Here is a 69,472-nt window from a genome sequence, read left to right as displayed (position 1 = left end):
CAGGTGAGTGACAGTCCCCGTGTGTGGCCTTCCACTGCGGTGACAACTTCTGGGGACAGAGTGGAGGGCTACACCTGTGGGACCAGAAAGGCAGGAGTGTCATAGCCCACGTGGCACCAGGCCCAGCGTGGCTGAGCACCCGCAGGTGAGGGGCCCCAGGCCTGGCTCAAGCAGCGGAGGAGCCTCCTCCTTCCTCACTGGGGATGGGGTCTCTGCCTTCCACACCCGGCAGGCTCCTGGCCCCAGGTGGGAGTGGGCTGCCCATCCGGGTGCCATGTGGGACCCACCGAGGGCTGGGCAAGAGGATAGCAGAGACCCTCCCTGAAAGAGCAGCTCCCTGCCCAGTGGCTGCCACACCAGGCCAGGGTGGGACAGAACCCTCGTGGCCAGGGGTCTCTTGGACAGCAGCTCGCCAGGGCCCCAACCTGGCGCGGGGACTGGGGGGCTTGGATCACAGTGGCGTGTAGTAAGTGCAGTTTTCTGTCATTCTCCCTAGAATATGTAGGGGACAAACACATGCACATATAAATTATAGATGGGAATTATATCTCGTGTTGGCTATCAATTGTGAATTATATATATATGATTTATATATTATACATCATATCTAGATATAAATGCAGAGTGTTTTATCCATATCTATGCCTCCAGTATTTATATATTAATATTCTTAAGCTGCTTTTCTGCTCTCTCCACACAGGACACGCGGCTCTGCCTGATTCTCTCTCCACACAGGACACGCGGCTCTGTCTGGTTCTCTCTCCACACAGGACACGCGGCTCTGTCTGATTCTCTCTCCACACAGGACACGCGGCTCTGCCTGGTTCTCTCTCCACACAGGACACGTGGCTCTGCCTGGTTCTCTCTCCACACAGGACACGCGGCTCTGTCTGATTCTCTCTCCACACTGGACACACGGCTCTGTCTGGTTCTCTCTCCACACAGGACACGCGGCTCTGTCTGATTCTCTCTCCACACAGGACACGCGGCTCTGTCTGGTTCCCTCTCCACACAGGACACGCGGCTCTGTCTGGTTCTCTCTCCACACTGGACACGCGGCTCTGTCTGGTTCTCTCTCCACACAGGACACGGGGCTCTGTCTGATTCTCTCTCCACACAGGACACGCGGCTCTGTCTGGTTCTCTCTCCACACAGGACACGCGGCTCTGTCTGGTTCTCTCTCCACACTGGACACACGGCTCTGTCTGGTTCTCTCTCCACACAGGACACGGGGCTCTGTCTGATTCTCTCTCCACACAGGACACGCGCTCTGTCTGGTTCTCTCTCCACACAGGACACGTGGCTCTGTCTGGTTCTCTCTCCACACAGGACACGTGGCTCTGTCTGATTCCCTCTCCACACAGGACACGCGGCTCTGTCTGATTCCCTCTCCACACAGGACACGCGGCTCTGTCTGATTCCCTCTCCACACAGGACACGCGGCTCTGTCTGATTCCCTCTCCACACAGGACACGCGGCTCTGTCTGATTCCCTCTCCACACAGGACACGCGGCTCTGTCTGATTCTCTCTCCACACAGGACACGCGGCTCTCTCTGATTCTCTTTCCACACAGGACACGCAGCTCTGTCTGATTCTCTCTCCACACAGGACACGCGGCTCTGTCTGATTCTCTCTCCACACAGGACACGTGGCTCTGTCTGATTCCCTCTCCACACAGGACACCTGGCTCTGCCTGATTCTCTCTCCACACAGGACACGCGGCTCTCTCTGATTCTCTTTCCACACAGGACACGCAGCTCTGTCTGATTCTCTCTCCACACAGGACACGTGGCTCTGTCTGATTCCCTCTCCACACAGGACACCTGGCTCTGCCTGATTCTCTCTCCACACAGGACACGCGGCTCTCTCTGATTCTCTTTCCACACAGGACACGCAGCTCTGTCTGATTCTCTCTCCACACAGGACACGCGGCTCTGCCTGATTCTCTCTCCACACTGGACACGCGGCTCTGTCTGATTCTCTCTCCACACAGGACACCTGGCTCTGTCTGATTCCTTCTCCACACTGGACATGTGGCTCTGTCTGATTCCCTCTCCACATTGGACACGTGGCTCTGTCTGATTCTCACTCCACACTGAACACGTGGCTCCAATTCCTCCTGGTGGCCACGTGTAGCAGGCTGATATGAGGATGGTCCATGACTTATGAATTCACTCCAGCTGGGATGGACATCTGTTTCATGTCCAGTTTTCCACTATTGTCCGAAGTCATGCCGTGAGCCCATGCTTTTCTCCTCTCACCTGTTAACATGTGAAATGATTAGACTTCTCCACTCGAACCACCCTTGCATTCTCAGAGTGACACGTAGGGACGTTGTTTTTGAAGGTGCTAATAAATGTTACTTTTAATATTTTAAGACATTTGCATCCAAAGTGTTTCTGCAGTGTTTCTTTCAGTTAAAACGTGCTTGATGGAGGTTAGTGGGGTCTTATGCTGGCTACAAAACCAGAGTAGTGGTTTCTGTATTTTAACCGAGGCAGGTGCACACGTCAGTCCACAGGAGGGAGAAAAGAGGAAACGTCTGCTCAATGCACCTTTGCCACGGCTTCTCTGCGTGTCTACTACTGTGTGTCTTACGATGGACGTGATATGTTATATGTCGTATGTTACAAATGATAATTTATAAAGTGTTGATAATCAATATCCGTATATTATGGGTGCACGGCTGAAAATGTTTGGACTCCGCTGGTCCAGCACGCATGGTCTACGTCCGTGATATTTCCTGGGTACTGAAATGAGTGCATTTTCTGCGTGTGTGAAACACGCTCAACACAAGATGTTTACGTCTCTTTAATTTTATTATGCTTATATTCTAGATCCTTGATCATTTTTTAATCTACTTGATCTCTTAAGGACTGAAAGATGGCGTCCACTTTTATCAGACTTCTGTGGATTTTTCTTTGTATAGCTTCCAGCTGTTTACACAGTTTAATACCGTTTATTTGTTGCGTTTTGTTTGGGAATAACAGCTTCGAAGTGGATGGTACCTTTGATCATTGTCAAGCGGTCCTGTAGTCGGATGCTTTTGCTTCCTGCAAATTCGCCTGAAGTTCATGCCGTGGCCCTGCGTTTCCGTGGTGCAGAGGGTGGTTTGCGTTTGCTGTGCACGTGTGAACGTTGTTCTACCTCGGTCCCTCCTCGGGGCTTTGTTTCCAACAACCTCATTGTCCCAGTCACTTAAGTTTGCACGAGACATGGAGCGCCTTCATTTCGGGTGGTGAACCCATCCCCTGCAGAGATGAACACTTTTACTTAAAGAACTGCCGGCAAAGTTCCGCCTGGGTGGGGACTGTGTTTTGTTCGAAGGACACCAGGCTGAGTCCCTGGCCAGGGGGTAGAGGCCTGAGCTGGCTCTGTCACCTGGGCTGGCTCTGTCACCTGGGCTGGCTCCATCACCTGGGCTGGCTCCCAAGCCACCGGCCCGCCCACGGGCCCAGGACTCCCCGGAGTGCCAGAGCAGCCTGGCGTGGCTTCCCCTGATTGTCATCGTTTTAGTGACTGCAAGGGGTGGTCCCTCCGGGTCTGCAAAGCCAGAGACCTTGCGTGCGTGTTGCTCACAGGGAAGGGGCGGTAGGTTGCACTTCGGCCGAAACAGCTCTTACGTTATGCTCAGGTTCCCGCGGACCGTGGCCTCTTCCCCTCTCCCTCTCCCTGTCTGTCTCTCTCTTCCTCCTCTCTCCCTCCCTCTCTCTAGTCCTTCCCCCCAGTCCAGACCTTACACAAACACAGCTGAGCATGTTTTTGCTGTGAGTAATAAATACCCCTCCTTCTGGAGAAGGGACACCTGCGAGGAGTCGCCCACAGTCTGCGGGAGGAGGCCCTGCACCCCCTGCCAGAGAGGGCGGCCTCCCTGCACCCTTCAGCACCCCCTTGGCGTGGACCCCGCAGGCTCTTCCCTCGGGGGAGGGCAGGACCGGCAAGGCTGAATCTCTGTCTGGGACACAGGTGTCTGGCACCAAGTCAGGAGGAAAGGGAGGGGCCACGACTGTGGGTGAGACGGGGTAGGAGACGGGGCCCACGTGGACTTGGGGACTGGGACTGGCAGGAGGCAGTGAGGGGGCCGCGCAGCAGCCCTGGAGGGGCCCAGGGCTCAGCATGCAGAGCCAGGATTGCAGGTGAGCTTGCCCAGGGCGTGCTGAGCCTGGGGCACGGCGGAGCCCTGTCCACACACGCTTGCCTCCCTTTGCACTGAGCATGGCCGAGCCACAGCCTCAGAGTCTCCACGGTCTTTTCCAGCTGCTGCGTCATCATTCAAGGCAAGTCCCACAGCAACAATCGAATTATGTTCTGCAGGTGGAAGAGGAGCCGCCAAGTAGAGCTGGGGCTTCGGCTTCTAGAGCTTCACACCGGAAGGCCGGGAGGGAGGCGCCGCCGGAGTCTTCACGAGGACTTTAAATAACCCCCAGAGGGGCTGGAGCGGCCAGGCCCTGCGGCTGCCCCACCCACAGCAGACACCTGCCGTGGCCCCTGGAGCCAACATGGCTGCAGGGAGCGGGGTTCTGCTGGCACCCAGAGGTCCCCCACCGTCCCATGCAAGCCCGTGCCAGCCCAGGCTGGCCCCGAGCCACCTGCGTGTGTTCCTGCCATCCCAGCCACCACACCCAGCATGGTGCAGGTCTGCATCCGCCTCCTGGGCCCGTCCTTTTGTGCCCTGCGACTTCCAGGTTCGGACCCTGAAGAAGCAAGTCACCAGCTTCGTCCTTACGGACGGGGGAGGCAGGGGGCTGAGGATGGCGGGGGCAGAGGCCGGGCCGGGGCAGAGGCCGGGACAAAGCCAGGAGAGGGGAGGGAAGGACAAAGGACCGGATCCTTGTGCTAATCGGAGCCGGTCGGCGCCTTAGCGGGGAGAGGGGAGCGGCATCCCAGGAAAGGTTCCTGCTCGAGTTGTTGCCAATTTAATCTCTGCGTAATTAGCAGCAGTGCGAGGTGTTTTGCTGAGATTCCCGGCGTCTCTCCAGCTCCCGGCTCTCCCACAGCCCCAGCATTTCCTCCCTCCTGCTGGCCACGTGTCCTCGCAGCTCGCTGGGGACAGCAGGAGTCCTCGGAAACCGACCGCCGTCCCGGACGACTGGCCACCTTGCAGAGGCCACGCCAACCCCGCCACGTGTCCGAGCTGCTCCGAGGCTGCGCCTTGCCTCGGGCTCCAGGCCTCCGCCGGGCCCCGCTGGACACACCGGCGGCCACACCCTCCTCTGCTCTTGGCACAGGGTCCCAGGAGGGCGGGCGGGGGTCCTTTCCCTGCCCCGTGACCCCAGCACCTTGCCCTGCGCAAGGGAGGGGGCGGGTGGGTGTCCACGCGTAGCAGCTGTGGGCGGGAGGCTCCCTGGCAGTTCTCAGTGCGGCCCCTGCCCTGACATTGCCCAGCTGTCCACCTGCGGCACCTGCCCTTCCTCCACCACCGGCTCAGCTGCCGCCTCCTCCCGGAAGACTTCCAGACCCAAGTGCAGCCCAGCACCTGCTCTGCACCCCCACAGCACCCTGGGGCCTGTGCCTGTCCCAGACCCCTCGGGCCCCAGACCCCGAGCTCCTTAGGGCAGCGGCAGGTTCCGGCCGTCTCGGTGGCCGTGGCCCTTGGTACCAACGGGCCAGGCCGGCCCCAGAGAGAGCCGTAGCAGGCTTTGCCAGATGTGGGTGGCCACATGGACGCAGAGGGATCCTGAGGCTCCTCCCCCAGCCCAGCGTCCTCTGCAAGCTCGAGGTGGGCCCAGTATCGCCGGACGCACGGCCGGTCACTGCTGGTCACAGCCGGCGGCTCTGCACCTGCCAGGACAACTGAGGAAAACCTTCTCATTTGGTGTCCGTGGGCCTCTTGTTGTTCTGGATTCCAGTTTCATAGCTCCTTTGAAAAACAGCTTTGTTTGTTTTTTATTTTTAAAACGATAGCATCCACTGCAACTTTTTAAAAAGTCTCAACTTCAGAATTTTATAAAAAATTAATGAAAAAGCAAAAAAAGGATCGCCTGAACGCTTACCGTCCAGAGAGGAGGGTCAGGTGTACTTCCTTTCAATGTTCCTGCATTTTGTCAAGGACGGGATCTCATGATTAGCACCATTCTATCCATTACTGCTTGCGTCTGCCCACAGAAATCATCCTGGACAGCTTTCCGTATCCATAGTATAGATTCGACACCGCATGCACACACATGCATTCACGCACACGCACGCACATGCATGCACACACACGCCTCTCTCCATCCGTGGCAGGCGCTGTGATAAATCATGGATGTGCAGCGGTTTATTTACTCGGCCTTTCTTTGTTGGACACTTGGCTTGCTTCTAGTCATTTAGAATCCAAACCAGCGCTGCGATGAGCGTCTTCGTATTCCGCGTGCGTTTCCGGAGAACGGAGTGGCGTTGCTGAGTCAAAACCGCGCACACGCCGGCGTCTGACGGGTGTCGGTCGGCGCGGCGCCTGCGTGTGCGCGGTTCACGCCTGGGCTGCCGTCAGCGGCGCCCGGCACGCACGGCCCTCGCCCCGCCGCGCTGGCGATGCCAGCCTGTGTGCGCAGGCCGCCTGGGGGGTGGAAACCACCGGCTCGCTGTTCCCGCTGGGGTTTTCACATCCGTTGGTGAGGTTTGACGTTCTCATGGTTTGTTGACTGTTTGGATACAAGTGGATAAAAGGTTTATGCATTTTAAAAACTCATAAAGTAGCATTATATAATGTTGAGGACGGAAGGTCCCTTGTTAGCATAAGACAGTCCGAAATTTTTTGTTTTATTTTTTATTTTTAAAGTTTTTATTTTATTTTTTTAATTAATTTTTTTTTTTTTGAGACAGAGTCTCGCTTTATTGCCCGGGCTAGAGTGAGTGCCGTGGCGTCAGCCTAGCTCACAGCAACCTCCAACTCCTGGGCTCAAGCAATCCTCCTGCCTCAGCCTCCTGAGTAGCTGGGACTACAGGCATGCGCCACCATGCCCGGCTAATTTTTTCTATATATTTTAGTTGGCCAATTAATTTCTTTCTATTTATAGTAGAGACGGGGTCTCGCTCTTGCTCAGGCTGGTCTTGAACTCCTGACCTCAAACAATCCTCCCACCTTGGCCTCCCAGAATGCTAGGATTATAGGCCCGAGCCACCATTTCTGGCCAGAAAGTATTTTTTTAAAAACAAAAATTTGCGCTTTTTAAATTTAGTCAGGCAAAAAAATGTCATGAAGAAGTTGAAAGAGACACAACAAAAAGTTTATCGCTTGAGCCCAGGAGATCAAGGTTGCTGTGAGCTAGGCTGATGCCGCGGCACTCACTCTAGCTGGGGCAACCGAGTGAGACTCTGTCTCAAAAAAAGTTTCTAATATCAATTACAAACTAATATAGAAATATAAATTTAAAGGAAAAAAAACATTAAAAATCCAGTGGACTATGTGGGTGAGGGCGTGAACGGGCAGTGGATACATAGGTCCCTTGGCCCCTTCCTCGGGGCCTCGGGGGGTTCAGGCAAGAGCAGAGTGGGGGGGTGCAGAATCCAGACAACAGGGGAGGGGATTCCCGGGGTTAAGGGGGGGTCCCCGGGCAGCTGCCCCCTGACGGGCACAGGCACAATGAAACGTGGAACCAAGGCTTTGGGGACGCATTCTCAGTAGGTCTGTAGAAAACGGAGCAGACAAGCAAAGCAGTGATGGACCTCGGGACAGGATCAGCATAGACAAGCAACGTGAGTGCCATTCATTCGGCCCGTGGCTCCGTGGTGCGCATGTCTGCACAGCCAGAATGCCGCAGACTGAGCTCGGGGTGAACTCAGACTGTGCTGCAGCTGCAGGGCGGGCGGGGGCCGTGTGGTGTGCGGAGGGGCAGGGCTGGTGCAAGGCGGCTGGACCTTTACCTTCCAGGGTAGAAATCGGTGGGCCGTGTCCGACCCTGAACACGCGAGACCCCACGCCGAGTGCCACGCCCTGGAAGCCGTGGCGGCTGGGCAGGCTCAGGGTGGAGGGGCTGAGTCTGGTTTGCTCGTTACGGTCAGCACGGCTGGTCCAGCTGTCCCCGTCCCCAGCGCCCGGGGCCAGCTCTGGCTGAGTGATGAACTCCCTGGCCTGTGAGCTGTGAGGCCCCTCGCAGGCCCGGCGTTGCTCGCCCTGCCGGCGACACCCACGCCCGCACGGTTCATGCCACGGCAAAAGGGCTTCAGTCCACGAGCTGCGAGGAAGCCATCACAGCATCGGCATAAACAGAAAAAGTGGAAATTTTGACAATGTCTAAAAGGCCGTTGGGGACACCACCTGACAGCTGTGTTAGTTATCGGCGGCTCCGTAAGACATCACCCCAAAACGCAGCAGCTGAACGCAGTGGACATTCACTGCCGCGTAGCCTCCATGCTCAGGACTCCGGCTGGGCTCGCTGTCCTCAGGAAGGTTCGAAGGGGGGACCCACTTCACGTGGCTGTGGGCCGGCCTCGGGTCCTCGTGCCGGGGGACCCGTGGTCTCAGCTCCCCAACACACGGGTCTTCCCCAAGCGGACAAGCTGACGTCTGACTCCTAGAAGGAGAGATGGGAGCAAGAGAGAGAGTGGGGACGCCGTCAGCCGAGGTCACAGCCGGCCGAGCCAAGGGCCAGAGAGCTAAAGAGGTCAGTACCACGCTGGGGCCAGCGAGGGTGGGGCCCCAGCACTGGCTCTTCTGACCTTGTGAGATCCGCCCTCCCCCAGAGCCAACGCTTCATCTCCAGGGGCCGCCGGTCATTGTCACCCAGCACTCCCCGTCCCAAACTGCGACTGACGTCCCGTGGGGGCCGGAGGCAGAGCCGGAGCAGCGCCTGCTCCCCGAGCTCCCCCTGGACACAGGGCAGGCCGCCGAGCTGCGGGCGCACAGAGCAGGGTGCAGGGAGCTTAGAGCAGGATCCGGCCTCACCGTCCCATGGGTCTGGGGCCACAAGACTGACGTCGAGGTGCCAGTGGGGCCCTGCTCCTTCTCCAGGCTCTGGGCAGGGCCCGGGCTTCCGTGGCTCGTGGCCGAAGCACTCCAGACTCTGCCTCTGTCTCCCCCGTGGCCTCTCCCCTGTGTCTCCCTCCTTCTTATAGGGACATTTGCCATCAGATTTAGGAACCGCCCGAAGCCCAAGATGATTTCATCCCGAGATCCTTGACTGATTGCATCTGGCGAAGTCTCAGTTTCCAAATAAGGTCACACATCCTGAGGTCCTGGTGGACGTGACTGTTTAACCCCCTACGGGGACCACCTGCCACCAGGGAGCGTCCGGGCAGGAGGCTATGGCTGAGGAGGAGGGGACGGAGCCCAGCCCCCCGCTCTCTGGCCATGCTTGAGGACACAGCACGTGGGCCGGGAGGTCCCTCCTCCACCAGAGACATATTCAAAACAGGAAACTGGGGGGACACGAATAACTTCCAAAATTTATCAAATTAATAGGCACATGGCGGCCCAGCCTGCAAAAAAAAAATTAGTTTCAAATCCCCTGAATCTTAACCATCACGTTCGGTGGGTTTCCAGGGGGCTAAACGCTGAATGCTAATGCCATTCCCAGGACTCGCGGTCCAATCTTAATTAAATCTGCACCGCACCGGATCGCCTTAACTGTGACTTGCCAGCAGAAGGTATTGAGACATGTGTTCTCCCTCCTAGTTCTAATCAGATCTCATAATTTTCAGGCGGACGAGCTGGCTGGGAGTCTGTTGGTGCAGACACAGTGGTGGGAGGAGACGGGGCTCCCCGAACCCCTTCTCCGGCTCCCTCTTTGACAAGCTTGATTCCTCCCGCAGGTTAAAAAGCCAGTGATGAGCCGCAGCGCGGGCGAAAGCATTTGCAGTGCGGACAATGGCCAGGGAGGCGTCGACACAACTGGAGACAAAAGCCAGGCACCACGGCGGAGAAGTGGGGACACCTGGAGCAGACACTCAGGGAGAGCAGGTGCGGCGGCGGGTGGGTCACGGGACGGGACATGACTTCTCTCCGGGGCTCAGGGAGCCACGGACTCGGGAACTGCCGCCCTGCCTGGCTCAGACCCTTTTGCTGGTGGCCGCAGCCCACAGCTGCCCCTGCTCCGGAGAATTGCCGTCCGCCACGCAACGGCCGCCTCGCCGGGGAGGCTGTGCCCCCTCCCGCCCAAGGGCAGACACGGCCGACAGCCACCTGGCTTGGGGGACGGCGGGTCAGCTCTGTGCTGCGGGGACCCGGGAGCTGCCCTGGCAGATGGGGCCGTTGGTACCGTGGACCCTTCGGGGAGTGGAGGGGCACTGGGGGTGCCGGTGCTGGGGGAGCCCTCCCGCCCCAGCCTGCCCCAGCCTGCCCCCCCACACCATGCCGAGCCCCCCGCACCCCCGGCCCGGCGTCTCCACGCTGGACGCGGCTTCGATCGGCACGTAGACCGCAGGCCGCGCGGAGGGTGTCCTAACACCGTGGCCATGGTGGAGGAACCCAGCCCCTCTTAGCGGCCTGCCTGGCAAAGGGTCTGCTCCCCTCCGACGTTACCCACAAGATCTCGAACTGAGACGTAAGTCAGAAATGGGCCGAGAAAGCGTATCCCGTCAGCAGCTAAAAAATAAAGCACCCACGAGATGGGCAGGTGCCAAAAGACATTTGCAAACACCCAACCTTTATTTTGAATAAATAAATACATGAGGAGAAAACCTCTCAGTGAACCGGGAATAGAGCGAACTTTCTTGACATAACAAGGAAATCTTCCTTGGGCCCTCGGCAGGCGTGTTGTTGGCGTGGGAGGGGGTGCTCGAGGGGCTCGTCCTAAAGCCATTTGGAAAGAAGGTTCTTCCGTGTCCCCGAGAAAAATCTCGCTCTCTGAATCAAGAGCTGAGTAATAAGGAGACAACGGGACACACACGCAGAGACAGTAGTAAACAGGAAAACGTGTTCAGAGACCACAGCGACACGGGCGGCTCTCCTGCACGAGCTGGGAGCAGGGTCGGGTTTTCTCCCAGGGCGAGGGTCCCGCGCTGCCCGTGGGGGTGGGCGCTGCCGGGCGCTCGCGCGAAGGCCAGAGGGGGGAACGTGGGGGCGGGGGGGGGGGCACGGCTTCACTCCGCGTTTCTCCCTGAGAAAGTCACTCAGTCGCCCAGACGAGATCGAAGACAAGCTCGGCATCGCTCACGACAACCGCAGCTTGGAAACGAGCCACAGACAAACCAACGGACTAAATCCCAGCTTGAGCCGCGGTGGAGGTGGAGATTCATCGGCCTGGGAAGTTGCTCGTACTACACCCTAAGAGGGAGGGAGAAAATCCTGTTACAAGACAAAGGACGGAGTGTGTCATTTGTGAAAAGAATAGAAACAAAAGCCTTGACGACAATGACACATCCAAAATCGTCGGTGACCATCTCTGGAGGGTGGGGGTCACAGGTGTTTTCATGGCCTCATTTTGCTCTTTTTTCCCAATGGGTTATTCCCATCTTCCCAGCGAAAGCGTGCTGTGCTGTAGTTAAAATACGGAGATGGCCGCTGCTCCTGCATGAGCAGGTCTCGATGCGTTGGCACCCGGAATGGACAGGTGAGCCTCCTGGAGCTGACGCAGCGGGAAATCCAAGCTCTGACCAGGGACCCAGGCAGGGAGGAGACACCCCCACACTTGGAGGTTTGGGGGTGTCAGAACGTCAGAGTCCGTGGTCAGTGGAGAGACGGTCCTTTAGCTGCAGCAGGACGCCTGGCACTTCCACTCCGCTGGCAATGCTGGGAGTTCGGGGCGGCCACTCCCGCGGGGCGCAGGGCCACCTGCAGCCCGCAGAGACAGGGCGGCCACCGGAGTCACCTGGGGCCGCCGGCGTGAGCCTAAGAACAGGATTCAGTGAAAGTCTGAGGCCGATCTCGTGCGCTATGCACGAACACACGTGAAGAGCAGAAACACTCGCATCCGAGTGGCAACGCAGACGTGAGAGCAGGTGCCGACCTCACCCGTGTGCTGAGCCAAACTGGAGGAGGAACGGCCGGGGCCACTGCCCATCCTGTGGGCCCGTGGAAGCGTGTGGCGGCGGGCCGGGCAGGGGCTTCACTGGGCCGTGTCCACAGGCGGGTTAAACGCAAACCCACAACCAGAGACTCCAATCCCAGGAACCCGCACAGCAGAGCTGAGCTGCACGTGAGCTGAACACGAGAAAGGCAAACGCTAGTTGATAGAATTCGTCCCATAGGGTTGGCGAGTCATTTGCCTCAATGGCCTGGGGTTATTCCTTGCAAAGGACTCCCAGGCCGGGCTCAAGATGAACAATGTGTGGGGCCTGTAAGCTTTTCCTGCAAGTTCTGTTTCCTAGTCAACATTGATTTGAGCACTTGATACGTTTACAAAGTATATGTGTTTTCTACAATAATGTCTTTTTTTTTTTTTTTGAGACAGAGTCTCATTTTGTTGCCCGGGCTAGAGTGAGTGCGTCAGCCTAGCTCACAGCAACCTCAATCTCCTGGGCTCAAGCAATCCTCCTGCCTCAGCCTCCCAAGTAGCTGGGACTACAGGCATGCACCACCATGCCCGGCTGATTTTTTCTATATATATCAGTTGGCCAATTAATTTCTTTCTATTTATGGTAGAGAAGGGGTCTCGCTCTTGCTCAGGCTGGTTTCGAACTCCTGACCTCGAGCAATCCACCTGCCTTGGCCTCCCAGAGTGCTAGGATTACAGGCGTGAGCCACCTCGCCTGGCCTGCAATACTGTCCTTAAGCCTTCCTTTGACGCCTGTGAATTAGAAATGCTGAGTATTCACATCACCCTTTTGCTACGGTTACTGCAGACACTTGCAATGGTTTTCAGGGTTTGCCACCTTTCTGCTTCCTCCCCCCCAAGTGCCAGCCGGCTGGGGCAGTGCAGGGAGCGGCGGGTAAGTCCCGTCTCTTTCTTCCCCTTTGTTTCCTGCAAAGCCTGGGAGGTGAATAATCTGACTTCGAGTTTTGTTCCCGATAGCTACGCAGCTGACTCAGTTGCATCCGTTCCCTGAGCCGTCGACTCGGCACCGTGTGTTGGCTGAATCTCTCCTCACCCGTCTGACCCGGGTGCTCCCACGCAGACTGGAGCTGCTTGGGCGTGAGCGGGCCTGTTCCCGGTCGTGGCCCGGACTGCGCGCCGCGTCCGCTGTTCTCTCGGATAATCCACGCGAACGCCACACGGGCCGATCGCCGCGGTGGTGAGACGCTTTCGTGCCTGCTGTGGCCGGACATCCCTCCCGGCTCTTTCCTTTTCAAAGCTGGAGTTACGATTTTACGCCAAACGCCCTTGTGCTTTATGACACAGCTTTGCAGTCCATGCGAACGTTCACTGGGATCGTAGAGTTTTTATTAAAATGCCAAAAATTAATTTAGAAAGGAGCGGACATTTGTATTCACTTTGTTGTTCCCACCTGCAGCAGAATGTGTCTGTTGTACACCTAAGACCTCCGTCATGTCCCTCAGTTGCTCTGACCTGGTCCGTGCGTCTGCTGCCCACATTTCTCCCGATGGTTCCCAGCGGCCAGTCGTGGCGGGCGGGCTGGGAACCGGGGTGGGGGCTCCGGCCTCTGCAGCCTCCAGGCCTCTCCTCCTGCCCTGGGCGGCGGGCGGGCTGCCTGGGAGGCCCTCAGGGGCTCGGGGACCTGATCCGTGTTGCATCCTTGCGTGATCGAAAACCTGCGTTCTTCCTCTACTCCGCGTCAGAGGCAAAGAACGTCCCGTTCTTCCGTAAGGCCCTCGGGCTTTTCATTCTCTGGCCAAAGAACCGAGAGGGGTGAGCTTGTTTGTGCTCTAAAGACCCCTCGGGCTGAGCAGAGCGAGATGCGGGGGTGTTAAAGAGTTAGACACAGGAGGGAGGAGGCGTGTGCACCTGCGCAGGGAGGCGTTTCAGATGCACAGACGTGGTTCAGAACATTTCTCTTCATACGTCGCGTGCATGCAACGTGGCGGCTAGTCTCACAGCGGAGAGCGATTTTTAGTATTATAATGATATGCTAATGAGTTAAAGGTAACTAGAGGGCACCTGCTCTGGTCCGCACCGGCCGCGAGCAGGTCTGGACTTTCGGCATTCGTCCGGCCGGGGGGTCGCATGGCTGTTGGTGGCGTTTGGGTCACCCGGAGGCCTTGAGGACTGGGCCTACAGACAAGGAATGCCAAGAAAGATGGTTAAAGAAAGAAAGAAAAGGGAAGGAAAGGAGCTGCTGAGGCTTCGCAGGGCTGTCTCAGTGACGCCAGGTCACTCCGGCGGGGCCATGTGCAGGTCAGCCTGGGGGGGCCAAGACCCTCCCGCTGCCTCCCACCCCCAGCGGAGGCCCCACCCACTCCCCCCTCCAGGTGTGCCAGGAGGCTGGTGTGTGCTGGCCCCTCCACTGGTCCCTCTGCGCTGTGGGCTGAGAGGAGAAATGCCGGGGCCACAGCGGTGACCTCGGTCCCCGGGACCTCAGTGGACTGGACCATGGCCTGTGTGGCCACATCCCCTCTCCCCACCTTCCTCTCCCCACCCTCCTCTCTCCACCCAGCTCCCCTAGGGCTCCTGCTCCCCTGCGGCTCCCCCAGCGCCCCACCCCCGCCTCCCCCCTTTCCTTCTGCAGCCCTGCGTGACGGGCCACGACCCACGGGCTCTGGGGACCGCACCCCAGGCCGTGGGCAGCAGGAGCCATCAGTGGGGCTTCACCCACGAAGGGGCTCACCTGGGGCCGGTGCCTCCGAGGCAGGGCCGTGGGCTGGAGCCTGCATGCCCATCGCACCTGACCCCTCGCCCAGGTCCGGGAGCCTGCTCCTCCGCCGCTCTGTCCTCCCTGCCCCAGCGTGGCAGCCAAAGCGGGCAGTGCCGGTTGTCTCCCGCACCTGCGGTCAGGTGTCGGCCGGGGCTGCCGTCTGCTCCGCGGGCTCACCTGGGGGTGGGCGGCCTCCAACTCTGCCGCATGACTGTCACTCGGATTTCCTTTCCTGAGGGCTGTTGGCCGAAGCCCCCGCAGTTCCCTGCCACGTGGGTCTCTCCTTGGCAGCAGGCTCCTGTTAGGACGGGTGACCGATGGCGCTGCAGAGGGCAGTGGGACGCAGGTGCTCACCTGTCCCTCGGGAGGGATGTCCCCACACTGTCACCAAACTCTCGGTCAGGAGCAAGTGTCGGATCCCAGGCCCCAAGGCAGGGGACTGCATGGGGCACATCACCAGGAGGGGGTCAGTGGGCCGTCCCCAGATGGCCTTTGTGACCGGGCAGCTCACTGCAAGAAGCGCATCTTCCATAGCTTGCAAGCCCCCTGGTTCCGGAATGTTCTGTGGTGCCACCGAGGGGCTCTGCATCTGGGGACGTGGGCAGAAGGGGCGCAGGGCTCTCCACCCATGACTCCCAGCCAAGGCCACTGACTCCCCTCCCAGCTTCATCCTCAGGCCCCAGCTGCCGCGGCCCCGCCTGGGGAGGGGCTGCTCGGAGCAGAAAGACTCCCAGGCTCAGGCTCCTCCTGGCAGCAGCCAGGCAGGGGGTGTGAAGTTTTCAATTTCCTTTTTAATCAGGGCGGCACCCACGGAGGAATACCTGCCAGGGCATTCTGGAGAGCACTTGACAAGTCCGAGGTCCTGGGGAGACTTAATTAAACCCATGAAAACAGGACAGGGGCAGAGTCAGCAGCTGTCAGCCCACGCACGCACGGGCAGCTGCTCCCTGTCCAGGAGTTGCCTGGCGCACGTGTCCAGCCCACGGGGCCACGTCTGTCCTTCCCGTGCCCCTTCCTCCCTCTTCACCCCCCACTGCCTCTGCCACCCCAGGGCCCTGCATCCCAGCTCCCCCAGCTGGAGGCCGGGACGCTCTGCTTCCTCTGGGTTTGCAGAGCTTCTCCACTCAGGTCACCTCTGAAGCCCGGGGCTGCACTCGGGGCTCTGGCTGGTGGGCCAAGGCAGATTTAGAATGGCCCGGAATGCAGGGGCAGAGGTGGGGGGCCCCGGGTGTGCTGGCAGGAGAGAAGGAGGGGTGCGTGGAGAAGTTGGCGGGCAGGACGGGGACTCGGGGGCCGGGCATGCAGCCGGGCGGCCCAGGGAGAGGCTGAGGGTGGCAGTGGCTGCTGGGCACCCAGATATCACCAGATCTGATATGCAGCCACCATGCTCAGGCTCTCTAGTCACCAACAAAGACCCCCGTGTTGCCCTCAGGGGTCAGGAAGAGGAAAAAGTTACGCTCCAGCATTTGCATCACCTAAGAATGCAGGGAACCACTGCGGCGTCCTCCTCCTTTCCCTCCTCAAGGGCCTGCCCAGGTGCTTGTCCCTAAGCACGGCTGCCGGGCTCGCTTTTCCTTCCAAAGATGAGGAGACGGCCCCTTGGGTTGGCCTGCGTGGCCACGGCTTGGGCGTGTTGCTGGGTTGCGTGGGCTCTGCTGACCACGGGGGTCAGGAGGGTGTGTGCCATATCGGGCAGGGGCAGCAGTCAGTAGCTGTGCAGACGTGAGCTGAGTGGGCTTCCCCTCCCCACCCACGTACTTCTGGTGCCACGTGCCACGGGCAGAGCCCCCTTGTGATAGACGTGGCCCTTTGCACCACCCCAGCCAGCCTGCATGGCAGGGCCACAGCACGTTCCTCCAAGCTCAGCCCACCCGGGACAGGGCCCGGGGACCTGGCTCTGCCCAGAGGGGACGGCAAACCCCACAGACCTGTCCTGCCACGTCCTCGCCGGAGGTCTCTGTGCACCCCCAGATGCCCGCGGCCAGCCCAGACACGGGGGGACGGGGGTGCAGAGCAAAGACAATGGGCTTCGCTGGTTGCCCCTCAAATGTCAGGGTTTGGTTTCATTGCTTTTTGGTTTGGGTTTGCAAAATTTACAAGCCATGCTCCTGAGGGATACACAGGCCTGGGCCCTCCAGAACTGGGGAGGCCCCGAGGGCTGCGTCAGGCTCTGAGCAAGCATTCCAGGTGAGTCCGCTTCCCGGCAAGCCCGGCAGGGGCGGCGGCGGGGGCGGGGGCGGGGGCGGGGGCCGTCACATGGAAGCCAAACTGGGAACACAAGACACGTTTCCAGACGTGGACAGCATGGTCGCCAAGGGCGTCGGGGTCCTGGAGGTCAGCTGGGCGTGCGCCCCGGGGTTGGCTGGGCGACGTGGACGGTGCGTGGCGACACAGTCGAGCTGCGTTCCCAGCCCTGCGTTCGCCCGGCGGTGCGTGCCGTGCCGGGGACTTTTCTGGATGTCCTGACTGCGCAGGGGTCCTGGCGTGTGGCGTGGGGGGCAGAGACGCTGCGGGACACCTGCCCGCCCAGGCCGGCGTAGCCGCAGGGAACCAGCCCCCCACCTGCCGAACGAACGCCGCGTGCGGAGGCTGAGAGACCCTGCACCGCGGGGACCTCGGCTGTCAGAAACGTCAGAGGACAAAGTCACAGCAAACCTAGCACAGAGCTGATGGGCTTTCCTTCGCCATTCACGAATGGGGCTGCCGAGAGTGGGCGGGGCGGCGGGTTTGGGCAGGTGGGAAGGAGGTGGGCGGGGCAGTGGGTTTGGACAGGTGGGAATGGGGTGAGTGGGGCGGTGGGTTTGGGCAGGTGGGAATGGGGTGAGCGGGGCGGTGGGTTTGGGCAGGTGGGAATGGGGTGAGCGGGGCGGTGGGTTTGGGCAGGTGGGAATGGGGTGAGTGGGCGGTGGGTTTGGGCAGGTGGGAATGGGGTGGGTGGGGCGGTGGGTTTGGGCAGGTGGGAATGGGGTGGGTGGGGCGGTGGGTTTGGGCAGGTGGGAATGGGGTGAGTGGGGCGGTGGGTTTGGGCAGGTGGGAATGGGGTGGGTGGGGCGGTGGGTTTGGGCAGGTGGGAATGGGGTGAGTGGGGCGGCGGGTTTGGGCAGGTGGGAATGGGGTGGGTGGGGCGGCGAGTTTGGGGAGGTGGGAATGGGGTGGGTGGGGCGGCGAGTTTGGGGAGGTGGGAATGGGGTGAGTGGGGCAGTGGGTTTGGGCAGGTGGGAATGGGGTGAGTGGGGCGGCGGGTTTGGGGAGGTGGGAATGGGGTGAGTGGGGCGGCGGGTTTGGGCAGGTGGGAATGGGGTGAGTGGGGCAGTGGGTTTGGGCAGGTGGGAATGGGGTGAGTGGGGCAGTGGGTTTGGGCAGGTGGGAATGGGGTGCGTGGGGCAGTGGGTTTGGGCAGGTGGGAATGGGGTGAGTGGGGCGGTGGGTTTGGACAGGTGGGAATGGGGTGAGTGGGGCAGTGGGTTTGGGCAGGTGGGAATGGGGTGAGTGGGGCGGTGGGTTTGGGCAGGTGGGAATGGGGTGAGTGGGGCGGTGGGTTTGGGGAGGTGGGAATGGGGTGGGCGGGGCGGTGGGTTTGGACAGGTGGGAATGGGGTGAGTGGGGCAGTGGGTTTGGGCAGGTGGGAATGGGGTGAGTGGGGCGGCGGGTTTGGGCAGGTGGGAATGGGGTGAGTGGGGCGGTGGGTTTGGGCAGGTGGGAATGGGGTGAGTGGGGCGGTGGGTTTGGGCAGGTGGGAATGGGGTGAGTGGGGCGGCCGGTTTGGGCAGGTGGGAATGGGGTGAGTGGGGCGGTGGGTTTGGGCAGGTGGGAATGGGGTGAGTGGGGCGGCCGGTTTGGGCAGGTGGGAATGGGGTGAGTGGGGCAGTGGGTTTGGGGAGGTGGGAAGGGGGTGGGAGGGGTGGTGGGTTTGGGCAGGTGGGAATGGGGTCGGGATACCAGAGAGAAGCTGACTGGCTCCTGTCGGGTGAGGTCGGGTCACTCTTTTTGGAAGGGCTAAAGCAGAGGGGGCTTCCCTCCCAAGCTGGCTCGCTGACTCGGGTGGGCTGGAACCTCCCGTGCTCAGGGGAGCGGGTCTATCTGGGGATCTCTCCGCTTCCTTGGCGTGAGGCCTCTGCTGTGGGGTGGTCAACTGCAGCGCCTCCCCAGTGGGCCCAGGGAGACAGGGACAGGGCCTGGCCATGCCGGGCCACACGCCGTCGGTTTGCTCAAAGAGGGGGGTACGGGGGGGGGGGGAGGAGTGTTTTCTTTTTTCTTCTTAAAAACAGATCTCTCCGTCCTCAATGTGCGTGCACCGTTTGGCCTGCTTGCGGTGGAGCGGGCGGCAGTTCTGTTTCGCGGCCAGCGAGCTGCAGAGCTGCCCCCAGCCAGCCCGGGGGACAGATTTAGCACGGGGTTCAAAGGGCTTCTCCATCCCTTTAATTCGCAGGTGCGGCTCCCGCCCGTGGGCTCACAGTGCCTGCTTCCTGCGTGAATCCCCGAATCTAGGACAACCGGCTGGAAGAGAAACGGCAACCTGCCCTTTTATCTCCCGGTTTCCAGCAACACCTGGAGGGGAGGGCCGTGCGGTCAGGGAGCAGAGTGGGGGCGTGTGCGGGGGGCACCGGGCTGGCAGAGAGCCTCAGAGGCCGGAGCGCCCAGGGCCCCAGGGCGGTAAGACGGGCCACGCTGCCCGGATGCCTCAGCCAGGCTGAGAAACACGCCGAGCCCTGGTTCCCATAAATTCGGCTTTTATGCAGCGGTGAATGGGGCGAACAATGGGTCTATTTCAGGCCGCGGAGAACTGGCTCAGCCTGGTCCCTCCTGCAATTAGGGCCTCAGCACGGCAGGGCTCTGGGATCCCGGCCCTGCCCGAGAGTCTCCGGAACGCGGGCGCCCGCCTGGGTTTGGGGGGGGTTTGGGGGAGGAGACTCCATGTCCCGGGGGTCCTCTGCCAGCCAGACCCCTCCCTGGCCGCAGGAAGAAGTGCAGTGCCATTCCCAGCCGCAGGCAACCTGGATGGGGTGCGGGCCGTCAGCCCATCCCTGGGGGCACAGAGCTGGCCCTCAGCCCAGGTCACGTCCCCCAGCTTCCCCCAGGACAAGCCCACCCACAGCCCCTCTCACTCATGGCTCCCGCTGGTTGGACCCTCCCCCTCCTGCGGGGCTAGCCCAGCCCGCAGACTCTGGGGCGTCACTCCAGTGAGGACTTTGGGGGGTTGCACTCGCAGAGGGTCCTAGCCTGCCTGCTCACCCTGAGCCTCGGCGTTGCTGGCCCGGCGCCCCCACACCCCCCATGTGCTCCTGCGGCTGCATTTGGGGACAGACCTGGCCGTCCTGCCCACCCCAAGTCCCAGCCACACCTGCTGGGAGCGACCGCTCACTTCCGGTACTGCTCTCTGGTCGCCACCTGCATGGCGTGTCTCCACGGGACATGTTTACCGCCGTGGTTAGTTTTATGTGTCCCCCGGACCGGCCGGGGGTACCCAGGGGTCTGGTCACACTCCAGCCTAGAGGTCAATGTGAAGGCGTTTGTAGGTGAGATGAACGTTTAAATCAGCAGACACTGAGCCAACAGAGGCCCCCACGTGTGAGTGGGCTCCACAGCCAGCTGACGGCCCGGCGACAGAGTCCCCAGAGAAGGAATCCCACTCCGAGCCGTCTTCCGGCTCTTGCCTGGGTGTCCAGCCGGCCCACCTGCCGCGCGGGCTCAGGCCTGCCAGCCCACAGTCTCGGGAGCTCATTCCTGAAGTCCCTCTCTCTCCACACACACACACACACACACACACACACACACGTGCACACACACGCACACAAAGGTACACACATACACACACGCACACATGTGCACACATGCACACATGTACATACATGCACAAACACACACGTACACACGCACACACATACACATATACACGTACACATACACACGTACACATGCACACATGTACACACATGCACAAACACATGCAAACACTCACGCACACGTACACACGTGCACATACACACATACATGTATACACGTACACATGCACACATGTACACACATGCACAAACACACGCACACACTCATGCACATACATACACACATACATACACATGCACATGCACACACATGCACACATGCACACACACACATGCACACTCGCACACATGCACACACACGCACCCTAATGGTTCTATTTCTCTGGAGAACCCTGACCAATCTGCCTCCGTGGCGATGGAGCCTCCGCAAGGCCCCGGTGCCCTCGGGCTCCTGTCCACACCGAGTGTCTCCCCCTCCCCTACTCGCAGGTGGGGTCTGGGCGGGGTCTGGCTGCGGGCTGTGTGAGCGTGCGGGGTGCGCGGGGCTTTCCTCTCGCTCCCTCTGGACTCAGCACTGCAAGCTGGGGGCCGGCGGCCACGTCGCTGCCCCACAGAGAAGCCCGTGGCCAGGAGGCATCAGCAGCTCATCTGCCGTCACAGCTGCACGGCCACATGGGCTGTGCACCTCCCGGCCGGGCCTTTGGGTGGCTGCACACAGCCGGTTCCTGTGGGACACCGAGCCCGGACGCCCGGCTGTCTGCGCCTGGCCGGGCCCCCGACTGCGCGACAGTGCACACCTGTGATCTGGGTCCGCCGTCTGGAGCCCACGCACTGTGGGGAGGTCGGTTCCCCTGCAGAGGCCAGGACGGACCTCTCTCTCTTCGCCGTCGTTCCCGTGGGTCCTCGCCGTCCACGCTGACTTCCCCCCCCTTCCTCCCACACGGCCGTCACGGTGTGGGCGGACCTGACATGCAGTCCCCACGGGGCGGCCCTGTAAGCCGTCCGCGGCTGAGCTGCGCGGTGCACCCACAACGGTGTTCCTTCTCTGCATTTGTTTATTCCCCCGGAGTCACTTGCTGCCTTGGTTTCCCACATCCTGTTCCCATCCCAGGTGCTCGGGCAGAACCCTCGAAGGTGGTCAGCGCAGCCTCAGGTGCTCAGGTGCTCAGGTGCCCAGGTGCTCAGGTGCTCAGGTGCAGCAGGGAGTCACCGCTTCCTCTTTCCTTTCCTCCGGGACCCTTGGCCCTCCAGACCTGAGGCGCACCTGCCGCTCCGGGCTCCCGCCGCCTCTCTCCTGAGCCGCGCGACCTGCTTTCTGCACCCCACGGTGTCCCAGCCCACCGTGCCACCAAACACGGCTCTAGCAGGGTCCCCAGGAAGGGAAGGTGGGAGATAAAATGCTGAGTCCTTGTATGACAATGCCTGGATTCCATGCCGACGGTCGACTGGCCACATCTCAGGGGCCGTGTCCTGGTCCCCGCAGAGCTGAGGGTCTCCTGCGTGTCCGGCCTCCAGCATGGCCATAGAGAGACCCGAAGCCATTCGAGTCCGGGCGCTCCGTGTGCAGCCTGCGCTTGCGGCTCGGAGACCTGCAGGCTCTCTCCTGTCTGCGTGTCCTGACACGTCCATGGTTGTGCCTTCGCGTGGGTCCTTCCCCGCCACGGGACTGGGCGGGGTGAGCCTGGCCGCCGTGCACGTCCTTCTCCACCACCACCAGGAAGCTTCTTGGACTTTCCCGAGTGTTGTCGATGATAGCAGCTCTGCTGACTGGAGCCTCTAATGTTTCTGCTTTTCTGGGCATTTTCCATGTTTTTGTCTTTCTGTTTTATTTCACGCGAGATTTCCTTACTGTCTCCGATTCTTTACAATATAGATAATTACATCTGGACCGGCTCATCCTTCCCCCGTCTCAGAAGCTGCTTCTGTTGCAACGTCGTGTTTTGTTTCAGGGGCATGACATCCATGTGACCCTGCACACGTGGCCGGCCGTCAGCCGTGTTCTCTGCTCCCGCGCTTTGGCGGTAACAGCGACGCCGCGTGCCAGGAGCTTCCTGGACGTGATCCCGTCCTTTGGCCCGTTTCTCAGATGGGGCACCCGGGCGTGCAGAGGGCGTGTGCCCCTGCCCAGCCGCACAGCCTGGTCACAGGCCCCTTCCCAGCCTGGGCCTTGACCTCTGGCCGTCCTGCCCCAGGCGGGGGCCAGCCCGGGAGACCGAGCCCCTCGCTCCCTGCTGGGCCCCTGCTGCCTCTCGCACACCTGGTCGTGGGATGGAGGAAGCGTTGCATTCCTCCCTGCGAGGGTCCTCGGAGCTCCTCCCTCCCTAGGCCCACGTCCTGGCCCACCCGCCAAACGGCCCACCCGCCACACGTCTGCCTGACAGGCCCGCGTGCGCCCTGGGAGTGTCCCAGGCCTGCGGGAGCTGGGAATGGTCCCGTCGGTGTTACAGCAAGCAGGACCGGGAAACAAACCCAGAGCCACAGAATGGGCTTTTCCCCCCCTGTTTTTATAAGGTTCTTTATTTACTCCAGATAGTTAACAGAGCAGTATTTAATAGCGAAGTGAGCAGATGCTACACTCACTATTACCGTATGAATAGAAAGAGCCATATGCATTTATGTTTTTATAGGTCATCTCAGATCACTGCGACATGGCACGTGAAAACAGAGATCCAGAGACATAAAGTTAATAAATACATTCAACATTGTCAAGCATTCGAAAGATAAATGCAATCATATAGCAAAAAACAAAAGCCAGGTTATAATGTTGACAGGCTTTTTATTACTCGGGCTCAGAGGGGTCTCACCTCCAAATTCTGAGCAAATGGGGTTAAAAATACGCTGGTTTTTTTACACTTTGTTATGACGAAGTTGGTGGTTACAGAAAGAAAAAATGGCTAGAAGGCTTGTGTGAGGTAAGGGCTACAAAAGTTGCTTACCCATGCTATTTGGCCGTTCTGCTGTCATGAGATACAAGTTACACAGTTTTCACAGTTGCTCAACCATGCTGTCGTTAGGGAGGAGTGCAGAATTGTCCCCTTACCTCGGGAAGCATCAACACTGGAGAGGACCTGCCGAGTCCCTTCCCTGTCTGCCCACACACAGCGTTTGTCGCTTTTGGGGTGGGGGGGTGGCGAGCTGCACGTGGTGAGGCTCTGATGACAGCGGGGGGAGGGGGGAAGCTGATGTCTGTGGGGAGCTCCTATGAGCCGGGGAACCCTCCCCTCAGTCCCCTTCACAGCCCTGGGTCACCCCATTTTACAGATGGGGAAACTGAGGCATGAAGTAGCTTGCACGGGGTCCCATAGCCAATGAGGGGCACAGCCAGAGCCAAGTCCAGCCCTCTCTGGACGAGCCCCCCGCACGGCCTGAGACCAGCCTGGGCTGCAGACACAGAGCTGGGGAGGAACCGGCGGTGGGCCCCCCACGCAAGGGTCCTGGCGCCTCTGTGTTCTGGACGCTCGCCCTAGGTGGGCAGGGGTGATGCAGTCGGGGTGGGGAGGAGCCTGGTCACTTGTCACCTGCCTGCTGTGCCCCCAGAAGCTGGCAAAGACCCCACAAGGAAATGGGGACCCCGAGACTCTGAACCGGAGACGGCCTGGCAGGAAGCAGGTGACGTGTCCTTGGGGAGTGAGTGACCCCTGGGGGAGGGGCCTGGGCGGGCAGGGTCAGAGGGCAGGGTGCACCTCCCAGAGGAGGGACCTAGCTGGGGACCCCCAGAGTTCTCACCCCACAGGGCTCTCCCCTCCTCCCAGCCCGTTTTCCGTCTTCAAAGTGAACAGCCTGCGCGGCCCTTCGGCTGCACAGGGACCCGGGCGCTGCAGCCACACCTGCCTCTGGGGTCCTTGGCAGGGATGGGGAGACACTCTCCTCGCCCCCCAGATATACCCCTGCGGGAGCCTCGCAGCCCTGCCCCCAGCCTTACCTGCCGCCTGACACCTGTGCCGCGCTGACTGCGCAGGGCTGCCCCCTGCTGGTGTCTGCACGCCAGTGCGCTTCCGTCCCCGTTCCGGGGTTTCTGTTTTCCCAAAGCCCAGATGCTAGGAGCCTGGAAAGGCCTTAGCAGGGGTCTGGCCCAGCCCTCCTTCCCAGGGAAGGTGACGAGGAGGAGTGGAGAAGGTCTCATTCAGTCCAGGTGTCCGCCTGCCTGGAAGTCCAGAGGCAGAAATGCAGGCGACAACACTGGAGGGAAGGGTCCAGAAGGGCTGCGTGTGGGCGTGGCTTTCTTGGCTAACAGCGGAGGTGCTGGCAGGCGGGAACTCTGGGCGCTGGAGAGGGTCTGTACCCTGGTCCGGGTCGTGGTGAGCAGGTGCGCAGGTGAAGACCCAGCGTGTCGTGCTCTCAGATGGGTGTGCTGTGCCGTGTGGTGTACCTGGTGAGCCAACACAGCAGAAGTTCTGAGGTCACTGACTGTACAACACCCCCAATCAGTCTGTGTCAGCCCCGTGGGCAGGACGGGACCATCTCCCCGCCTGACCAAGGAAGGGTTCCAAGCTCCCCCCCGGCCCCAGGGCCCCTGCTGCTTCCTGGGACCCCCACAGTCCACCCCTGGCCAGCCCGGCTGGAGAGATCCAGGACCCCCCCCCCAACCCGGCAAAGAGCCAAACCATGAGCCACACCCTGCCCCTCCCCACTGTACCCCTGGGAACACGGTGGGATGAGGAATTCGGGGTACAGAGGAGTGGCTGAAAGGCTGGGCTAGAGTTAGATAGATCCCCCAGCATGTGCCTCTAGTGGTGTTGGGCCAGGGGTGGTGGTCAGAGCCCGTGGACAGGCCTCGGCAAGCCCCGTTCCAGGGAGCAGGGTCCTGTGTCACCAGGTTGGGGCACCTACTCTTGGTGCCTGACTCTCTGTGTCTCCAGGTGTCCTGGACCAACTGGGACCCGCGTCAGTGGCTTCAGGAGAGGACAGCGAGAGCCAGCTGGGCACTGTGTGGGATCGGGCAGGGGTGGGTGTCCTGGGGCTGGGTGGGCCATGGTGTCTTCCTGGGCCGGGGTCTGACACCAGCCCTTCCACAGCTGCCACCCCAGGGCGTCTCTCTCCATGAGGGACGTAAGTGTGGGGAGAAAAGGAGGTCACCAGGGACACAGCAGTGGGGGTGTGTGATGTGCATTTCTCTCTCGGGGACCCCAAGTGCCCGTCTGTGTCCCCCTCCCTAGTCCCAAGCCCCAGAGAAGGGGGCTCTGCCAGCAGTGGTCTGCCTGCCCTTCTGGCTCTGTGGTGAGCCCCGCCCAGGCCAGCTCCAGACAGCCGCGCGTCCCTGGGTGTCCCCGGCCAGGGGCCTTGGTTACCTGGGGGGTTCAGGGCTGCAGCCCACGGCTGGTCCTGTGTCATGCCCTGATCTCAAAGACAACCCTTTCTAGCGTGGAGAGCTGCCTGCCTGCCCCTAGGGCTGGGGCCACGCTGGTGCTCAGGGCTGGAACCCCTTCTTGCTGCCGGCATGTGCCGGAAGCCCTAGCTCTTGGCCAGACCTGGGCAGGGAACCAAGGACCAAGCCAGGCTGCGTGACTCTGTCCTGCACAGGGTCGCCAGATATAACAGATGAAAACACAGGTTGAATTGGCATGTCAGTTACACACGGAATAACTTTTTAGTATAAACATATCCCTGGCAATAATTAGGACACGCTTATGCTAAAAAGTAGTTAACTGATTATCCGAAATTTATGTCTAGCTGAGCATCCTGCATTTTTTTCAGGCCAGCTAGAGTCCCGGGGGTCCCCAGTGTCCCGGTCCCTCTGCACCCCAGGCCAGGCTTCCCTTTGTGTCTGGAGAGGCCCCTGTCACGGGCAGAAATCCTCACCACGGTCAGTTAAGGGAAGGAATGAAATCGCAAAACACGAAGAAACATACAGGCCTTAAACACGGCGGCTCTCGTGACACAGGCGTGCCTTTGCTGGCCAGCCTGCTGACCGGATGGAGACTTCGCTTTGACCACGTGCCGGCATGAACCGCACCCCGGGGGCCCCGCTGCGCAGAGTCCCGTGAGAGCGAGGCGCCTCCAGTCACCCCAGCTTGGGGGCCCCGGGAGGAAGCGGTGAGGACGCCCGTGCTGGGCAGCCCAAGGTCGGGTCCTGCTGGGTTTCCACCGCTCGGCTCCAGCCCTCTAATGTTGTCACAAGAATGTCCAAGTGGACAGGTTTTCCCAATTTTCACCTTAAGCAGGCCTTTCCCTGTCAACCTTGTTTTCCCCCCAAAGCCCTTTGTTTTCACATTCATTAGAATTCAGGAGATATTTAATTAAGTTCTCTTATTAAAATAATGAGTCTGATTAGAATCTTGGGGACAAACACAGGTGACTGTTAGGTGTCCCTGAACTTGCTCCTCCGTGTCCAGGCTCTGCCGTGGGCTTGATGGAGGGAGGGCGGCAGCCAAGGAGCTGTCAGGCAAAGTGAAGTTCGTCAAGGTCACATCCCCGTGTGACTCAGCGAGGATGCACGGCAGGGTGGCCGCCCGCAGGGGACTCTGGGCCCTGACACTAACCAGTTGGGACGACACTCCAGGGCGGGCCGGGAGAGAAAGCGCCAGAACACAGCCAGGCAGGAAGGCGGCGTCCTCTTCCAGGACCGGGGACACAGGACAGAGTGAATGGGTTGGGGAGGGGCACACAGGTGCTGACCCAGGTGCCAGCCCTGCCTCAAGCAGACAGGTGGGCGAGCCAGGCCCTTGGCTCCCGCAGTGCTGCATGCTGGGCAGCAGGGGGCGCCAGAGACCAGCCAGTCGGCCAGGCCAGTCGGGCTTTGATTCAGTCCCTGCCCGCTGGGGTCCGGCCCCGTCCCGCCCGCCCCGGGTCACCTAGGTCTGAGATCCGTACTGTGCCAGCACCTTGTCCCTTCCAGGGGACCCGTCTGAGCCCTGCCTGCTGCCCGCTGCCCACTGGGCCGCGTCTCCTGCCGGCTGGGCTCAGCCCTGGGTAGACCCTGCGCTGGTCCTGATGGGTCTCAGCCCTGGGTGCGAGTCCTGCAGCCCCTGCAGCCAGTCGCCGGCCTGGGGTGGTCCTGGGCCTCGGACACAACCGCCCAAGAGAGAATCCATTTCCTCTCGTAAACATGGACGCGGATTTCTGACAATGCGGCCCGAAGCCTCGCCGGGGAGGAGGCTGCTTGACCACCTGAGCTGAATCCAGGACCTCCCTGGGCATCGTGTGAGAAGCAGGGTGCTGGCCTGGGACGGTGAGCCCTTAATGCTTCAGGTGGGCACACGTGGCCGGCTGTGATGAAGGTGGGGAACCGCAGGACGAGGGGCGAGGAGGGGCCCAGCCTCCTTGAAATGCCCTAAGGTGGCCAGGAACCATGTGGACATGCGCCTGGACCCAGCGGGGCCAGGGGACCCCAAGGGGCAGGGCCCCGAGGCTGCCCCCACTGGAGAGACGAGGTGCACGGGGCGTCGTGGTCAGTAAGGAGAGTGGCCGAACCCGCAGGGACCCTCGGTGCTGGCGTCTGCTGTCCCGGGCGTGGGACTGTCTCCTTCCCAGCCACGGGCTGCTGCTTAGTAAAGGCGGGAGGGTTCTCTGCGGACACGAGTCCAGCCTGACCCCACCCTTCCCGCCTGTGAGTCTGCCCAGCGGGTGCCCTGAGGCAGCAGCCCCCGACCCGGGCTGGGGGGCTCTCCGAGGGTCTCCTCCTGGGTGGGCAGCTCTGGGGTCCTCAGCCCCTCCTCACGGGGGAGGAAACCCAGCCAGCCCCGACATCACACAGAACGTCGATCCTAGGGGAGAGGAAATTGGGTTTATTTCAAGTACCGACGTTGAACTCAGTCCTAAAAATCTTAAAAATGGTCTGTGCGAAGATGTTTTTCTCTCCGTTTGATCTTTGGATACATTCCCAAAAGCTGATCCCTGGCTCTGCCTGCCAGCGGGTTACAGAGGCCCTCAGTCCCCTGCAGGGGACGGAATATTCAGGCTGACAGTTCAGGCAGGTGACGCTTCCTGCCCGTCTCCAGCCCCTTTGTATAAAGAGGCCCCGGAGCCCGCGGCAGACCCGTCCAGGCTGCGGCTGGGCTGAGCGGACAGGCCGCCAGGTAACCTCCGCAGGGTTCAGGCTGCACCCTCGGCCAGGTGGGGGTGGGGGCTGAGCGCAATCTCTTAAATAGTGAAAATGAACTCAGGCCAGCCGAGGTGGGGATTTCACCTCTGAATAATGGTCTAGACCATTATTGACGTTGAAATTGCTTGAAAACAGTAAGAAATTGTCTTTCTACCAGCACCGTTTGCCCGAGCGCTGCCCGTGCTGGGGCTGGCGGAGGAAGCTGCCCCGACGGCTGGGTGGGTGTCTCTCCCTCTTGCTGCAAGTGCGTGAGTGAGCTGGACCAGGTGCGCCTGGTGCGTGAGTGAGTCTCTCCCTCCTGCAGCAGGTGCGTGAGTGAGCTGGACCAGGTGCGCATGGTGCGTGAGTGAGTCTCGCCCTCCTGCAGCAGGTGCGTGAGTGAGCTGGAGCAGGTGCACCTGGTACCTGAGTGAGTCTCTCCCTCCTGCTGCAGGTGCGTGAGTGAGCTGAACCAGGTGCCCCTGGGGAAGATGCTCGTCGTCGGTGTGGTGCCGGGGCTGGTCCTCTGCCTCCTGCTGGGGCCTCTCTCAGGTGAGGGCGCGAGGCGTGACCTCCAGCAGCCCCCCCCCCGTGCTGTCCCCACCACGAGCCCTGCAGCAGGTGTGGGGCGGGCCTGGGGGCGCCCTGCTGCCCGCCCTGCCTTTCCCGGGAGTGTGGGCCGCGTACATGACAGCCCTTCTCTTCGCTTGCAGGCGCCAAGCCTGTGCAGGAGGAGGGAGGTACGTGCTCTGGCTTCTTTCCTTTCATCTGTGTGTCAGTAACCGGTGCTCTGGGTGGGGGCGGGGGGTGGAGGGGAGGGCAGTGGCTGCTTCTCCCAAGCAGACATGTGGAGAGCCGGGCTCAGTGCAGGCCTGAGCACACAACAGCCCCCGGCCAGCCCGGCGCTGCACAGGCACGAGGACTCTGAGCCTCTCCGGGCCTAGGCCCTGCCCTCCAGCAACTGGGGAACACCCTGGGCAGCCAGGGCCCCTGCCCACCCCTGACATTGCCACCTCACACCTGGGCTCCAGCCCCCAGCCCCTCCTGCCCTGGGTGCTGACTCAGTCCAGAATTGCCAGGGCTGTCCTCACCTGCACTCTAGGATGGGGGGAGTGGGGGCTGTGCTTGCCTTTGAAATCCCGTCAGGACATGGCCAGGGCCCCTGCACCCCCAAGCTCCGGCTCTTTGCCTGCCCAGGATCCTCCAGACTAGAACAGGCCCCGTCCTTTCCCCCCTCCTCTTCCTTGGCCCCCAGGTCAGGTGTCCTCAAGAGCCTAGGTCATCACCCCACCCAGGTCAGGGATAGCCCAGGCTCCGGCCCTGAGCCGGAAGGTTCCATCAGTGCAGGCCCAGTTGGGCACCCACTCGCCCCAAGGCCTCCATGGACCGGACTCCGGGCCGGACAGAGGGGACAGCCCTGAGGCAGGCGCCATGTGTCTTCCAGACCCTTACGCGGAGCTGCCGGCCATGCCCTACTGGCCTTTCTCCACCTCTGACTTCTGGAACTACGTGCAATACTTCCAGACAGTCGGCGCCTACCCCCAGCTGCAGGACATGGCCCGCACCTTCTTCGCCCACTTCCCCCTGGGGACCACCCTGGGCTTCCACGTCCCCTACCAGGAGGACTGAGCAGCGTCCAGCCCGGGGCCAGCCCACCCCACCAGGCTGCGCTTGGCCAGGCCTCGGGGCAGGTCTGGGGGCATCCGGGAGCCATGGCTGGGGGGCAGTGGGGGGGCTGTCCTCACACTCAATAAACTCCTGACAGAAGACGCACAGCAAACGCCTGTGGGTTGTGTTTTGAGAAACAGCTGCGCTCGGGTCCCACTGACTTCACTTGACAAGTGAACCTGGTTTGATTCTGATTGCCGGTGAACACTTCTTCGATACATACGTGCACATTTCCGTCTACACGCGTGTCAGCAGGGCACGCGCGCCGGCTCAGGACTGGCGCTTCCTGAGTCACTCTCTCACCTCGCGATCACCATGGCCAGGGCGGCTGCAGGTCCCCCAGATCATGGGTGAGGAAACCGAGGCAGAGACACAGGTCACTGCCCGACTTAAGGTCCCGCAGCTGGGCAGAGGGAACCAGACCCCAGTCCGGGCGGCCCCTGCTGGGCCCCTAACCTGGGCAGCAGCAACCCACAGCGGCCACACGTCACAGCATGGCACACCCCAGAGCAGAGTGCACAGGAATGGCAGGCCATCTGTGTGGGAGCGTCACGGCCCAGGGCGCTGGGGACACTTGGTCTTCCAGGAGAAGGCTGCAGGCTCTAGGCTGCTGGAAGGAAAGGGCTTCACCTGGGCACTCTGAGGGAGTGCAGGGTGGGTAGGCAGCGTGGACAGAGCCTCAGGGATGGGCATCTAGCAGTGGGACATCCTCTGAACAGGTAGTGAGCCCCCCAGCCCTCCAAAGTGTGCAAGCAGACACTGGAGCCCCTCAGCTCCGCCCTGCTGGCTGGGGAAGAGCTTGGTTTATGGACCGCTCCTCCTGGTCACCAGCGAGTCCCAGTCTCGTGGTCTGACCTCCACTCTGGTACTCCAGGGTGACTCTCGTGGGTGTGGACCAGAGGCTCACCCACGAGTCCGGCTCTGCTCCTGCCTGCACCCACAGTGTCCACGCAGGCCGGGTGGCCCCGGCCCAGGCCACACCTCCCTCACATCTCGGCCCAGTCCTGTCTCCCCGGACCCACCCTCCCCCCACCACCTCCCTCCTCTAGCGGCTCAGCCCCGGAGCCAACCTACTTCTAAAAGTTGTTAAAGAAAAAATTATCCAACAGTCCTTGATGAAGCACATGCACACGCTATTCAGGAGGTCGTGACAGGTGCAGGGGCCACCTCGATGGGGTCTTGCACTCGGGGAGAGACTGGGCTCTACTCCCAACCCAGCCCGGGCAGGTGCAGGTTGATGGGCAAGGGCAGGGCGGGGCCTCGGTGGGAAATTACCAGGAGGAGACATCAGGGTCGGGTGGGGGGTTCTGCAGGTGCTCAGACACCACCCGGGCGGGGTGAGGAACCTGGTCAGATACTGTGGGCGGCTCCTGGCTACACAGGCTCTTTACTAAAACCAGATTTTCCAAGGAAGTAGGAGGACAGGCCTAGGAGGAGGTTCGGGGGCCTGCACTGAACAGGATACTTTTCCCTTTAACAACTTTTAACTTTTAACCTCACTAAAGTTCAGACAAGCAAAGAATCTTTGACAAAGTCTAGCTCAAGTTCCTCCCTCTCTCCTCCTTTTCTTCCTCTCTCCCCTCTTGTCTCTCATTCGCATTCTTTTGCTAAAATTGCGGTAAACTGTAACATAAAATTGGCCACCTCGACCACTGCTGAGTGCACCGTTGCCTAGCATTAAGCACATTCACGCTGTCGTGTGGCCGTCACCAGGGTCCCTCTCCAGAACTTTTTCATCTTCCCTAAGCTGACACCGTCCCCACGAAACGCTGACTCCCACCCCTGGACACCCACCGTCCTACGTCCTGTGACTATGGATCCAAGGACCCTGGGACCTCAGGTAAGTGCTGTCATACGGTGTGGGCCTTTCTGTGAACGGTTTATTCCACTTGGCATGACGTCCTCAAGGCTCGTGCATGTCACAGCGTGTGGCGGGGCTCCCTTCCTAGTTAAGGCTCAATCTGCCCCACACCTGTCTACCCGTTCCTGCCTCAGTGGACACCCAGGCTGCCACGAATACTCCAGCCACCAACGTGGGTGTCCCAGTGCGTCTCCCAGTCTCCACTTTCAGTGCTTTTGGGGACCGCCCGGAAGGGAACTGCAGCGCCCTATCTGATGGCAATTCTGCTGCACACGCGCATCTGCGCGCGCCCCTCGGCCTTTTGCACGTCGTCGTCTTCGGAGAAGCGTCTGTTCAACTCCTTGGCCCACTTTTGAATCTGGCTGGTTGTTTGTTTGTTTTTGGCGTTCTCCCTGCATTCTGGATTCTGGCGGTCAGCCCCTTGTCGGTGACCTGCACGTGTTTCTCGGGGCCTGTTCTGCCCGGTGGCCGCCCCGCTGTCCGCCCAGAGCCAGCACCTGCCGCGGGCCACTGCGACACCACCGAGCCCGCGGTCCTCCGGCGTCTAGACCTGCCGCGGCCGGCGCACCGGAAGCGGCCGTCGCGGCCGGAAGTGGTCGTGGAGCGCCGCGGGCCCGCCATGAAGCCGGCGGTGGACGAGATGTTCCCCGAGGGCGCCGGGCCCTACGTGGACCTGGACGAAGTAAGGCGGGCCGGGCGGGCCGGGCGGGCGGCTCCGAGCGTGGGGAGCGGGCGCGGGGTGCGGGGCCGGCCCGGCGGGCTGGGGAGCGCGGCGCCCGGCCCTCCCTGCCCGCGGAGACGAGCGCGGACCCCGGCGGGGACCGGGGCGGGCGGTGCGTCCGGCGGCGACTGTGTAGCGTCGCCCGGCCCGGGGATGCGGGCGCGGGGCCGTCTGCGGGGCCCACCGGGCACAGCTGCGGCGGGAGACGTGGGGTTTATGGCTCCTCGGTGAGGCAGCCATCCCGGGAACCACGGGTCTCCGCGGGCAGGTGTCTGCAGTGCTGTTAGCGGATTTGTGGGGGAGCGGGCTTTGCCGGGAGTGGGCGCTGTCGGCAGGCGAGGGCCGTTCTCCGAGTGGGCTCTCCGCAAATCTTGGCCAGAACGAGGGAGACTGAGCAAGGCTGAAAACCGCCCTTGGTAAGGAAGCGGCTGCCAGCCATCGCAGCTCCTGGGGGAGAAAGGGGCGTTTGGCATTTTTGCGCTTTGCACAGTGACTTAGTGCTTTTCTATAATTATGCCGATTATGAAGTGGTCTGGTTTTGTTGGCCTTACTCCCTCCTGGTCACAGAGTGACCTCGTCTGACGTGGGTCTTCCGTGGTATGGTTTATGTTCAATAGAGTGACACTAAAGTGTAGCTCGGAGTGCCTGGCCAGTTCCTGGGTGTCAGGGGCTCAGGTTCTCTTTCTCAAAGCTCCGGGGCTCCAGAGTTGGTCAGACGCGGGCCTTGTGCTTGGGGGTTCTGGTGTGGCAGAGCGCAGCTGATCGCAAACACCAGGTGTGATTGAAAGCCAGGGTTGCACTAGGGGAAGAATCCTCAGGGCTTCAGGGTGGCCCAGAAGGCTGAAGGACACGTTGGTGTTTGCCCAGTAGATGGGGATGAAGGAAGCAAGCCTGGCAGGAGCAGAGCCCTTCTCCTCCCTTAGTGACACCCACGGCTCACTCAGGGAAGGAACACCATGTCAGTTGACGTGGCGGAGCTCACAGTGCCAGCTCATGAAGCAGTCAGTAGCCGTGCTAAAATGGTAGCTCTGTGCCCCCACTGCTGAAGCATGTCCCATAAATCCAGTCTCCTCAGTCTTGTTTCAGAGTCACTGCCCGAGGCAATATGGAGTGGCTGGAGGGCTTTACAGTGGGGAGGGACAGGCTCTGATTTGCTCTGTGGGAGGGATTAGGTTTGGGGTGAGAGAGTAGAAAAATGTGAACAGGAGACTTGAAGAGGGTCTGGATGAGGCAGGTGGGAGTAGGGATGAACTGAACCGAGTATTTAAGTGGTGGAGTCTGTGCGGCTAAATGTGGCGATTGGGCCCGGAGGGAGGCTGAGACGAGAAGGGAGGAAGTTGGAATCCTGGGTTTTCCCTGGGGTGCTGAGGGCATCCATGAAAGGGAACATTGGCAGTGCTCGGCTACTTGAGAACCAGGGACGGGGTGGGCAAGCAGCTTTGGGAATGTGGGAGCCGGTGCAGCTGTGGGGACCTGTGGCCAGCTGTCCAGGGTGGGTGCTGCTCTCAGAGGGTTCTGCTCCGATTGTCACTGGGTGACAACTCCACACTTGATTGAAAATCCCAAGTGCATCAGATTGCCAGGCTTTGGTCGTGGCATGGTTTTACCACCACAGCCGAGCTGTGGCAGTGAGGGTCCCGTGACGGCAGCCCCCACCGGAACCTCAGGGCCAGCGAGGGTCACTTTTCCCGAGGGAAGTGGTTTAGTTCTCAGCAGAAGGGATCCAGAGTGGAGACATGACCAGCTTGGCTTTGCACATTTGTGGCTCTGGTGATGTCCAGTGGGGGCTGGAAACCTCTTCTCGAGGTTTACAGAGAAGTGGTTGTGCTTCAATCAATGGTAGATTTCTTTTCAAAAGGCAAGGAAGAATCAAGGAATGTGTGACCTTGAGAGACCTTAAAAACGGTCGATATTCATAATTGTTTTCAGTCTCCCTGGCACACGCTCCCTCTGTCTGGAGCCGTACTTCTGACTCCAACTTGAGCACTTTTCCCATCACCCACCTTCCTGTTTGTGGACACAGCAATGTGCCATCGCCTGTTCTCGGAAGACGCAGCTGACATAACCTTGCCTTCCCGTTCCAGGCAGGCGGCAGCACCGGGCTCTTGATGGACTTGGCAGCCAATGAAAAGGCCGTTCACGCAGACTTTTTTAACGGTAAGGACGCCGGACTCGGGGTGCCAGATGCAATCTGGATGTTTCTGCAGGTCAGGGCAGCAGAGCAACTTTGTGACAGGAATGATTTGTGTCAAAGGACAATAAAGCCCAGACCCGGTGCCACTGTCGGGATGCAGTGCGGTCACGCAAGTGATGGCACTGGTGTGAGCGCTGGCCGTCAGCCCTGGTTTTCAGGAGAAAAGTAGCATGAAGTCGCTCCGTGTCGTGTGTCCCAGTAGTCGAGTGTGAGCTCTGGCGTTAGTGCCAGTGCACGCCTGTGGACCCGAGACCGTAGCAGGTCTGGCCTGTTGCCTGGGACTCGGGCGTAGAACCCGGCTGGCTTGCCCGGTGGTGCTCTCTCGTCCCAGCACTCTCCAGGTGTCGCCTTCATGTCCCTTCCCAGCCACCTCGTGTGCCCGCGGGGTTCCCGTGCCCTTGGCCGCCTTTGCAGGGTGACAGCCCCGCTCCGGCGCTCACCCTTCCCAGCCACCTCGTGTGCCCGCGGGGTTCCCGTGCCCTTGGCCGCCTTTGCAGGGTGACAGCCCCGCTCCGGCGCTCACCCTTCCCAGACACCTCGTGTGCCCGCGGGGTTCCCGTGCCCTTGGTGCCTTTGCAGGGTGACAGCCACGCTCCGGCACTCACCCTTCCCAGCCACCTCGTGTGCCCGCGGGGTTCCCGTGCCCTTGGCCGCCTTTGCAGGCTGACAGCCACGCTCCGGCACTCACCCTTCCCAGCCACCTCGTGTGCCCGCGGGGTTCCCGTGCCCTTGGCCGCCTTTGCAGGGTGACAGCCACGCTCCGGCACTCACCCTTCCCAGCCACCTCGTGTGCCCGCGGGGTTCCCGTGCCCTTGGTCGCCTTTGCAGGCTGACAGCCACGCTCCGGCACTCACCCTTCCCAGCCTCTGAATGCACCACACGGGACAGGCCCGTCTTGTGTTTAAGAGCTTTCTGCTGCTTGCCAAGATCATGCCAAATACACAGTGGAAACCTGACTTTATATAAAATATACAGTGTCTTCAGATATGGTGAAGGGATGTTTCCCTTGCTCTCTTCTGGCTTCTTAAGGCCTTGCTCCTCAGATTATGTTAACCCTTACTAAGGGTTCAATAACTAGAAACACAAGAAGGGTTTCTTACTCGGGGGAGTTAAGTGGTATTTTTCTCCTTTTTTCATCCTACTGTATTCCCTGGTGCTTGCCCCACAGAGAACTCTGGTTTATAGTAACGGCTGGGATTCTGTCTTGCCGCAGTGGTTCCTGACTCACCCAGGGCCCCCGGAACCCCAAGTCCACGCTCCTTTGTCTGCTGTTGTCAGCCAGTTACCTGCTGAGGGGAGAAGCCAGGCAGCTGAGTTGGGGTGCAGGCTTCCCCGGGGCACCTGGCTGCCGCCCTGGGCCACATCCTGGCTGTCCCCAACTGGAGTCAGAACTGGGAGGAGTGACATTGGAGCCCAGCCTTAAGAGCTGAGTAGCCTTTCTCAGTTCTTCACGCAGGGGCGTAGCTGTGAGAGGGGCAGGTTGCGCAGGGGTGCGGAGCGCTCTCCAAAGCCGCCTTTACGAAAACAGCAGCTCACGCGGGGCGACCCTGAAGGCTGCTCACATGGGCAGGACTGTGTGATTGCTGATGCTGGCATGGGGGACGCACAGTGTGACACTCTCCTCTGGAGTCCCTTCATCCTCTGCCAGACCCTTGGGTTAGAGGCGGTCGGCTGTGCTCTGCCGTTTGAGTCCCTGTGGTTCTGAAAGCAGCCCTTCAGTTCTGATGGGAAAGCGGCTCCGAGGGCCCAGGCTGGCCTGCCAGTGAGCGCCTGAATGCGGGAGCTGTGGGCACCTTTCCCCCCTTGCGCCACAGCGCAAGGAAGAGGGAGCGTGGGAGAGCGCCTCGGCCCTCCGCCCACCCCCGACCAAGTCCAGAGGCGCACGCCGTCCCGTCAGGGTGTGGTGTCCCCTGTGCTGAGGAAGCCGTCGACGTGAGATCTCTGTGTGGGCTTCGCATAGGGCTGCCGCCAGGTCCTCTTTGTTCACCAGACAGACAGGATCTGATGAGCTGTCATTCCCTGGGCAGCGGGGTTTTAACCACGAACGAGATTTCTCTTCCCTCGCTGTGTTTTACAAAACAGCAGCGGGTCTAGACAAGTTAGCCAGCAGGGACGTTAGCGTGGTGAGCCTGACACAGGACGGGTGGGACTGTCTCTGGGAGCACCTGCCAGAGGTTCTCTGGAGGGAGAAGGTTCTCTGGAGGGAGAAGGTTCTCTGGAGGGAGAAGGTTCTCTGGAGGGAGAAGGTTCTCTGGAGGTGAGAGCAGCGCAGAGGCTCTGGGTGTGGAGGAGTCAGGCAGGGGCAGGAGCCGGGCGAAGTTCTCAGGGCGCAGAGCCACACTCTGTGGGCCGTGGGCCGAGGGTGTGGCGCCTGTCAGCGCAGCTGGGGAGAGCCAGGCCCCTGTGCGTGGCCAGAGGTGCCCGGTCGCTGCCCGGCGAGGCGGTGTGAGCAGGCCGCCGGCCTCTTCGCTGTCTTACCACCGAGGACCTGGACGTCCCTTTCTAATTCCTGATCACACTGCACGTTTCCCTTGCACACAAATGGGTTCTGCGGTTTGTCTTTCCCACTGAGAAGGAAATACTTGACGATGGTAGGGAGTTTGGAAAATGTACGAAAGTAAACAGAAGGACGACGCGGCCACAACTCTGATTGTCTAAAGCAGCGTACTGTGCGTTCGCTGCGTTTCTTCCGGCAGGGACGGCTTGGGCTGTGATTGTCGAGCTTGGCCGCCCCGCAGCCTCCCTCACAGGGAGCAGTTCTCCCGCGGCCTGGTCCGCCTGCTTTCTCCAGCCCACCGCACGTCAGCACCTGCCCCTCGCCTTGCCCTTCCCTTAGCAGGAGCAGCCGTGGCAGATGTGGGCGCTGGCGCGTCCCGGTGCTCAGCCACGCTACTTGGTGGCTGTCCGCGTGCTCCAGAGCACCCCTGCACGCCTCTTCTTAAGATCACCTTAATAAAAACCAGACTGAAAACGCACTCTAGAGAGCGCTTTCCTCTTGGACCACATCCGTGAGCCCTGGTGGATAAGAGTCTGTCGCGGGAAAAGTCTTCAGTTAGGTTGTTTGCTGTTTTCTCTGTGTCTCGAACTCCGTAGAATTAATTTTGAAGTGATCCCCTCAGTTGCTTGCCCTTGTGCGCCCCGCTAACATGTGGCTGTGTTTGTTTACCTAGACTTTGAGGATCTCTTTGATGACGATGACGTCCAGTGACGCGCTGCCTGGCTGCGGTACGGCCCCGCCTTCGCACAGCGCCGTGTGGCGGATCGTCTCGGAGGACAGTGTCCAATGGCTTTAAAGGACTCGTGGGCGTCTCTTGAAATCAGGAGCTGGGCAGCCACGAGAGCGAGATCTGTCTTAACCCCCCACGATGCCGTCACCCTCTAGCGTGACCAGCTGCTGTCCTCATTTCAAGTAAAAGAAAGCAGCACATCACATGCAGAGTAGTTTCAGTTCTTTTATTTTTGAGCGACAGTTACAATCCCTAAAAGTCTGTGTGTGTGTGTGTGTGCGTGTGCACGCGTGCACAAGAGAGCCGTGTTTGTCAGCATGGCGAGCGCTGTTCTCCGTGGGCGGCGTCGGGGGCCTGAGGGCTTACTGTTGCGCTGCCCACAGAGCTAGGGTGACAGGACAGTGACTTTGAAAGAGATGCCTTTGCCTTCTACACGAGAAATGTGTGTGGTCTATTGCAAAGGGGAATGCCACATCTGGGGGGGAGGTTTATTTGTTTTTTATGTTTCTTATTGGTCCAGCTCAGTAATTGACAGCGGCTGAAAAAAGTTAAGATTACTGTTTCGTGTCCGGCTCAAAGTGAAGAATGTTCTGAGACCAGGAAATGCCCGGGCCTGGTGGCGTCTGTGGCACCGGCTCTCAGAGTTAAAGCTGAGCCGCTGAGTAAGCAGGTGACACTGCCCTCCCCCCGCAGAGCTGGCTGAGGCGCCCGGCGCGTGTGCGGAAGAGACACTTTCACCGAGGCCAGGGGATTTCATGGGAACCGAGTCAGCTCCGCCGCGCGGGTTTCCAGCTGGAACGTTCACCGCCCTCCTGTGCGTTGCCAGAGCTCGGTAGCTGCCGCCCGCCGGGGGCAGCCGGCTGTCCCGCACGGCTTCCTGAGGGCCGAGGGGGCCGGGAGGACAGCATGGCAGGGTGGGCAGGGTGCACGCTGAGTGTGTGTCTGGAACCCTCGCGTGCAGCCCCGAGTGCGGCGGGGAGCCAAGGCTGCTCTCTGCGTCTGCGACGCGGCTCCGGTCCACAGGCCAGGACGGCGGGGCCCCAGCAGCCAGGCCGTGTCCGCCTTCACGGGCAGTTTCTCAGCATCGTGTCATCGAGGCTAAGTCACGAGAGTAGGTTTTGCAGTTTCTGCGTGGGTGCTTTGACACGAGCATGAAGGCTCTGAGGGAAACAGCCTGGCATTTGGGTGAGCTCTTGAGCGGTCGCGTGGCTTCCTGCAATTAGCCGTCCGTGGAGGTTTGCGGCCGTCCCTCGGGGCTTGCGGTGCTCAGTGTTGGGCGGCGGTTGCAGCTCCGCCCGTCCGGGGCAGCAGACTGGGCCCCGCGTGCTGCACCCCCAGGGAGCCCTGGGGTCCTGCCGGGCACCTCCCTCCTCTGCGCTCCCTCTCCTCACCGGCAGCCGAGGACATCGGGCTCTGGTGCAGCAGGAAGGAGTGGGCCAGGGTGCGGGAAGGATGGTCGGTGGATGGTAACTTCACCGCGTTGTGGGCCCGGTGAGGACTGGCACGGCCCGTCCAGACTACGGCTGGGAACCTGGGAAGCCTCTGCTGGCCCTGGAGGTCCAGACTGGGTCACGCAGCCTTGTGCAAAGTAATCTGCGCACGTCTGCGTGTGCGCGTCAGCGTCTTTGCACACGTTCAGACCTGTGTGAGCCCCGTGGCGCCTCCCTCTGCCTTCACGGCATCCCGGCAGCTTCCCTGGTGCCGAGGCCCAGACACAGAACTTCACCTCGTTTCTCCCTGACCTCCCTGCGGCTCAGCCACCGCCTGCAGGCCACCAGGAAGGGTTGGCGCCAGGAGACAGCAACTTGAGGTGGTCGTCCCGCCCGGGCTGACTCCTGGGCAGAGCTCTCACCGTTGTCGGTGACGGGCTGTCACTCTCGCCGACAAAGACAGCGAGGGAGGAGGTGAGCTGGGTCCTGGGACAGACACAGGGACGCCGCCGTGGGCACCTCCAAAATAAGCCACATTTGTAGAGAAGGGACGTTACGGACGTCAGAGCTCTCGCCGCCGTGATCCGTGCTTGGGGCCGAGAGGAGAAGCGCTGAGAAGAGGTGCCCGGACACAAAGCCCCTTTGTCCCCAGGAGGCCACAGCTGGACATGCAGGAGCTCGGCCTCCGCTGCCCAGGCAGGGCGGTCTCAGAGCGGGGGCGACTCCTCCCCACGCCCATGCCGCACGCACCTTGTGGCGGGCCAGGCCCCGTGTCCTCCCAGCATGTGGCCCGGGTCAGCCCCACAGGGTCAGCCCTGGGCAGTCTCGGCCGCGAAGCATGACAAGGACGTGAGTCACGCGACTTCTGACGGGTCCCAAAGTTCGACTCGCAGGTGTGACTTCAGTGGCTCTTACTGGTCAGCGGGCAGCTGGGGGAGCGGGTGTCCTGTGCAGGACGGCGTCGCCCGGAGGTGCAGCGGCAGTGAGTCCGGTGGCGACTGTGCTCAAGGATGGCCGGTCCCTGTGTCAGGCGGAGCATCCGGCGCATAGCAGGTGCCCGGCGTCTGCGGAATGTGGGTGAAGGGCCGCGGGACTTGGGGAACCAGCAAACCCCGGGTCCTTCGGGGAGGAGAGACACCAGCCCAGGGAGAGTCCCGGCCCACGGCGTCACCTCTGTGTCCTCGAGTGGTAGGCACAGGACACGGGAAAGGACAGTTTACAGAAGGCCCTGTTGAAGTGGCCGGTGAGTGCTTAAAGGCTCTCAAACTCAAAGAAGTCTGTGAAATGTCAGTCAAGGTCACAAGAAATCCGGTGAGTATGACACCCCTTCCCTGCTGCCGCTCCTGCCGGTTGGTTCAGGCCCGAGCAGGAGAGTGCGCCACCCAGCGACCGTGTGTTCTGAGAAACACGTCGTTAGACGGTCGTCCCCACAAAGCACTGAGGCAGACCCGGGGTGCGGCCCGCTACACCCCGGCTGTGCTCCCTGGCCGGCCGCTCCCGGGCTGCAGACTGCGCTGGACGGCGCAGACGATGGCGCACAGCGATGGTCTGTGTGTCCACACATGTGCAGACACGGGACGTACAGCAAACATAACGTGTCATGATCTCGTGGAGCCACCATCTCACATGCGGTCTGCTGTCGGCCTGGATGTCTCCGTGTGCCGCGGGATGGAACACGGCGCACGCTGCCGCGTCCAAAGGGAGAACCAGACTGCACCGCGGGGCCGGTAGGAGCCTTCAGTGCCTGTGTACCCTAACGGGCAGCAGGAAACAAGGAAAACGCAGACCTGAACCGCACTGCAGACCACACGAGCCTGACAGACGTGTGCAGAACACGCCGCCTGCGTGGCCGAGTGTATCCCGTGTGTTCGCCAGGCTTCGGGGACATGCTCGCGTCACAGCCCGTCTGAAAGCCACATGGCGACACATGAAACTGAAGGTGCGCGTGCACTTTGACCCAGCGAGACCTTAAGGAAATGCTTTTGCAGCATGTTTTCCGTAACAACGAAAAATATGGAAACACCTCCATGAACGAGGACACGCTGGTGTGTCCATGCCAGGGCCCTGTGCCCACTGGACAGAGTGACAGCTGTGGCCCCTGGCGATGAGGGGATTGCACAAGGCCCCGTGGGTGGGGACGGTGCGTGCAGAGAGCTGTCACCTACTCACATACATGTGGAATACACACTGTGTGTGTGTGTTGATACTTTTTAGGTGAGTGTAAATGCGTCTGCATGAACACATCAAATTCCACACACCTGCAGTGTGCAGCTCACCCTGGCCCGTGGGCTGTGACCGCACACCTGTGCGTGTGATGGTGCATATGTGTGCGTGTGAGTGCTGCATAGAGGCCCCACGGGGAGGACAAAGCTAAAGAGCCCGCGAGAGCCCAGCGTGAGAGGGGTGAGGGCAGGTGCTCCGGGAGCAGGTGGAAGCTCCCGGCCACACCTGGAGGAGAACTTGCAGGGGCCTCAGGATGGGGCCCACTGTCCCGAGGGAGGTCCCCAAGGGTGGCCCCCTGGGGCAGAGGGGTCCCTAGCAGCAGGGAGGGGCCCCGGGGTGATGGTGCCCAGACGGCCTTTCTTCCCCGACCCAGGCCTGCACCTGCTTCGAGTCCTGCCCTGTTTGCAGCTGAGGTGGAGGAGGAAGGTCAGACCTTGCAGGTTGCGGGCCGCTGGTCAGCATGTGCCATGACAGGGACTGATTCATGGGCTCGGAATGGGGCAGGGCCGGCCAGGGCCTGCGGGAGCTGGGCTGTCCGGAGCATCAGGCACACGGGGCGGTCGGCGTCTACGCTGGGCATCTGCCACCTGGCAACACAAGGGGAATTCACACAGCTCCAAAGTTGCCTGTGGGGCAGTGGACCGAGCCCTTCCACAGGGCAGGCAGCCAGGCGATTTGTTCCAGCCAGCAGTCCTCGGGTGGCATTTCGTTTGTTATTTCTTCTGGCTATTTCAACTTCAAAATTCATTTTGCTGAGACTTCATTTATCCTGCCCCTTGGAAGGCTCCCCTCTGTGTCCCCAACTGTGCCCAGTGCAGTTACATAAATGTTGAAAGAACCTTCTAGAACTCTTCTGGGGCAGGAAAACCACCCACCTGCCATGGAAATAACATTTGGAACATTTGGTTGTGTTTGTTTATCTGGCATCTTGCTGGTGACCGTACTAACCCCAAAGGGGCCCTTCACTGAGAGCCAGCGTGGCGTGCAGCACTGACAGTTTGTGTTTTTTCCATTGACACTGTATCCCTCCTAATGACTGCATGCAAATCTATTACTCCAGAATTAAAGGTAAAATGAAATTAATCTCCATCTTACTGCCCAAATTAAGTTCTATTAAATTCTTGGTGTGTTAAAAACAAAATTTAAAAAAAACAAAAAAAACACAGGAAAAGAGGAGAAACAGCGTGTGGCAGAGATGCCCCAATTCGCAGCATAGAGGAGAGTCTTCAGAAAACCTTCACTACTATAAGGGTAAAGCAATTGCTAGATGGAAGTTAATAGGCAAACAGGTGCAATACATACAACTGATATAAAAATAACTCATGTAATTGTGAAATAGAAAAAAAAACAATAATAAGAGAAAACAATTTTAAGGACGTAAGGCACATTTTCCACACTGAACATGGAGTTGAATTGTTGGTAGAGAGGACAGCTCAGTTTGGGGTGGGGGGATGAGAACATCCGACACAGACGCAGCCTAATTAAGCTGTGATTGTGGCAGTCTGCACATATGGATCAGGAGAGAGAACAGTGTCACGAGCCCCGAATGCCCGTCCCCAGCTCTCAGCAATGACCTCACGGCCAGACTCACACCGCCGCCCCCTCTCACCGCCACGGCCCTTTATCATGTCACAGCCAGCAGCACACGATGGATTTCCTTCACCTGTGTCAGCAGGCATCGCTAAAATATAAGAACTTGTATTTTCAAAAGAGCACGCACAGCGCCATTATCGTAGCTAAAAACTATAATTCTTTAATATCATGAAATGCCCATCAGTGTTCAAAGGTCCAATATCCTCAGACATGTAATAAATGTGGTTTTGTCCTATAGCTTTTGAATCAGCGTCCAAAACACATCCTTACCAGGGGTTCACGGGCAGGTCTCTCTAAATCCCCAGGTGCCCTTCTGGCACTCTGTGCTGTCGTGATCCTTGCTGTCCATGTCTCAGACAAACCGGGTCTGTGTCCCTGTGTTGGTGCAGTCATCGTTGCCGTGGAGGAATGCCCGAGGCTGGCACCTTGTCAGGAAGGCAGGTGTATCTGGCTCACGGCTCTGCGGACCGCACGGGAAGCAGGACACTGGCGTCTGCTGCCGGGGACGGCTGCAGGCTGCCCGAGTGACATTGGGGCCCCCAGGGCCGGACCGAGTCCCGCCGACCTGTCCCTCGCTGAGGGGACTGCCTTGGCCGTAGACTTAAGCTACTGTTTCACCCGGGGCTCTTCGGCGATGCATGAAGACAAGCTGAAAGAGGGGACATGGGGTCAGCCCGTGATCCATGCCTGTGAGAGGCCCAGGACGCGCAAGGCCCTGCACGGGGTGGGCGGTGGGGGGTGAATTCGTGTCAGTATTTTTTGCTGGCAAGTTTGATAGGGAGGCACCAATGTCTAACCTGTCTCAGAATAAGACACGTGGAAAGGCCGGGGAACAGCAGCAGGTACGAGGCGGGAGATCAGCCCCTGCTTTGACTCCTGGTTGGCTGCTGTGCTCGGTCATCTTCTGTCACTGGGGCCACTGGCCCTTCCCTGCAGCTGTCGGGTTCCGGATGCAGAGCGTGCCTTATCCAGCTCCGTGTCCCACAGCCCATGAACGCCTGGTGTGCCGACTGCGTTGGGTGGGTGGGTCCCAGCACATGCAATTCCCTCTGGAAGGAGGGGAGGTGGGGGCTCCTCACTGCCCAGCATCTCTCCGTGGCTCTCCCCGCCAGCCCTCGGGGCGCTGTGTCTGTCTCTGCCACCGTCCTTCACGTGGCTGTGCATCTCTGGCCCAGCCTCCGCAGGGCCTCCTTCACGTCCCTGTTCCGCAGGCTGTAGATGAGGGGGTTGAGCATTGGGATGACCAGGGTGTAGAAGACTGAGACCACCTTGCCCTGCTCCATGGACTCCACAGCCCCTGGCTGTGCGTACATGACAAACACAGTCCCATAAAACAGGGACACGGCCGTCATGTGGGAGCCGCAGGTGGAGAAGACCTTGCGCCGTCCGGCTGCCGAGCGCATCCTGAGGATGGTCACTGTGATGTAGCCGTAGGAGACCAGGACCACGAGAGTGGTGGCCACGATGATGAGCCCGCAGACGCTGAACATGACCAGCCGGTTGAGGGCCGTGTCGGCGCAGGCCAGCTGCAGCAGCGGGGGCACGTCGCAGAAGAAGTGGTCGATGCGGTGGGAGCCGCAGAAGGGGAGCTGGAACGTGAGGCTGGTCTGCACGATGGCGTTGAGGCAGCCTCCACAGCAGGTGCCCATCACCATACGGGTGCAGGTCGCAGGGCACATGGTCACGGGGTACCTCAGTGGACTGCAAATGGCCACGAAGCGGTCATAGGCCATCACAGCCAGCAGGAAGCCCTCCGTGGTGACCAGGAAAGAGAAAAAGAAGAACTGGGTGGCACAGCCTGCAAAGGTGATGGCCTTGGTGGCGGAGAGGAAGTTGGAGAGGGCCTCGGGCGCGATGACGGAGGAGTAGCACAGGTCCAGGAAGGAGAGGCTCCTGAGGAAGAAGTACATCGGGGAGTGCAGGCGGCCCTCCACAGTTATGAGCAGGATCATGACGACATTGCCCAGGACGGTGACCACGTACAGGACCAGGAACAGCGCAAAGAGCAGGGCTTGGAGCTCAGGTCCGCCCTCAAATCCCTCCAGCACGAAGTCCGCCTCTGAGAGGTTCCCATGTCCAAGGGTTGGCATGGCCCGCAGTGCCCAGACCAGGTAGGAAGTTCTGAGTCCAGTAACGGTCAACAGGGAAAACCGAACTGAACTTCTGAAGACCCGTAGAAAAGATGAGCATCAGCAACGACACGGAAGAAACCTGGGTGAAGGCGTGAGAGAGTTAGTGATTCAGTGCAGATTTACTAAGGAATGTTTGTGACCCGGGATTCTAGTACTGAGAACCTCTCTTCCCCTAGAGATGTGAGCCCACTTGGAAGGGAAGCCTGAGAGGCCGAGGGGCTCCAAAGAGAGTTTTTGCCTGTCTTTTGGAGCTGATGATGACAGCAAGCAGCTACTAGGGATCACCAAGGACAGATCCACAATGGTGCCTTTGAGGGAGGAGCAGGTGGACAGCTCAGCCCCCGACCACGTCTGCTGCTGAGGCTGCATTAAAGTGAGCTTGTGTGTTGGTCCCCGACACCCTCCAAGCCAAACATACCTCCTCAAGAGGAAGTCACACCATCCTAGGTCTCAAGTGTTTTCTATAACTATTTTGCATGAACAGTGCCAGACACACAATTAAACATGAAGGAGTTAAGCCAATATGAAATAAAACATCAGAAGCCATAGATAATGGAAAAATCCTTAGGGGGTTCAGATTTTGGAGTTCACAGATATAAACTTGGAAATACATGAAGTTGTCCTGTTCAAAAGATAAAGGACAAGACTAAGACTTTCAGCAGAGATGTGGAATTCTAAAATAGTCATAAGTAAAGTTTTTAGAAAAAGTAGAATGAGTAAAATTAAGAACTCAGTGGATGTGTCTGACAGCAGATTACAGATAAGTAAAGAAAAAATGTCTGACCTAGAACAGAACAGTAGAGAATATTTAGACTAAAGTATAACTCACAAAAGTTTGAAAAAAATCAGAAATGAAGGTGACAGATGAAAAAATATATAGTGAGAGATATATTACACCTTCCTGAAGAAGAGGAAAGGGGTGAATAGGCTGCACCCCCACCTGCAGAGACAATGGCCAAGCATTTTCCCAACCACTGAAAGACCTTAATCTAAAGACCCAGGAACCCTGGAAATCCCAGCGGGTGACTGCAAACACCACCACAATAGAAACATCATAGTAAGTACTTAAACCCAAATAATGAGAAAAGTCTTGAAAGCAACCTAAGAAAATAAAAAATAGTTCCATAAAAAGGGCCAACTGCAGGAGGAAGACTGTCAACTGACTACTTATCAGATTAAAAACTAATGGAAGACAGAGTCAATGGAATGATATTTCCCTTCACTTAAAAAATATTGCCAAGCAGAATTCTATGTCCACCCAAAACGTCTTTCAAGACCAAAGGTGAATTCAACAATCATAGTTAGACTTTAATGCTCAACTTCCCCCCAAAAAATAAGTAGGTAGAAGATTGCAATGAAATAATGCATTTGAATAACATTATAAACCAACTAATGCTAACAGAAATGTATAGCTCACTCTGTCTGATGACAGCAGAATATAATCTTCTCAAGTGCACTAGAAATATTATTCAGGATAGACCATAGTCCACAAAGTAAGTCTCAGTAAATTTAGAAAGATCAAAATCATACTCAGTATGTCCTCGGAACAAATTAAATAGAATTAGAAACTGTGTTAACAAGGAAATTAGAAACTTGTGTTAACAAGGAAATATGGAAAATTTACAAGTATGTGGAAGTTAAACAGCACATTCATAAATAATCAGTGGGTATGAGAAGAAACCACAATGAAACTAGAACATACTTTGAAATGAAAAGGGAAAGACAACATACCAGCATTTATGGGATGCAAAGAAACAAGTGTTCAGACAGAAAGGTATCGCTATAAACACCTATATTTAAAAATATATTTCAAATTAATAACTTTACTTCCACCTTAAGAAACTAGTAAAAGAAGACCAAACTAAGTTCAAAGCAAGCAGATGGAAGGAAATGTTAAAAATTGGAATGGAGACAAGTGAATTAGAGAAGATCAAACAACAGAGAAAAATCAGTGAACTCAAAGATTGTTTCTTTGGAAAGTTTAACAAAATTGACAAATCTTTAGCCAGGCAGAAGATTTTCAAAAGCAGACAAATTACTAAAATCAGAAATGAAAACAGAGATGTACCTTCTGATCTACAGGAATTAAAAGCATTGTAAGAGTCCATTAGAACAATTGTATGCCGAAACATTAGATAACCTCATGACATGAAAACATTCCTAAAAACTCACAGATTAACAGAATCAACTCAGGAAGAAATACAAAATCTCAACAAATCTATAACAAGTAAATAGATTGGGTCAATTATCAAAAAGCTGCCGACAAAGAAAAGGTCAGGGCCTGATGTCTTCACTGGTTAGTTCTACTGAACATTTCAAGAAAAATTAACACCTATCCCTGTCTAACTCTTCAAAAAATAGAAGAGGAGAAAATACTTCCAAATTTATTCCATCAAGCCTATATTGTCCTGGTGCCAGAACTAGACAAAGACATCAAAGGAAAATGACAATATACATGGGAATTTCTTATGTATATAGGTGTGAAAATCCTCTGCAAACTACTAGCAAGTCAAATCCAGCAGCATATTAGGTGGATTAGAGAACATGGCCCAGAGGGATTTATGCCAGGAATGCAAGGGTAGTTCAACATACAAAAACCAATCCATATGAAACACTGTAAAAATGGAATGAAGGAAACAAAACACATGATCACCTCAACAGATGCAGAAAAACTACAGAACATTGCTGAAAGAAATTAAAGAAGATTTAAAGAAATCGAAAGTCATTCCTTTCATGAATTGGAAGACTTAGCAATGTTGAGGTGGAAGTGCTCCACAAATGGACATACAGATTCAAGGCAATCCTATCAAAATTGAAATTACTTTTTTTTTGCAGAAATGAATGCCAAATAGACAAAACAGTCTTCAAAAACAAAAACAAAGTAGGAGGATTCACATGTCCTTATTTAAAAAATTTTGACACAGCTACAGTTATCAAAAGAACATTTACTGCATTAGGATAGACATATGAACCAATACAATAGAATTGGGAGTCCAGGAACTCACACATCTATGGCCAATTTATTTTTGACAGAGGTGCCAAGACCACTCAACAAGAAAAGCACGATGGTACTAGGTCAACTAGATATCCAAGTGCAAAGGATTGAAGTTGGACCCTCATATCATATACAAAATTTAACTGTAAAGAGACAAAGACCTAAGTGTAGGCACTAAAACTATAAAACTATTAGAATAGAAAGACACATCAGTGTAAATGGTTGTGACCTGGAATTAGGCAACACTTTCTTAAATATGACACCGAAAACATAAGCAACAAAAGAAACAAATAGATTAAATTGGGCTTCATTAATATTCAAATCCTTTGTGTATCAAAGAATACTATCAAGAAAGTGAAAGTACCACTGATATCATGGGGAAAATATATAGAAATTATTTATCTCATAAGGGTCCAGTACTCAAAAAATAGAAAGCACTCTTGCAACTCAGAAACAAAAATACAAATGATTAAACATGGGCAAAGGACTCGATAAATATTTCTCCAAAGAAGAGATACAAATGGCCACTAAGGCGAGAAAAGATGCTCAGCATCCCCAGTCGTCAGGGAAATACAATTCCAAACCACTGTGAGATTTCACTTCGACCCTCGACATGACTAAAGTTTTACAGAGAGAAGAACAAGTGTGGGTGAGGATGTGGGATATCGGAGCCCTCTCACATTGCTGGAGCAAACCCAAGAGTGGTGCAGCCACCATGCAAAACAGCCCGGCAGTTCCTCACACGGCTACACAGAGTCAACGTATGACCCAGCACATCTCTATTCTGGTGTGTGCTCAGCAGAACTGAAAACATGTTCTTGTAAAAGCTTATACACAAGTGTTCGTAATAGCACTATTCGGAATAGCCAGAGTGTGGATGCAACCCACATGTCTATCAGAGGACAAGTAAAGGAACAAAATTTGATGTATCTACATGATGGAACAGGCTTCAGCCATGCAAGAAACAACATTCTGGTACCTGCTGCAACACGATGAGCCTTGAAAACATTACCAGGTAAATAAAGCCAGTGCAGCAGGCCACATGTGATCCCATGTATAGGAAGTGCCGCGATCAGGCACGGGAACAGAGACATAAATCCATCAGTGGCTGCCAGGCTGGAGGGGAGCAGGAATGGAGGCTGAGTAGGCTGGGGTTTCTCTGTGGAATAAAAATACTCTCTAACTAGGTAGCAGCGATGGTTACGCAGCCTTGCAGATACACTAAAACAACCAAGCAAACAAATCTCTGGCTTATACACTTTAAAATCGTTAAAATTGTGAATTTTATGTCACGTGAGAATTGTTTCTCAATGTAACAAATTAAAGAATAAAAATCGGTGCAGGGGAAATAGACACACTCACCAGTGAGCTAAGAGTGGGAACTGTCCGCAGCAGACCCAAACCGGGGGATGTGCCAAAGGGCGACCTTCAGGTGGAAGGACATTAGCAGTGCAGAGGTGGCATGAAGAGTAAACCAGGCCAGGGCTCGGGCCTGCAGTCCCAGCAGGGGGGCAGGCAGAGGCGGGAGGGTCCCTGAAGCCCAGGAGCTCAAGACCAGCCTGGGCAACAGAGCGAGACTCCGGCTCTGAAAAACCGAAAGAATATCAAGGAAAATGGCATGAGTAAGGATAAGTGTAAACACATATCGATTTTATAAAACACCAGAGAGGTTAAAAATAAAGACATTCAGGTGGGGTAAACGGAGTCCAGGTGACCTAAGGCCGTTGTGTTGTTTGGGAAGTCAGCGGGCATCCCGGCTAGTGTCAGCTGCGTTACGCCAAGAACACAAGCTGTGATTGGTTGGCAACTACTACAAAAGAAGAGTAAAAGCATGTAAAATTTCTAAGCTAAAATAAAGGAAACATGGCATAGTTTTGTTAATGGACAAGAAAAAACAAAACAAAACAAGAAAAGTGAGGAAAAGGCACAGGCAGGAAGTAGAAAGCACTAAACAAAACATGGAAATGCCTTCCCCGCCGTCCTCCCGGAGCACCTCCGCTGTCGGGCTTTCAGATTCACATCCACACCCCACCTGGAATTGCTCTTGAGCACAGAAGAAGGCTGGAGTCCGATCTTGCTGTTGAACCCCTGGGTTAAACACAACTGGCCCGGGGACAGCCGCCAGCCCTCCTCCCTCCTCAGGAAGCTCACAGCAGCTGGCAGGAAACACAGGCTGCCCTTTGCTTCCTTTGAAGACACCTGTTGCTCACCTGCTTTGCTGAGGGTCAAAAGACGCCAGGATAAGTCAGAAATGGCCCTGCCCGAGTCACTTGGGGGCCAGAGCATCTTTAACCCTTGTCGCCCCCCCCACCCCCACCCCATAATGAGCAGAGGATTCGCCATGGTGTGGGCAGCTCAGTCTGTCCGGGTCTGACCTCGTTCTCTGGCTGCTGTGGGGTCCACGACTCCTTGAGCGACCTCCTACAGTGGGGTCTCAGGAAACTGTTTCTTAACCAAGGGGATCCCAATGTCCTCATTCCTGCAATCTCCCGGGCAGCCTTTTAACCACGGGTCACCAGGCCACGCTCAGGGCGTGGGCTTCGGCGGGCCCCAGCAGGGCTGGTCATCTGACAGGTCTGCAGGTGATGCCCACGGTGCCGGCCCTGGGTCCAAGCTGAGAACAGCTGCTGGTTAGCCCTCCACTCACGTCTCCCTAACCCGGAGACCCTCATTTCCAAATGGCGGTTGGTGGTTCCGCCAGCACCCCAGACCTCGGGAGACAGGGGGTCTTCTGCCTGTGTTGAGGACAGCACCGCCACCACCACCCCAGACCCACTTGCCTCAGCGACATCCAGCTGCACCCCCTCCCACCTCCAGCCTGCACCCTCTCCCACCTCCAGCCTGCACCTCCTCCCGCCTCCAGCCTGCACCCCCTCATACCTCCAGCCTGCACCACCTCATACCTCCAGCCTGTACCCTCTCCCACCTCCAGCCTGCAGCCTCTCCCACCTCCAGCCTGCACCCCCTCCCACCTCTACCCTGCATCCTCTCCCACCTCCAGCCTGCACCTCCTCCCACCTCCAGCCTGCACCCTCTCCCACCTCCAGCCTGCAGCCTCTCCCACCTCCAGCCTGCACCCCCTCCCACCTCTACCCTGCATCCTCTCCCACCTCCAGCCTGCACCCCCTCCCACCTCCAGCCTGCACTCCCCCACCCTCTACCCCTTCCTGCCAGTTCTACACGTTCCGCCTTCCTCCCATTCTCCCTCTCACTCGGGCAGTCGTCGGGCTTTGCTGGTCAGCTCCAGCACGTCCATTCCCTGATTTGTTCCCCGTCGCCCACTGGACAGCGTGAGTCATAACCGTGCAGTTGGGATCACCGCTCCCCCAGGCAGCCAGGCAGCGGCTTTCCCGTCTCCGGCTGGGAGTGGGGGGTGGGGGGTGGGGAGGACCTCCCTCCCCTCAGTGTGCCCGGCCACCTGGCTGGAGAATGTGCTGTGCATCTCTGATCCTCTCCCTGCGGGAATGTCCGTCCAGCCCTGCGCCCTGTGGGCGTGACCCGCTCTCCTCTCTGCCCGAGGCCCCAGGACCCTTCTGACGCACCTGTCTCCTGCTGCATGCCACACGAAGCTGGTCATGCCCCTTGGAGGCCACTTGTCTCCCTCAGAACCAGGAGGTTGCGGGGCTGCCCTTGGTCACACTGAGGTCTGCATAACCAACGTGGCAGGTGCTGAATGATAACCCTTACCTTCACTCTCATCCTAACCCCTGACCCTGACCCTGACCTAACCCTAAGCCTCACCCTCACCCTAAGGCCTGACCCTCACCCTCATCCTCAACCTGACCTGAACCCCTGGCCCTAATCCCTGACCCTAACCCCCAGCATAACCTGCACCTTCACTCCAACCCTGTCCCTGGCCCTGACACTAACTTCTAATCCTCACTCTTACCCTCACCCTACCCTAACCCCTGACCTTGACCCTCACCCTGACCCTCGCCGGCGGTGCCTGCGCTCAGAAGTCTGTCTGGCCTCACCTGAGCCTGAGAAGGGCGTGAAAGGTGATGAAGGAAGCCTGGTGCCCGCTGTGACCCTCTGTTTATAGTGAAACCTGTCCCCTCGCTTGCTGGGGCCTCAGCCCGCTGCCTCCCCCTGCTCAGGGCCCCCCACCCCAAAGCCTTTCCTGGGGACAGTCCTGACTCACCCCTGCACACAGCGGCCTGCGCTCCCGGTGCCCCTGCTCCCGACCCTGGCCTGTGCTGGTGGCAGCCAGGTGGCCACCGAGGGCCCCGCCCCTCCCCTGTCAGCTGTGTCTCCTGCGCAGTGACATGATGGGGCAGGTGGCCCCTGGGGTCCCAGTGACAGTGGCCAGGTGCTGGGTTCTGGCTGCAGGAGGCTGCCGGGTCTGAGTGGAGGACCTCGCCCTCCTCGCTTTATGTCCCTGTGAGTCGGCAGTGACGGAGGCACCTGCACCTGGGGTCACTCTGCTGGGGACCAGTCTCTGCACCTGGTGGGGCTAGAACTCGGGGCCCCCGGGGGCCAATCAGGGAGACTCTGGGCTCCTGCCAAGTGCTGGGACTCTGGGTCCTCCTGGGTCCTCTGTTGCCACCCTTGCCCAACCCCCGCCTGACCTACAGGGCTGGGGACGGAAGCTCAGCTGTCCCTTAGGTGGACTGTCCCTCAGGTGTACTGTCCCCTGGACGCAGGTGTGAACTGCTGGATCCTCAGCCCTTCCTTCAGCACTGCCACCACCCCCCCTGCCCCCACAACGCTCCGATCTTCTGAGAGTTGACTTGATGTCGTGGGTAAAACTCAGTCTCTCTGCCCCACCCCTGGTCACCCTCGCACAGGGCCCTGACCCTGAGCCACTGCCTCCCGAGCGGGGGAACACCCCAGTTATTCTCTGTTTGTGGAGGAGGGATGGGGTGAGGGTGGGCGGGTAACATTTGAAAAAGTCTTCATTTTCAAAATTATAAAACCAAAACCTGCGTGGAAAAACTCAAGCAATTAGAAAGTGTTTGGGGCCTCTGCATCCTCTTTGTCCACCCCCTGACCCACCCCGCCGGCATTTGGTGTCTCCACTCCCAGAGCCTTGGCGAGGGCCAGAGGTGGGTGGGTGTGTGAGCTTGTGCATTTTGTTTAGCGTGCTTTTTCTTTTGCAAAAATACGATCACACTAGACGTCAGGTCTGCAATTTGGTTTTGTAACTGGATGTTGTATTAATGTAACTGTTGTCTGCCTAAGCCACTGCCTCTGTCTCTCAGCTGTCTACAGGGTTCCATCATGTGGGGGGCCGTAATTCGTGCGTCTAACTCTATACTAGTCGGCACTTTTTGTTGCATTTTACAACACGCTACCGTGTTGTGATGAATGGCTTTGCTCTGTGCGCTCGGAGCACGGATTCCTTCAGGCTGGGGTCAGTTCCCAGCAGCTGCGGGGGTGGCTGGGGGAGTGTTTGAGGTCCACGTTCCATTGCGCTCTAAAAACCCATCATTTGTTCCTTAATGTAATAACAGTACAGTCAGCCCTCCCTGCATGGAGCAAACTACAGGTTGAAAATATTTGGAAAAAAATAAAAATAACAATGCAATAATAAAAAAGATATAGTAATACAGTATAACTATTTACATAGTAATAGAAAAAACTATTTACATAGTAATCTAGAGATGTTTTAAAATATAGAAGAGGATGTGTAGGTCATGTGCAAATACTGCGCCAGTTTATATCAGGGACTTGGGCATCCTGGGGTTTTGGTATCTGCGGGGAGTCCTGGAACCAGTCCCCGCAGACACTGGGGACAACTGCATGTGACAGACCCCTCCCTTCACCAATAAGCAGTGCAAACCCCACCGATACAGCATATCCCGTTTTAACTTGCACATCTGTATTTCTGGAAGGTTGACGGCCTTCCAAATGTGTCTCCATGTCTGTGACTCCGTGATTTGTCTCTTTCTGCTCTTCACTTTGTCCACTGGCTTTGGTCACTTTTTCCTCGTTGATGACTGTCAGCCCCTCGCCCACTGTAAACAGCAGCCCTCACCCCCATGCATGCCGCAAGCACCTGCTGTTTTCACCTTGGAGTCTTTCGGAGTCCCAGCCTGCCAGTCCTTTCCTTTCGAGACTGGATCTGGCGTGAAGGTTATATGAACAACAGCCCTCACCCCGCGCGCTGACAGTGTAATCTCGCATATTCTCGTTTCCACCGGAGTCCGGTCGGGAGTCAGAATCCACGCAGTGACTTACACAGGGCCAGCGAGGTACAAGGGTGACCACAGGATGTGAGGAAACCACGGCCCCCTGGGGCTGACGGACGGTGGCGGAGTGTGGGCGGCGGGCGGGCAGCCCCTGAGCCGGCGGCGTCCCTGTCTCGGGCGAAGCCGCACTCGCAGCCCTCTGGGAGACAAGCTGCCCGGACCGCCGGGGCGGAGCCCCCAGTCCCTGCGCGGGCAGGAGGCCACCTCCCGGGTGCCGGCGGGACGGTGACAGCAGCCGGTGGCCAGCCATGCGAGTCATATGGAATTGTTTTTCTGCTTTAAAAAATTATTTTTTAAGTTGACAAATGAAAATTGTATGTACTTATTGCGTACAGCATGATGTTTTCATACGTGTACGTCGAGGAATGGGTACACCAAGCCAGTTAACACGTGCCTCGCCTCACGTATGTTTTGTGGTGAGAACGTTTAAAGTCTGTTCTAGTAATTTTCAAGCACACAATACATTGTTCTCGACCAGGGGCCCTCAGGCTTTCTAAACAGGGGGCCAGTTCACTGTCCCTCAGACCGTTGGAGGGCCGGACTATAGCTTTAAAAAAAACTATGAACAAATCCCTATGCACACTGCACGTATCTATTTTGAAGTAAAAAGACAAATGGGCAAAAACACCGGCATGTGGCCCGAGGGCCGTAGTTTGAGGACGTTTGCTCTTGACTATAGTCGCCGTGTTGTAGAAGAGATCTCTTGAACTTACCCATCCTGCCTAATGGAAATTTTGTGTCCTCTAGCCATCTCCCCTCCCCTCTCCTCCCCTTCCCTCCCCTCCTCCCTTCCCCTCCTCTCTCCTCCCCTCCTCTCCTCTCCCCTCCCCCTCCCTTCCCCTCCCTTCCCCCCTCCACTCCCCTCCACTCTTCTTCTCTCCCCTCCTTTCCCCTCCCCTCCCCCTCCCTTCCCCCCTCCACTCCCCTCCCCTCTCTTCCCATTCCGTCCCCTCCTCCCTTCCCCCCTCCACTCCCCTCCCCTCCTCTCTCCTCCCCTCCCCTACTCCCTTCCTCCACTCCCCTCCCCTCCTCTCCCCTCCCCTCCCTTCCCCCCTCCACTCCCCTCCCATCCTCTCTCCTCCCCTCCCCCTCCCTTCCCCTTCCTTCCCCTTCTCTCCTCTTCCCTCCCCTCCCCTCCTCTCCCCTCCCCTCCCTTCCCCCCTCCACTCCCCTCCACTCTTCTCCCCTCCCCTCCCCCAGCCCTGGGCAGCCACCATTCTACTCTCCACTTCCGTGAGTTCAACTATTTTAGATCCACATGTGAGTGGGATCCTGTGGTATTTATCTTTCTGCGCCTGGATTATTTCACTTAATGTCCTCCAGGTTCATCCACGTTGTTGCAAAAGACAGCATTTCCTTCTTGTTAATTCCTTCTTGTTAAGGCCGACTGATCTTCCACTGCACGGGCAGCCCACGTTTTGCGAGTCCACGCATGCCCCGTGGACAGCTGGCGGCCCCCACGTCGTGGCTGCTGTGAACGTGGGTACACTCAGGCCTCTGGAGTCCCTGCTTTCAATTTTCTTTGAATATGTGCCCGAAGCAGAGTTGCTGGATCACGCGGCAACTCCATTTGTACCCCTGTGAGGACCCGTCCGCTGTCTGGCACGGCGGCTGCGCCGTGGCGCGTGTCCACACGGGCACACGGGTTCCGGCTTCTCCACGTCCGTCCTCACACTGGCATCCTCTGTTCTTTAATTAATTAGTCAATCAATTATCTTAATTAATTTTGTTGTAAATATTTGGGGTTTGCGGTGTGATGCTGTGGGATACATTTAGATGGCTAAATGGTTGCCATAGTGAAGGTGGCCGGCACAGTTGTCATCTGATATAGTTTCTCCTTCTGTGACAAGAGCAGCTAAGAGCTGCTGACTTGGCAATTGTTACTGCAAAAGTGGTGATTTCATATAGTAATTGTCATTTCTCTTCTCTGTGAATGTGAATACCTACAAACAATTTTATCTTCACAGGGATCTCAGCGTGCACCTAGCTCTGCCCCTCACTTTTCCTTTTACTACTTTGAGCCCCATGTCCTGGGTTGACCACCCCCTATCCATGGTCTGACTTTGAGCTCAGACTGGGGTGACCCCAGCCCGGCCGGGGAACTGAAACCACCTGCAGCCACAGCGGAGTAGAGTCCAAACTCAGACCATCCGCGTTAACGTGACTTCACTGCCCACCTGTCCCCACTGACATGATAAGATCAGTCCAGAAGTTCTGGCCTAGAAAGAGGCAAATAGCTCTCGTTTCTTTTGGGAATCTCTTCTTCCTGGAACTGGGGACCACGAGGCCCATCCAGCCACTCTTTGCTGAGACTTGCGGTGAGACCCTCCCCTGCTCTGCGCACCAGTCCCAATTACCATGTCGCGGCAGGCCGGCCGGCCGTGTCCAGTCCCCACCAGGCCTCCGAGGGGAAAGAGCTTCCTCCTTAAATGTGACCCCAACACCATGTAACTGTTTGCCCTTGAACTCCCCTTGGGGAAGCTGCCGGGGCTCCATGGAGGTAGCAGCCTCCCTTCCCGGGTCGGCAGTGAACTTGGCTTTGCATTCGCCGCAGCTGTTGAGGGCCCTCCTGGGAGTGGGCAGCACACGCTCTGAGCTCGCTCCTTAGCGAGCATCCTGCACGCCCACTCCACCTGCTCAACCCCACCTGTGCGTCTGCCTTACCCATTTCCTGGGGCTGCCACGACAAGGCTCCACGAACCGGGCGCCGTAAACAGCAGAAATGTTCTGCTCTCGCAGCTGTGGAGAGGAGGAGTCCAGAATCAGGCGTTGGCACGGCCCGGCTTCCTCTGAACCCTGAAGGGCAAAGTCCTTCCCCGCCGCCTCTTCAGAGCAGGGTTCCAGCCTGCCCGAGTTGTCACACGGCCTCTCCTGCGTTTGCCTCTGTGTCTCCACGGCGTGCTCCTTTCTGTGTCTCTTCCCTGCTTCTCGTAAGGACACCGGCCACGCTAGACGGGGCCACCTCTCTCCAGCACGACTCGTTTTAGCTAACCACATCCGCAGCAATCCTGTTCCCACACAAGGCCACGTTCACTGGTCCCCGTGGCTGCGACTCTAGTGTATCTTTTTTGGCGGACTATCCAACCCATAACAACTCCCCAGGGAACCCTACTTGTTACAGCGTTTAGAATATTTTTCTATTAGAATGCTACAGCTTTTAGAAAAAATTCCCAGTTTTTATCCATATAGATATTTTTAAGTTTCTACATAGTCAAATTTTCTTGTGGCTTGTGCATTTTTAATCTACTTTAAGATGCCTTCCCTACACCAAGAATCAATTCACCCATATTTCTTCTAGTATTTTTTTCTAGTATCTTTCTAGTATTTTCTTTCTAGTATTTTTATAAATTTATTTTCCTGATGTTGGATCAAATTCTCATTGATAAGATGAACAAATCCAGTGGGTTTAATTTTTATATTCATATTCTCATCAACTACAATAGAAAATTGGCCCCAAATATTGCAACTTTTCCCAAAAAACTTGTCCTATAGCTTCTTGGTTGGGTCCACAGCTGAGAAACACTGTTTCTGGTTAGCCTGACAAGTGCAAATACTTAATTCTGTTCTAGCAGCATAATTTGGGGGGCATTAAATCAAGTTTTTGTTTTTAAATAATGCCACCAACTTCAAAAGTGTTGATGTTCTAAGAATTTTAAAATTTAAAGCATGTTGCTTTTCATAGCGGTATCATTTTATTTTTTTTTTTGCATCAGAAAAAATCCTTTTGAAATCTCACTACATTCTTAGTTTATCAAATATTTTGTCATATTGTGTTTTCTTTCATTCTGAAGAGTCAGTAGTGAGCTCGATAAACGCGGCAGCTGCCACGGAAGTGCCACCAACTACGGTACAGACATGCAGGCCTGGGGCCACTAGATCTTAAACTCCACAAAGCTAAGTTAAATTCTGGTTTTTACGTGAAATCTCCAAATTTTCCAAAGTTTTAAACTATTTCAATTTTTAGATGCTCTTTAAACTGAAGAAGTTATGCCTATCATTTATGGCTCTCCTCTTTTCTCCTCCAATCCAGACACCAGCGTTCCTGTGAACACAGGAAATCTCCTCCCTCAGGGCCTTTGACGAGGTATTCTCTCTGGTTGAAGTTCTTTTCTTCTTCCTTCAGGTCTTTGCCCCAAAGTCGCCTTGCCACTCAGGACTTCTCTGAGGGCTGAATTAAAATTTTCAGCTTTCTTTCAATACTTTAATTTTATTATTTCATTGGCTAGATTCTCCATACACTATTGAATTTTAGTGGTTATATTGAGCACTATTTTTCTTGTCTTTTGTGAAAACTATGTTAATATTTCATCATTAATCATGGTGTCTATTGTAGGCTGCAAGTAGATACATTTTATCAAGTTGAAAGCATTGCTATAACATTTCCTGTAAGTACTGCTTTGGCTGCAACCCCTAAATGTTGATGTATGGAGTTTTCAGTATAATTTAGTTTTACCTAGTTTGAGTTTTCATTGTTGTTTCTTCTTTGACCTGTGAGTTATGTGCAAGAGTGTGTCTTAAATTTCCAGATATTTAAGATTTTTTTAGTTATATTTTTATTATCATCTATTTGATCACATTTTGTCAGAGAACATGGCCTGTATGAGAATTATACTTGAAAATATTCTGGTGCTTGCTTTATGCACTAGCATATGATTAATTTTTATAATTGTTCTATGAAATCTTAAGATGGAAATCTAAGTTTGATGCAGAATTCTGTATATGTCTTTTAAGATCAAGCTTGTTAATTATATTATCCATTTTTTCTGTATCTTATATGAATTTCTTTAATTGCTTACCCTATCAATGTTTGAAAAAATATATTTAAATATACTACTATGATGGTGGATTTATAGAAATCTCTCTGTGATTATACCATTTATTTCATTTATAGTTTGAGGCTATTTCTTTTATATTTTTACATGTTTAAAACTGTTTATCTTTTTGGAAGTAAAAGCTTTTGGCATTACGTAGTGACCCTCTGTCTTGGCGAGGTACTTTGTCTCAAAGTCTAGGATCTTCCCCACCAAAATCTGTACAGCCTGCCAGCTTTTGCTTGGTTGGTAATTGCCTGAGATACATTTTTCTGTCTTTTTTTTTTTTTAAGTATTTCTATGGACCAATGAATGGGTTTAACAATGTTTCTCATAAATAACATATAGCTGGATAGTGTGTTTTTCAATGCAATTTTATAATCTCTGATATTGATTGTTGAGTTCATTCTGATTATCAATATATTCTTTTTTTTCATTTTTTTTAATTTCAGCATATTATGGGGGTACAAATTTTAAGGTTGTGTATAATGCCCTTGCTCCCCCTGCCCCCACAAGGCCACTTCGCCTTCTTATAGTTCTCCTCCTCCTCCTGCTCCTCTTCCTCCTTCTCCTTCTTCTTCTTTCTGTTACTCGATGTTACTTTTTAGCATCTCTGAGTTGTTATTTGCGGTGTCTATGATAAGTCCACTGCAGCATCTCTCACTTCCTCAGCCTCTGAACTCCTTCCTCCTCATCACACTGGGAGGACAGTGCATTGCAAACTCACTCAGTGTTGCCTGAAGCTCTTACCAGATTTCCGTCCAACAACCACACAAACCACCAGGACCACCTGTAACCCACCCAACTAATGTAATAAGTTCAGAATCTCTGGTTCGCGCACTATTTGCCCCATTGCCACACTCTGGCCCCTTGGCTCACCTCCTAAAATCTCTCACCTGCCCCCCAGCCTTCGGTCCATATAAAATAGTAAGATATTTCAGTTCTTTTGGAACTCAGGTCACTTCCTCTTCCAGGGTGAAGGTCACAGAACCTGAGCATACCCACGTGAACCAAGCGTGCAGTCATGGCAGAGCCTAAGTGCTTGGACCTAGAGGGAATGGGGACTGAATTAGGGACACTGCATGGCGGGATCTCCTGGCGTCTCCCCATTGCTAGATCCAAACAGATCACACCTCATTACTCTCTAAGACCTGCCCCAACCCCCAGCTCAGGGAGACAGACTTGAGTCCGACTCTCAAGTCCTTGTTTTGGCCACCTGACAGTAAACCTTTATCACTGCAGAAACCTAATGCTTCGGCATGTGGCTTGCTGTCATGCACAGGCAAACGAACCCAGTTCCGTGCAGGTACATTACCTCTAGGACTCCTGACAGCTGACTCACCTGTGGGGCTAAAGGCAGGGAGCATGGCAAGGGTGTCTAGAGGACAACAGACCCCTTTCCTGGTCACTGCCTCAGACGAGCTGTTCTTGGGACCCTCCAGCAAGAAAAGGCTGAAAGGTCAGGGAGACCTGGGTTTAAGTTTCTCAGCTTCCTTAAGATCCACCACAAGTCCCCATTTCAAGTTTAAGGACATATTCCCTCTCAAATAATCCTATATGGTAAGGGATTTGCTGAAGCTGTGAACTAAACTTATGCTGTATTTCTGCACCTTGCACAGTTGAATTTAGGGTCTCATCTGCAGTGACTGTTAGAAAAAAAGGAACTTTTGGGGCCACCCTGGGCACTCTCCAGTTCTCTGGGCACGATTGTCCCCGAGTGTGGAAAGCCCTGAGCAGCCCCTGATTTCAGGACGTTTGCCAGCACAGTCAGAACTATCCCGCCCACCCCTGCACAGACCTGCGATTGCCATGACCAAGAGCCAAGTGCAGCAATGGGTGGACTTCTCAGTTCTTGCCTTCAAGAGGTGCTTCAACCCAAGCCCCTGCAGGAGACCGCGTAAGGGTGATGATGCTCCTGCGTGGCACAGAGGCTGTCCCACACTTTTTGTTGGCATGAAGGCTGTTACTGAATTTAAACTGAAATCAATGAATGATAAGCAACACAATTAAGGTTTCTAAATGTGCAAAAAAGTTATGATTCTTTGTTCTCCTCTAATCAGTATTTTTAATTTTATTGTATATGACTAAAGAACCTGGTTTTTTAAAAAAACATTTTTAAATTAAGATTTCAATTTATGTCTTAGTCATAAGCTATGTTTGGAACATTCTAATTTTAGAAAACTCTCATCTATTATCTCTTCAAACATTGCTACCAGATCTTTCCCTCACTCCTTCATTTGAGGACTCAAATCATACATATGTTAAGATTTATCACCATATTCCCTAGGTCTCTTGTGCTTTATAAGCGTTTTTTCATTTGGTTATTTTCTTTTGATGTGTATTCCACTTTACTAATGCTCTCTCTAGCTACGTCTAATCTGTTGTTAAACAGATTGTGTGCTGTGTTAAAAGTCATGAGGCTCAAAAATACTTTTCACTTTCTTATTTTTCACAATTTTTCATTAGTTTTTTATCCTGTGTTTTTCTTCTTGGAAATATTTATTTTTCCTAGAATACATCATGTACAACTGCCTCATTGTTTACTTGATAAACAGGATATGCCAACCCTTGTCTTTTGGGGTCTGCACCTTCTTACATGAGTAAGTAAGTACCTCTCTCTACGGCTCCAATTCCCACAACACACCACTTTCTAGACCTGGGGACAAACACCCCCATATACACCGTAAGAAAATTTTGGAGGAACTGGCTGGTCTAGATTGATTCAAAAGTAGCTCACAAGTTAAACACCTGGTGAGTTCCCCAGAGTCTCTTTCTGCTTCTTGCATCTGTTCAGACAACCCCACCATGCCTGCCCCACAGCAACCCTCTCCTGCATGTCTTGGGGTTTTATGCTATATTGATTACTTCACAGATCTTTTCCTTTCTGAAGAATTCTCCAAACTGCCTGCTTGATGATGAAATTCTTTCTTGATTTTTCCAGATTATTATGAATTTATTACATTCAGGAACTATATTTTGCATCATTTAATGGGGTCAGGGGAGGGAGAGAGAGAAGCGATTGTGCCTACTCAGCCATCTTGAACCAACACAGCTTTAATTTGTGTAACAATGTGATAAAGACACCTCTGTCAGCCAAGTATTTGAATTTTTATCATAAAATATTTACTAACTTTCATATTAATTAATCTTATTTGATAAAGGGGGAGCTCAAAAAGATTCAAAGGATGAAAAAAGGGTTTTAAGATTTCTGAACACATGAGTACTAGCATACCATTTTTCAAAATACTATATTCAAATAAAAATTTCAAAATAATAATGTTAATTAACCTGTTTTTATATTATACTGTAGAGCTAAAAAGGCATTCACATACTTAAATTTATTCTAACAACACTGTGAGTCAAATATTAATGGTGCTTGGCACTGTTTAGTATCTTTCTTCAGAGACCACTGTCAATGAATGAACCAGGACCCAAGCCAGGTCTTCTAAGTACAAATCCAGCCCTGATCCTACTGATCCTACACGAAAGCTGTCCTTTGAGAGTTGCTCTGCATTCTAGCCCCGTCAGGAGTGAGTTAGCCATCACCTTGGGCTGTTTACTAATCATGCCAGAGTTTATTTTTCCCAACCCTAAAGTAACATACTCCCCTGGGTTCCATCTGCAAACTAACTCTGCTGCTAACAGGCTTGAAATTCTTGCCTCATTAAGAGTCTCTGATGAGCTAATCAAATGTGGCTGGAGTGTGGCCAAAGAAAGGCCCGGGGAGGAGCTGCATGCAGAGACAGGGAGGATGGGGATGTAACCCCCAAGAGCAGAGCCTGGACAACCGGGGATCCTGATGAGCTGGGCTTGGCTAACAACCCGCTCCCAGGGAGCTTGTCCTATCAGGCTGCAGATCGTAACGAACTTGGGCTTTTGACCCCATCCCCTGGTGAGCTAGCTTGGCAAGTCGCATCTTCTAAGGGGTTCAAGTTGCCAAACCACCAGCATCTGCCAAGTTAAGCTCATGACCCGTAGCCCAGAGGAGAAGTCCATTCTTACCCAAAGGCTCCTTGTTTGCCCGTGCTGTCAAAACACTGGTTCTGAATAGCTCGCTATCTCATGGAACCAGAATCAGAGAACCTGGACATACCCAAAATTCATTTAGTCATATCCCATCATAGAATGAGGCTTAGACAAACTGGGATTTTATAAGCTGCTTAAGTTCCAACATCAATCACAAAGAAAAAGGCACGACCATGACAAAACTTTGGAAAAGAACAATTAGGAGGGATTCTTTTTCAACCAGATGTTAATATTTATCATAAAAGTAATCACATCTGGTACTGTTGGCTGCCCAGAAAAACAGCCATTTCCTCATTCTCTGGCCATTAGCATAGCACCTGCCCACGACAGAAACTGAATATACTGGATCCTGGCCTTCTCAGCCTCCCTTGCAGCTGGCGGTACCAGTATTTGACCCAGTTGTGACCAATGGGATGTAAACCATCTTGGAATCATATGGAAATACTTTCCTCATGAACAACACAGATGGTAGGGCAAGATACACTCTTTAGAGAAGATGAACAGCGGCCCTCTGACACCCATTTGCTGGTGTGATATTGTACAAGGGTCCCTGTGAGCCCATGGCCACCCAGAGTAAAGACAGTAACTTTCATCATTTTGAAATGGGTGTGGTCATGTCACTAAGTTCTGATCAAGGTACCATAGCCAAAGTGTCATGCGACAGCTTCTCAGAAACTTCCTACGCTGCTTATAACACAGATGGCACCATGTGGAACCAGGACTTCAAGTTCAAGTATGGTGGGACCAAAATGCAGAAGGAACATGAATTACTGTCACCTATCAGCCCTGCATCACCTGCCTGGACCTTCACATCACAGTAAAGGGCCTTGTCTCTTATGCAAGCCATGTTGTTTGGGTTTTCTATCACTCACAGCTACTCTGGCCCTAAATAACTCCCCTGTGGCCCCTTCCTTTCTGTCTTTGGACATGTGGAGGTGGTATGACATTTGGAGCTGCAGTAGCCATCTTGATGACATGAGTCAACCACCCTGAGTGTAATGTCAATGCTCCGAGGAATGGCGAGAAGGAAGGTGGAAAAACCCCCTCTCTGTGCACCTGACACGACTCTCAGACCAACTACTCCTGACCTGTCATGCATGGTAATAAAACCATTATTGTTTAAGCTATGTTTAGTAAAATATTTGTCACTTTCAGCTAAAAACAATCCCAAATAATTTAGATAAGTTAATTAAAACTGAATTGTTAGTAGAAGAACAGACAAACAAGCAGTGGAATGAACTATAGAGTCTGAAAACAGACAAACACAAAATGGTATCTCAAACCAGCGGAGTTTTAGGGTAAGCTTACTCCAAAGTCATCATCTTACATTACCTCAAATGTCAATTTACCAGTGAAACTTATGACACACATAAAGAAACAGGGTAGTATGGCTCATAAAGAGAAATCAGTAACTCAGCTGAAACTGTCCTTAATGGGACCTTGATGGTGGACTTACTAGACAGAGAGCCATGAAATCAGCCATTATAAATATGTTTAAAGAAATAAAGAAAATCATGTTTAAAAAATTCAAAGAAAGTGTGTTAATGATGTCTTATTAAATAGAAAATAACAATAAAGAGAAATTACACATATAATTACATACATTACATATAAATGATATATCTGTATATGTGCACCTCCAAATAGAAATTATGGAGACAAAAAGTATAATAACTGAAATGAAAAATTCACTAGAGATGCTCAACTGCAGAAGAAAGAATCAGTAGACTTGAACATAGGTCAATAGAGATTATCCAGTTTGAAGAACAGAAAGATAAGAGAATGATTAAGAATAAATAGAGCTTCAGAAACCTATAAGACACCATCAAGTGCGCCTACATACACATAATTAGAGTCCCAAAAGAAGAGAACACAGAAAAAATGTTTGAAGAAATAATCATGGAAAACTTCCCAACTTTGATGAAAAACATTAGTCTACACACACAAGAAGCTCAACAAATTTCAAGTATAAGAAATCAAAGATATCTACCCTTAAACACATTATAGTCAAACTTTCAAAAGCCCAAGATGAGAGAATGCATCAAGGGAAAAATAACTCATCATATAATAAATCCTTAATCAGATTAGCAACTAACTTATCATCAGAAACCATGAGGTCAGAAAGCAGGGAGATACCATATTCAAACTGCTGAAAGAAAAAGGTTGTTGACAAGAAATCAATACATAGAAAACTGTCCTTGAAAAATGAAGAGTAAACTAAGATGTTTAAAAATAGAAGAATTTATCACTAAGCCTACAAGAAATACTAAAAAGAGTCTTTCAGACTGAAAAGAAAGGATATAAAATCTGGCTTAAATCCAAATGAAGGCTGGGTGCAGTGGCTCATGCCTATAATCCTAGCACTTTGGGAGGCTGAGGCAGGAGGATTGCTTGAGATCAGGAGTTTGAGCCCAGCCTGAGCAAGAAAGAGCGAAATCCTATCTGTACTAAAAACAGAAAAAAATAGCTGGGCATGATGGTTCGTGCCTGTAGTCCCAGCTACTGGGGAGGCTGAGGCAGGAGGATCGCTTGAGCCCAGGAGTTTGAGGTTGCTGTGAGCTAGGCTGATGCCATGGCACTCTAGCCAGGTGGACAGAGTGAAATTCTGTCTCAAAAAAGACGAAGAAGAAATCCAAATGAAGAAATAAAAAGCACTGGTAAAGGTAATTAAATAGGTAAATCTGAAAGTCAATATATATTTTGGTAACTTTTTTCTTCTTGTAATTTAAAAGATAATTTCATAAAACTGTGTAGGTTGGCTTATGAGAAAATATAATTTGTGTGATAATAGCACAAAGGAGGGGAAAAGGAAGGGACCTACATTGAAATAATGTTTCTACTCTTAAAATTAGTATTGACCCAAACTGGAAAAGATGCTAATTTTAATTACCAGGAAAACTATTAAGATAATTACTCCAAAAACATAATAAAGAAACTATATATTAACATAAAAGAAGGCAGTGATGAAAAAGTAGAGGAAGAAAAAGACATAATTGTGTAGCAAATGAATGTTGCAATGGTAGACAGAAATCCTATCATATTGATAATTACATCAAATGTAAATGTATTATGGATTCAAATCAAAATGCAGAGATTAGAAGAATGAATTTTTAAGAAACAGGATCCAATGGATGTGAAATCTACACATAATACACACTTTACATTCAAAGACAGAAATGGGTTGAAAATAAAAGAATATAAAAAGATCAAGCATACAAATAGTAACCAACAGAGAGCTGGATCAGATATACTAATATCAGGCAAAGTAGACATTAAAATAAAAATTGTTGCTAAAGACAAAGAACATTTTATATTGATAAATGGGTCAATTCAGCAGGAAGATAAAATATAAATATATATGAACCTCACAATTGAGCCCTAAAATATATGAAAAGAAAAATGACAGAATTGAAGGATGACATAAACAACTCAACAATAACAGTTGGAGACTTCAATGTTCTCAATAATTAATAGAACAACTAGACAGAAAATTAGCAAAGAAATAGAACACTTGAGCCATGCTATCAACCAATTTGTCCTCACAGACATCTATAGAACCCTATACCCAACAACGGCACAGTACATATTCTTTTCAAGACCAAATGGAACATTGTCCAAGAAAGACCATATGCTAAGCCATAAAACAAGTCTTAATAAATTTGAAATAATTGAAATCATACAAGTATGTACTTTGACCACAATAAAAATAAATTAGAAATCGACACCACAGAAGAAAACTTGGCAAATCCACAAATATTTGGAAATTAACAGCATAGTTATAAATAACAAATGTGTCAAAAAAAAGAAGTTATAGGATAAATTAGAAAGTATTTTGAACTCAATGAAAATTAAAGCATAGCATATAAAAATTTAAAGGATGCAGTTAAATCAGTGCTTACAGGGAAATTTATAGCTTTAAATATCTCCACAAAAAGGAAGAAAGATTTCTAATAAATACCATTAAATATCTAAGTTAAAAATCTGAGGGAAAAAAGGAAAGAAAATTTAACCAAATACAAAGAGAAAGAAGGAAATAATAAAGATCACCATGGAAATAAATGGACCAGAAAACAGAACAACGAGGAAGACAATTAGACAAAAAGTTAGTTCTTTGAAAAGATCAGCAATATTGTCAGACACTGATCTGGACTATCTAAAAGAGCAGGGGGTGAGGGCAAGAGAGGGAGACATGGGTCATAAAAAATAGCAGCAAAATAGTGTATTCTACCATGGGCCCTTCAGAAATCAAAGGGATTACAAAGAAATACTCTGAACAACCTGATGCTAACAAACTTACAACCTAGAGAAAATGGACAAATTCCATGAAAGTCACAGATTACCAAATTGATTCAAGAAAAAATATAAAATTGAATAGACAATAACAAGCAAAAAATTTGAATAAGTAATTTAAAATCTTCCCACAGAGAAAAGCTCAGGCAGGCCTAGATGGCTACCTAGTGATTGCCTACTGAATCAATTATCTCAAATACTTTTAAAAACCCAGTACTATAAAAATCCATAAATATATGCATTCTAATATAACCAAGTGATTTTTGACAAAGGTGCAAAAGCAATTTAGTGGAGGAAGAATAGCCTTTCTGCAAGGCTATTCTTGTAGCCTATTGTAGGCTATTCTTGGAACAATTGTACATCCATAGATGAAAATAAACAAATAACAAAAATGGAAATATCAAACTTCAACCTAAATTTCACAACTTGTATAAAAATGTACCCAAAATGGATCTTGGACTTAAATGTAAAAATTAAAGTATAAAACTCTCTGTATTTTTTTTTTCTTCAACTACATGTAAACCTACAATTATCTCAAAATAAGAATTTAATTTAAAAACCCACGACTGAACCGAGGGCAAAAAGAAACCTAAATGAACTAAGCTCTAGAAAGTGCCAAATATTTTGTAGGATAAACTGATTCCACAGCTGCTCCCATCCCTGGCATAGCTGTATGAGAAAAAGAGCCCATCATGGGAGTGGGGGAGGAAAAATACGCCAACTTTAGTGAACTCTTAGCGTCGCATTGTGCTAGCAGGAGAGAGTGGGACCTGGAAGAGCCCCCACACAGTGGGCTTGTGCCCACTCAAAAAGCTTTAACGATTGTCCTCACCTAGTGCCAGGGTAGAATCCACTGTTTGCAGGGGAAAATGAGAGTTAAGAGGGCTATCCACTGAGGCAAACAGTCTCCCTAAGCCCTCCAACATTGTGTTTTTGGGGTGGTGCGCAAGAGCAGAGAGAAAGCCACCAAAGGCACGTGAGGCTCTCAGCCACAGAGCACTCAGTGTGGCAGCTGAAGTGAGAAAAGTCTTGCAGATAATAATCTTGTATTTTACCTCCGGATAACTGAAGGCAGGGCAGGAAAACTAAGAGAAACCCCTCCGAGCCTTCCCTGACATTCACAGGAGGTAGGGCTGGGGCCTTCCCATGTTTGGTAGAGGGCAACAGGACAGAAGAGACCCCCTGTGACACAGGAAGCAGGTATCTGGACCGGGGAGGAAAGGCAAAGCCACCCCCAGGAAGCTGAGGTCCCGGCGCTCTGGCCCGAAGCATCAGGGAGAGCTCCACGGTTGCTAAGGAGGCGGCTCAGGTGTCAGACCCCTGAAATCTCCCTGGTGCTCAGACCCTTACCACTGCTGAAGGAAAAGTCATGATACCACCCTCTGAACGTGCAATGCAGGTGAGAAATAGATCAAACTAAAGCTGCCACAAAGACCATGCCTAGCCCAACCGCAGCCAGACTGACTCAGGTCTCACACTAATGAACACACACACACACACACACACACACACACACACACACACACACACACACTTCCGTACATCACAGAAAGTCAAACTTCCAAAACACAAAAATAAAGACTGAATCTTAAAAGCTGCCAGGGGTGGGAGGGGATGGGAGGAGATATATCGCCTAACACTGAAATAACATTAAAATGACACCTGACTTTTCCTTGCACACAATGGAGGCTACAAGACA

The 69,472-nt window shown here is 54.9% G+C and overlaps 3 protein-coding genes across 3 annotated transcripts; 2 read left to right on the top strand and 1 right to left on the bottom strand.

Annotated features, from left to right (window-relative positions):
- Positions 1-28,868: 28,868 nt before the first annotated feature.
- On the top strand, positions 28,869-30,166 carry OTOS (otospiralin). Its single transcript, XM_012755606.2, has 3 exons — positions 28,869-28,963; positions 29,125-29,151; positions 29,856-30,166. The coding sequence occupies exons 1-3, from the start codon at positions 28,903-28,905 to the stop codon at positions 30,038-30,040; spliced, it is 273 nt and encodes a 90-aa protein (XP_012611060.2). The 5' UTR covers positions 28,869-28,902; the 3' UTR covers positions 30,041-30,166.
- Positions 30,167-32,502: 2,336 nt separating this feature from the next.
- On the top strand, positions 32,503-38,285 carry COPS9 (COP9 signalosome subunit 9). Its single transcript, XM_012755737.3, has 3 exons — positions 32,503-32,622; positions 34,746-34,818; positions 38,026-38,285. The coding sequence occupies exons 1-3, from the start codon at positions 32,560-32,562 to the stop codon at positions 38,061-38,063; spliced, it is 174 nt and encodes a 57-aa protein (XP_012611191.2). The 5' UTR covers positions 32,503-32,559; the 3' UTR covers positions 38,064-38,285.
- Positions 38,286-44,476: 6,191 nt separating this feature from the next.
- LOC105866362 (olfactory receptor 9S13-like) lies at positions 44,477-45,448 on the bottom strand. The gene has a single exon (XM_012755593.2). The coding sequence runs from the start codon at positions 45,416-45,418 to the stop codon at positions 44,477-44,479; it is 942 nt and encodes a 313-aa protein (XP_012611047.2). The 5' UTR covers positions 45,419-45,448.
- Between the last annotated feature and the right edge of the window lie 24,024 nt (positions 45,449-69,472).

The sequence above is a fragment of the Microcebus murinus genome, chromosome 8, assembly GCF_040939455.1.
Source record: "Microcebus murinus isolate Inina chromosome 8, M.murinus_Inina_mat1.0, whole genome shotgun sequence".
Lineage (NCBI taxonomy): Eukaryota > Metazoa > Chordata > Mammalia > Primates > Cheirogaleidae > Microcebus > Microcebus murinus.
The sequence above is the reverse complement of the archived record's forward strand: the minus strand, read 5'-3'. Positions and strand labels throughout refer to the sequence as shown.

What these genes read in the sequence shown, in the direction of transcription:
- OTOS (XM_012755606.2), top strand. Translation starts at nt 28,903, where the DNA reads ATGCTCGTCGTCGGTGTGGTGCCGGGGCTGGTCCTCTGCCTCCTGCTG. An exon ending in CCTGCTGGGGCCTCTCTCAG is followed by an intron (nt 28,964 to 29,124) that starts GTGAGGGCGCGA and finishes CTTCGCTTGCAG; the next exon opens with GCGCCAAGCCTGTGCAGGAG. An exon ending in GCCTGTGCAGGAGGAGGGAG is followed by an intron (nt 29,152 to 29,855) that starts GTACGTGCTCTG and finishes TGTGTCTTCCAG; the next exon opens with ACCCTTACGCGGAGCTGCCG.
- COPS9 (XM_012755737.3), top strand. Translation starts at nt 32,560, where the DNA reads ATGAAGCCGGCGGTGGACGAGATGTTCCCCGAGGGCGCCGGGCCCTAC. An exon ending in CCTACGTGGACCTGGACGAA is followed by an intron (nt 32,623 to 34,745) that starts GTAAGGCGGGCC and finishes TTCCCGTTCCAG; the next exon opens with GCAGGCGGCAGCACCGGGCT. An exon ending in TCACGCAGACTTTTTTAACG is followed by an intron (nt 34,819 to 38,025) that starts GTAAGGACGCCG and finishes TTGTTTACCTAG; the next exon opens with ACTTTGAGGATCTCTTTGAT.
- LOC105866362 (XM_012755593.2), bottom strand. Translation starts at nt 45,418, where the DNA reads ATGCCAACCCTTGGACATGGGAACCTCTCAGAGGCGGACTTCGTGCTG.